Genomic DNA, 65,172 nt, shown 5'->3' on the forward strand with positions numbered 1-65,172 from the left:
AGCCTGGGCCATGGTTTGGCAATTGCAAGCTTACTAAGCCAGGTCTCCTCCCCAGGCCCGGTATGTAGGATGCACGTTAAATGCATTTATATAACCTGCCCTCTGTGCAGAATCTAGGAGCTTTACATAACATAGCCCTGTGAGTCATGCTGCAGACATGGGGCACTGACCCGACACACCCAACAAGAGGGGACCCCCTCACCCAAGACCATTATCTGGAAGTGACTCTGTGAGATGTGAGCGATCATGCGTTTCACTGAGGAGGAAGCAGAGGGCCAGAGGAGGGCAAGGCACTTGCTCCTGGGTCACACAGACAGGATCCAGCAGGACAGGAATTCCAACCATATCTGCCTGATTCCATAGTCTTTGCACCCCAAGGCACTGAGAAAGACAATGACTGTTAATGCCCCCCGATGTTCTTTCCAGAGAAGGAGAAATACAAACACTAGTAATAAGACAACGCCTCCCACCCCCCATGTATTGAATGCACTGTGATGCAGTTAGTACTTTACAAACGCCATCTCATTTATTCCAGAACCCAGTTATTAAATAACATAATTGTACCCGTTATGTACGGAGCCCTTACTACGTACTAAGTGCTTAACAGGACTTCAGAGTCTCAGTTCTGGAGGTGAGTGATGTTATCACCTCCATTTCAGGAAGGAAAGAGCCTCAGAGAAAGAAAGTCACAGGCCAAGGTCACAGAGCAGGTATTTGAACCCAGGTCTGTCTGACCGGTTATCACGGCCACCCGTTCCCCAGGGACGTGCCCACAGTGCGCCTATGCACACGTGCAGTCCAACATCTAACACTAACATCTCAAATACTTTAGTTCAGAGCTCCGGCCTCGTATTCTTTCTCTGCTCGGGAGGACCTAACCCGGCCTCCAATCCCCTCCACCTCCCCACCTCCCCGACGCCCGGGGAGGGACCCTCTCCTCTCCTTTCACCGCCTCAGCCTCGCTGCCGACTCCGCGCCTGTAAAATGTTCCTGCCCCTTTAAGAGAGAGAACAGTCGGCCGGCGTTGCCCAGCAGCACCAACGTGGTTGCCAGGCAACGTCAACAAACGACGCGGCCGCCGTCTCCGCGCGCCCCTCCCCCCCGCCCGCGCAGACGCGGTGACGCGACGGGCTGTGGAACGCCGTCGCTTAGCAACGTGAAGGCTGTTTGTCCCGGCCGGGCTGCGCGGCGGTACAGGGCGCAACCAGGACCGGCCCGGGCGGACAGACGGGCCGACCGGGAGCCCTTGGAGTGGGGGGGCGGCTGCGGTGATGGAAGCGGGGGAGAACCGGGTCCCCAAATTGCCGGTTTCCCTTTAGACAGCCGCCGTCTGCTTGTCGCCCGCTCCTCCTGTCTGACCCGGGACCGCCTCCGCTCGGGTATCTGTTCGTCTGGGACCCTCCTCCCCGGCATGTCTGTTTGTCCAGCGTCTCCCGCGCCGTGGCTGTCTCATATTCCCCCAAACAATAACAACCAAAATAGACACAGACTTTTGCCTCAGGCTCCCGGGTTTCTGGGTGCAGTGTTGTTATGGAGGTCCCAACCGGTAGAGACAAACCTGTACTCGCACACACAGTTGGAGCCACAGCCCGAGAGCTCCCTCCCGTTCCTTTCCCCGCTCCCCTCGGGTTCTGTTCTCTTGCCTGTCCTTCTTGACCCTCTTTCTTCAGGCAGCCCCGCGGTCCTTCCATCCTGTGTCCACGATGCTGTCCACAACTGGGAGGGTTTAATAACTCATTCCCAACTCACCCCCCCCAACACCCCCCATCCAGTAGCTTCATGTGACCAGGGCTGGGGCGAATCTCCAAGCAGAGAGAAGAAATTGGGTGTGTGACAATGTGAATGGATGTGACTGGAGGTGCATGACTCGGCCAGTGACAATGTGTACGTCGGGTATTTCCTGTGTGAAAGTACGATCATGAGGGCTTCCTCTGTGTGTTCAGCAGCTAACTACCGGACTGAGAGTTTCCCCAGCTTGCATTTGTGTATCTGGATGTGTGTGTGTAGTTGTGTCTCTGCATGTGGTCATATGTGAAACAGTAAGTGTGTAAGTACCTGTGCATATTTATGGTTTTGCCTCTGGTTTGCATTTCCGGTTCCTTGTGTGTGTGTGGTTCTGGGTCTCGTATATGTCATCTGCATATAACTATATGCAGGTCCCTGTTTTTGTGAGATTATCTCTAGAGTTCTCTCTACAGCATTTATAATTTCTAGTGATACATTTGTTTATCTACAGTCTGTCTCCCCCACTGGACTGCGTGCCCCATGAAGGCAGGGCCCAGAGCTGTTGTGGTCACTGCTGGGTCCCCAGCACTGCCTTGCACACAGTAGGTACTCAGTAATTATTCATTGAGTAAATGAATCAATGATTCATGTGTGTTCATGTCAAGTGCACACATTGGTGTAACTGTGTGGGTGGTTCTGTGCTTCTGGGTGGTGGTCTCCTGTGTGTGGTTCGGATCACAGGAGGGGGCACTGCATCTGGCCAAGCAGCTCTAATTTTCAGCACCCACCACACTGCGTGACATAGGAGGCATAGGAGGGCCTCCATTAATATTTGTGGACTTTAACTGCGTGGTTCTCTCTGTTTTAGCATTAGGACCTCTACGTACCTCAGTTTTCTCATCCATCAAATGGGGATAATAATCGGCCCACTCATGGGACTGTTATAGAGAGTGAATGAGTTCATCTAGAGAACATTTAGAAAGTGCCGGGCACAAAATAAACATTTACCAAAATATCACTTTTTTTTAAAGATTCTATTTATCTATTTGAGAGAGAGAGAATGAGAGATAGAGAGCACGAGAGGGAAGAGGGTCAGAGGGAGAAGCAGACTCCCTGCTCAGCAGGGAGCCTGATGCGGGACTCGATCCCAGGACTCCAGGATCATGACCTGAGCCGAAGGCAGTCGCTCAACCCGCTGAGCCACCCAGGCACCCCAAAATATCACTTTTTTTAAAGATTATATTTATTTATTAGAGAGAGAGAATGAGAGATAGAGAGCACGAGAGGGAAGAGGGTCAGAGGGAGAAGCAGACTCCCTGCTGAGCAGGAAGCCCGATGCGGGACTCGATCCTAGGACTCCAGGATCATGACCTGAGCTGAAGGCAGTCGCTTAACCAACTGAGCCACCCAGGCGCCCGCCAAAATATCACTTTTTGATTGTCAGCAGTATTACTACTTCTTTGCGTGGCCCTGGATGCACGCGTCCAGAATTCAAGTTACAGACTCAGGTGTTGGCTGTGTGGTCCTGAGATAGTGGGTACCAAAATACTTCTCAGTCTCAGTTTCCTTCCTATAAAATGGGCATGATGACAGACCTCTTCCAGAAGTCACTGTGGCCAAATGAAACTGTCCGTAAGTCTGTGCTCTGGTGTAGGTATGCAGTGAGCAGTGGGGGTCTACAAGGCCCGATCACATCATCGCTGCCAAGCTCAGGTTCTGGGGAAGGCTGAGGAGGGGTGGAGTTTGGGGGTGGGAGGGGTACAGGCACAGATCCTTCAAGGGGACCGGGCATGCAGACAGTTGAAGAGAAGAAAGAGCATCTGCTGAGGCAGCCTGGTGGACCGTCAGATTCCAGAAAGGACTTCTTCCAAGGACTGTTAGGGGCTAAGGATTAAAAGAAGCTGGAACTGTCTAGAGAGCTGCCTGGAGGAGGAGAAACCAGCCTGAGTCTTGCAGGCTCGTGGAATGGAATTTTGGGGGGGGGGCGGGTAACACTAGCAATGATCCTAAGGTACAGGGTGTAGACCCCGCTAAGGGGCTTCATGATGGATTTCTTTCTGTCTTGTTCCCAGCTCTGTCCCCCGTGTCTACAGTGCCTGACACAGGGGACTCACTGAGTAGATATTTGAACGGCTGATTGAATGAATACATGAGTGAGTGAATTTCATCCCACAACAACCTGTGAGTCTGGGTCTTGCGGGGAGGTGGGGAAGGCCTGGTGGGCTGGCAGGGCTGGTGCTGGGCCCTGAGCCTCCAGGCCCTGCCAAATGCCTACCCCCCCCCCACCCCGCTGTTCCCACAGCTCAGGGCTGCGGAGGGAGGGCGTGGAAGGGGCCGGGTAGGGAGTGTCAAAGCGGCCGGCCCGCTGCCCGCCCTGGACAGCTGCCCAGAGTGTCTACTGCAGGAGGGAAAGGATAGCTCCGGCGCCTGAGTCACCTCAGAGAAACCCCGGGGCCGCATACCTGGCCGCTGACATCACCCAGCCAGGGCACCCCCGGCAGCCCAGACAAGCGGACTGAATCACAGGCGGAATTCAGCCTCCGCGGGCGCGGGCACGTGGCCCGCTGTGACCCCCCCCCCACGAGACACCCCCGCGTGGCCGTCTGGCGGCGGGGGCCGGCAGGCCGCCTGGGGTTCAGTGAGGGGGCACGGGGCCTGAGTCAGGGACAGGGCGGCTACCGGCAGAGACCACTGGGGCCGCAGGCGTCCTCGAGGTGCAGGAGGGAGAGCGTGGGGCGGAGAGCAGCGGGGAGGCCCCGGAGCTGGAGGAGGAAGCCCGTGTGGGTGTGACCTGGAGGCTGTGGCTTGTGGGCAGCGCCTCGGTGACCTGCTGGGGTGGGGTGGGCCAGGCTGATTGCGCAAAGAACCACGGGGTCGGGGAACAATGGACTCGCCATACAATGCGCTCACGCAAGCACGCTCACACGCGCGCACACACACACCCACACCTGCAGGCACGCACACTCGAACCCCAGGTGGGGAGGCCCTGCCGCCATCCACCCCCAGACTGCGGAGCCTCCCTGCCTGGGCTGGCACCTGCGCCTCACTCCACACAAGCCTGCAAGTTGGGCAAGTTCCCCAAGAGCTCCGGGCCTTAGTTTCCTTATCTGGGGAATGGGGATAATAATACTTCTCACCGTGGGCAGCTACACTTGCGGGGAACATACTTTCTGCCAGGCACTGCTCTAAGCATTTTGCATATAAACTCACTTACTCCTAAAAACAACGCTAGGAGGGAGGAGCCCTTGTTCTCCCCACTTTACAGATGAGGACATTGAGGCTCAGAGAAGTTAAGTTACTTGCCCAGGGTCACACAGTTAGTACCCTCCTTATAGTGTTACTGGAAGAGTTAAATAAGAAAATATAGCGGTTCTAGGGGGGCCTGGCTGGGTTGTTCAGTGGAGCATGTGACTCTGGATCTTGGGGTCATGAGGTGGAGCCCCACATTGGGCGTGGAGTTTACTTAAAAAACAAGAAGTGGGGCACCTGGGTGGCTCAGTTGTTAAGCGTCTGCCTTTGGCTCAGGTCATGATCCCAGGGTCCTGGGATCGAACCCCGCATCGGGCTCCCTGCTCCGCGAGAAGCCTGCTTCTCCCTCCCCCACTCCCCCTGCTTGTGTTCCCTCTCTTGCTATGTCTCTCTCTGTCAAATAAATAAACAAATTCTTAAAAAAAAAAAAGATGGAGTGGTTCTGTATAACATAGTACCTGTCACATGGTCAGTTTTCTTTTTTTCTTTAAGATTTTTATGTATTGAGAGAGAGAGAGAATGGTAGAGAGAGAGCATGAGAGGGAGGAAGGTCAGAGGGAGAAGCAGACTCCCTGCTGAGCAGGGAGCCTGATGCGGGACTCGATCCTGGTACTCGATCCTGGGACTCCAGGATCATGACCTGAGCTGAAGGCAGTCGCTTAACCAACTGAGCCACCCAGGCGCCCTGTCACATGGTCAGTTTTCTTAAATGACGGCTGCCCTATTATTAATACCACTCACATTATTTTCATCCTAAGTCCAGCTGGAAAGTTCTCCAAAACAGTCATCCTCACCACCTTGGTCTGGTCCTTCCTCTTAGCTTCCCACAGTCTCTCCTGCTTCCCCTTCTTTTTTTTTTTTTAAAGATTTTATTTATTTGACACAGAGAGATAGCGAGAGCAGGAACACAAGCAGGGGGAGTGGGAGAGGGAGAAGCAGGCTTCCCGCGGAGCAGGGAGCCCGATGTGGGGCTCGATGTGGGGCTCGATCCCAGGACCCTGGGATCATGACCTGAGCCGAAGGCAGACGCTTAATGACTGAGCCACCCAGGCGCCCTCCTGCTTCCCCTTCTTGAGTCTTGCATGTCCACGGTTGGGAGAGAGTACTTTCAGGGACTCACTCCTTATCTAAATCTTTTCAGGACTTGGTGGTGGCTGTCCAGACTCACCTCTACCAGGAAGTTCTCCTGGCTTGCTCCAACCTTGAGGAACACTCCTGCCACCCCATGCCTGGAGTGATTACAACCAGTGACACACCATCACACTGGGGCGGTCTGGGTTGCGGGTGAATGAGAAGTGAGCCCCCACAGTGATGGGGGTCCACAGCACCCCTGGCCCTGGGGCCTGAGACAAGCCAGCAGCTGAGAGTAGCCTCTGCTTAGCTCCGTCTGCAGGCCCACATATGTGGAACTGTGTGTGTGAGTGGTATGAGTGCGCGTGGGAGAGAGCGGACACAGTCACAGAGGCTGGGTGTGTGATTCCGTGTATCTGTGTGCCTTGTTCTGTAGGGTTTTTTTTGTTGTTTTTTTTTTTTTTTAAGGTGAGCGGGGGAGCTGTTGGTTAGGGGGAAAAGGCGTTTTTATTTTTATTTTTAAGATTTTATTTATTTATTTGACAGAGACAGAGATAGCAAGAGCAGGAACACAAGCAGGGGGAGTGGGAGAGGGAGAAGCAGGCCTCCCGCTGAGCAGGGAGCCTGATGCGGGGCTCGATCCCAGGACCCTGGGATCATGACCTGAGCTGAAGGCAGACGCTTAATGACTGAGCCACCCAGGCGCCCTTCTTCTGTAGGTTTTTATGCAACTCTGAGCAAGTCCACAGAGGCTCTTTGGGCCCGTGCATCTGTGGGTGCATCTGAGCACAAATGTGGATATCTAAGAAATTCTGTGAGTCTGCAGCTCTGGGGGTCTTGTCTGGCTCTGCCGGTTTGTGCATGTGGAGTTGTGTGTCCTATCTGTGTGGTTGGGTATATGCGCACCTCTGTGATGTGTCCACACAGCAGTGTGTGTTTAGCTCTGGGTGTGTGTGATTGTGCATTGACTTCTGTGTATCCATGCAGACAAAAGTGAAAGGTGTGTGTCTTTCTGTCTCCACAGTCTGGATTCTGTAAACCAAGCCTCCTTCTTCACATCCCTGAAAAATGTGTCTACCCTACCCCACCTCAACCCACCCCTGGAAAGACCCAAGGTCACCAGCTCAGCTCAGTTCCCCTTTGGACACAGGCAGGAAGGACAAGGAGGCCGACTGTTCATCGACACCGGGAACCAGGCCCCAACACCCACATGCAGCCTCCCCACCTGTCAACGGGTCTAGAACATCGTCCCCTTTCCAACAGCATGATGGCAAAGGAACAGAGAGGCCCAGATATGTTTCTGTCTGAGACAATCTGTCAAGAGTTTGAATGCACCAATGAGTGAATGGTGAAGATTCATTTAGTCCACAAATATTTACTGAGGGCCTACGGAGGGCCCGGCACTGTGCTGGGAACATGGCAGTGACCAGGACAGCCCCAGCCCAGGCCTCAATAACAGTACAGCCCAGTGGGGGAAAGAGCCCCAGTCCCCAGAGGGTGATAAACCCAGAGAGGCAGAGCTGGGAGAGGGGCTTCCCCAGGGAGGGCTTCCTGGAAGAGGAGATTATAGGCTAAGATAGCAACAGGGAGAGTGCTCCAGGCAGAGGACAGAGTATAGGCAAAGACCTGAAGACGGGGAGGGAGACTGTGGCTTCCAGAACATGGAGAGTTGGCACAGGCCAGATTATGCCAGACCTTGTGGGCCACAGTGAATGGGGAGTTTGAAATCCAAAAGCAAGTGTATTGGGAAAGTCAAGCTAGGAGTCCCCAGTCCAGACCACCTGGCTTCCCCGAAACGTCACAGACACCACCTCCAGGAGGCCTCCAGGACTGCTCAGTGGGGAGCCGGCCCAGCTAGGCAGTAACACTATTCCATGCTGGGTACCAAGGAGCCTGCAAGTCACTAATCGGCCTGGGCCTACAGTCACGGAGGTGACAGTTGCAACAGCAGGGCACACACCTGCACGTGCACCCACCCCCCCCCTCACCCCACTCCACGCCGCAGAAACACCCACAGACCTTTCTCTTGCGGCTGAAGCCCCAGCATCACCCAGGGGTGTGCTGGAAATACCAAAGGCTCCACCAGATCTGTGCTGTAACCAGATTCCCCAGCTGATCCAAGATCACACAAACAACTAAGAAGAAGGCTTAACCTCCTTTAGTTTCTTATCTGTACAATGTGGATAATAACACAACCTCCTTATGGGGCTGGCGCACTGTGAGGATTAACTGGGGTAACGTTCGTGAAAGCACCAAGCACAGCCTACTAAGCATTTGCTCTCCTCCTCCTCCTCCTTTTCATTATTAAATTTCAGAGCCTTAAAGGACTCTCGGCGCCCACCGTCATCCAGCCTTCTTGCTCTGTGGATGGGGAAACTGAGGTACAGGATCACATGACTTTTGCCCAAGGAAAGATGGAAGGATATGCTGGGGCCCGCCTTTGGCAGAGTTGGCCCCAGGGCTATTTACAGGCTGCTCTGAGCAAGGGGGAGCTGGTACTGTCACCCCAGCCCCCACATGTGGAGGCAGAAGGCTGAGGGCTCCCCCTGCCCCCTCCCCATGCAGAGCCAAGGCCTGCGAAGCCAGAGTGGGGGAGGTCTTGCTCTCTCCCCCACATTCCAGTCCTCCTCCTCCCGGAAGCTCCCTGGGGTTGAGCCCCATGAAGAAAGACTTGACTTGCCTTGCCCACCCCATGCTCTGTGGGCAAGGTGTGCATATCTGTGTGTGTGTTTGAGTGAGACTGTGTGTGTGTGTGTGTGTGTGTGTGTGTGTGTGTGTGTGTGTGTGTGGTCACCAGGTCCAACTTTTCCCTTAGGCACAGAGGGTGCAGTACTAGGGCCTATGATAATCTTAGGGGCCCTAAGATCAGAAGAAAAAAAAACCCTGAACTTCTAGGTAAAAGAAAATGTTCTAATATATAGTATTATCTGCCTTTATACCAATGTAGTCATAATAATCCTATTTTATTATTTTTCTAAAAGATTTATTTATTTATTTGATAGAGAGAGAGGGAAGGAGGGGCAGAGGGAGAGGGAGAGAGAATCTCAAGCAGACTCCCTGCCGAGTGCAGGGCCCCGATGCAGGACTTGATCTCACGACCCTGAGATCACGAGCTGAGGTGAAATCAACAGCCAAACCCCCCAATCGACTGAGCCACCCAGGCGCCCCATAAAATATAATTTCAAAGATGTCTTTATGGAGGAAGAAGGCAATGAAAACAAAAGTATCCGTGGCTCAAGAGAGTTATAATGTGACCCTGTGTATCTCTGCTTCTGGCTGACATCTCTGGGAGGGTCTATATCTGCAAAGGTCAGGGTGGCTCTGTTTTAATAACAAAACAAATCCCTACAATGTGCCAGGCATGTTCCAGAAGCGTTCCTCATATTCACCTCACGTAATCCCCCACCAGCCCCATGAGCTGGGCAAGACTCCTATCCCCCTTTCCCAGGTGAGGAAACGGAAGCTCCAGACACCACTACCTCAAGGTCACCCAACGACTAAGTGGTGGGACCTGAATGTAAGCCCAGGCGACCTAGATTGTGGGTCCGCATCAAGGGCATAAATGCCCGGTGTCTGCATGAGTGTGACCATCTGCATGTGAACATATTGACGTACATAACTCATTTAATAATTAAAAGCACAGACTCCCCGTGCCTGACCAGCTCAGAAGGTGGAGCATGTGACTCTTGATCTCGGGGTTGTAAGTTTGAGCCCCACTCTAGGTGTAGAGAGTACTTAAAAATAAAATAATTCTGGGGCACCTGGGTGGCTCAGATGGTTAAGCGTCTGCCTTCGGCTCAGGTCATGATCCCAGGGTCCTGGGATCGAGTCCCGCATCGGGCTCCCTGCTCCTTGGGAGCCTGCTTCTCCCTCTGCTTCTCTCTCTCTCTCTCTCTCTCCCTCTCTTTCTCTCCTCCTCTGTCTCTCATGAATAAATAAATAAAATCTTTAAAAAAATAAAATAATTCTGAAAAAAATAAAATATTCTGAAAAATAAATAAATAAAATAAAATAAAATAGAAGCACGGGCTCTGAAGCCAACGTGCTGCATTCTTATCCCAGCTTTGCTGCTCATGGGCTGTGTAACTCTAGGAAAGAGACTTCACCTCTCTGGGCCTTGATTTCCTTGCAGGTTGAATGAGGGTTCCTACCTCATAGGAGTGTTGTGAGAAGGAAGGAAATGAATATGGGGGCTCAGGAAGAATTAGCCCTTGTTATGATTGTGTGAAGAGCATCCATGTGCATCCACAGCAAAGGGATGCAAAACACACAGTATGTGTTTCGACGTGTAGGGCCATGTGTGTTGCCGGTCGGGGGTGAGTATCTGAATGCCCGCGTGACCCTGTGAGTACGTGCCAGCGGCTGTGTGGACACATGGGCCACGTGTGTTGGGGTGTGAAGACTTTTGGGCAGCCAGGGTGTCTCCCCTGTGTCTCCTTTATTCTGCGGGAGAGATGAGGGGCTTGGATAGGACAGGGAACGTGGGGTCACTCCCTGTCTGCTGCCGGGGCCGAGTCACTGCCTGCTGGTGGTTGCTGTGTCATCTCCTAGTCCTTGTCCCTACTTCCAGACTGGTAGCAGACAGAGGGGGCGTGGGGGAAAGAGGTGAAGGGCAGGCTGGAGGCTGGGCTTTTGTCTGGACACCTCGACCTCCCCCCACTCCCCATCTGCCCCCTGTGTCCCTTCCACGTCTCCCTCCTCCCTCCCCACGATCAAAGCAGGGAAGCAAGATTCTGCTGGGAATCAGGGTCCGCTCACCCCCTTCTGCTCTGCCTCAGACCTGCTGTGTGACCCTGAGCCAGGGACTCCCCCTCTCTGGGCTTCAACAATCTCAAAGCGCTTCTCCCTCCATGCCCAGTGCTGGGTTAGGCTCTGCACTGGGAGGGAAGTATCAGATCTCTTGAGATTTGTGAAGCAGCAAGTGGGACCCTTCCCAGTGGGTGCTTAAGAGTTGGGGGCTGTGGCATCCCAAATACCCCAAATTAAACTCTTGAACCCCGTTTCCTGACTGGGAGGCCTCAGGTAAGCAGCTCTACCTCTCTGAGCCTGGGTCACAACAATATATACACTGTGAGCAGGCAGGTGGGTTCGCAAGGCTTAGAAGCTTCCCCAGAATATCACCGTTACCATTTAAATAATTCCCAAACCCAAGTTTTTCAGGGAGTTTCGCTGAACTAGGCAGTTCTCAGAAATCAGAAAGAGAGTAGGAGCTCTGGAGTTTAACATTCTGGGTTTGAATCTCTTGCCATGGGATCCTGGGCAAGTCACTTAACCTCTTCGAGTATTTTTTCCCTCTTTTATAAAGTGAAGATTTTCCTCCCTTAACCTTCAAACGCTGGTTTAGGGATTAAAGATCTCGTGGTGAAAGGCTTACTACAGGAGCTGGTATTTGGTCATAGTTAAATACACGGCATCTATTATTATTATCAATTCTTCTTCACACACACATTCTTTCTGTCTAAAGGTAGGATTACGAAGCGGGAAGGAGAGGTTGCCAACACCAGCAGCAGGGACGCTTCATCCTAAATTTCGTTCTCTACCCGCTCCAAACCCGCATACCTCCGCAACACCGGACGGCGGGGCCAGCGGGGTCCAAGACACACATCTTTTGTCCAGACGGAAAAACTGAACCTGAAGCTCAGAGAGGGACAATCAGGGCCATCAGGGCCGAAGCTGCCAGGAGCGTCGGGACTCCACCCCCACCTCCACTTTCACCTGGAGCATCAAAGCCCCTCCCACTCCGCTCGGGACTCAGTTTCCCCGCCTACGTGACTACACCACACTAGCCAGGGTCTCTTTCTGGGGATCTGACCTTCCTCTTGAGTGAGGGCGCTGCTCCACCGGGAGAACTGGGAGGGGCTGCCAGAGGTGCGAAGTACCCCCTTACCCGGGTCTTCCCCAGGCTAGTTTCAGAGCCTATTAATACCAGCTCCCGGGGCGGCGCGGCACTGCGCAGGCGCGGGCGGGTTCCGCAGGCGCGCGGGGTGAGCGCGCGAGCGAGCGAGGGATTCCCTCTGACGTAATTGCTAGGATACCAAACAAACACTCTGCCGCGCCGGCCGAGCTCCTTATATGGCTAATTGCGTCACAGGAACTCTTGGGAGGCGGGGCCGGGATCCCCTCCCGCCGAGGGCTCTGGAACGCAGCCCCCACGACCCCCAGGGCCGCAAGGGTGATGCAGGTGGACAGAACGAGGCTAGGGCAGACCTCTTGCCGGACGGCGAGGGGCTAAGTTCAGCAGGGCCGGAGATTTTAGGAAGTTTGTGGAGCTTGGGTAGGGTGACGTAAGCAGGGAGGCGGGTCCCGGGCATATAAATACAGGCTGGCGGCTTTGGGGTTCATTCATAAGACTGAGAGCTACGGCCTCGGCAGGGACAGGCGGAGCTCGAACTTGGGGACTTGACTGTTGTGGTTCTTCTTGGGGGCTGCGAAGTGCAGTTTATTTTTTTTTTTTCCGGCGAGAAAGTTTTGGGGAGGATTCTTCTAGATAATTCTACATTTTCTTTTGGAGGAACGACTTACTCTTTTTGTCTTCTTTATTACTCCCCTCCCCCTGTGGGACCCGCTGGACGCGTGGAGGAGACCGCACCCGAAGCCGATTCTGTACAGCAAGACAGCGCTTTCCGCCTCTGGGGGAGCGATCCCCCCCACGCCCCTGGGTCCTACGGAGCCTGGACTTTCAGGAGGCACAGCGGCATCTTGTGGGGGCCTGGGCACCGCGGAGGAATTGCACAGAAACTTTGCCATTGTTGGAGCGGGACGCTGCCCCCATCCCGAGTTTCCTCGGACAGCGCGCTTTGGGGACGCGCTCGGCTCACCCCGGACTCGCACCTTTCTTTTCCACCCGGCCATAGCCTTGGCTTCCCGGCGACCTCAGCGTGGTCACAGGGCTCCCCCTGTGCCCAGGGAAATGTTTCAAGCTTTCCCCGGAGACTACGACTCCGGCTCCCGGTGCAGCTCCTCACCCTCCGCCGAGTCTCAGTATCTGTCTTCGGTGGACTCCTTCGGCAGTCCACCCACCGCCGCCGCCTCCCAGGTGAGTTCTAGAGGGTTGGGGTGCTGCTTTATGGGTGTTATCTTTTTTTAAGTCAGGGATGGAGCGAGCAATCCCTCCACCCCAAATAAAGACGCACCAAAACTCAGGATCTGAGAGGGAATAGGCTCACCGCGCACTTGGCAAACTGCGGAGTCGGGACGTGTTTGCAATTGGTGGTGTGATGGATCGCAGGGAGGGAACGCAGAGGGGTAAGCTTTGGGGGTGGGGAGAATGCTCCGTTCCGTGCAACGTGTATGCGGTAGCAGCGCTGAGAACTTTTAGCTTGCTCCGGGACTGCTCCCGACTCAGGTCCCCAACCTGAAGCTAGCGCAGTTAGGCAGGTGGGGGAAATCCCGGGGAAGCTTCCAGTAGCCTCCTCCCTTTTCCTTCTCCATCGGAGCGCCTACTCCGGCATCGGGTTGCCCTCGATCCAGCGGGCAAGCTGGCCTCGAACCCTTGCTTGGAAGCTCTGCCTCCGCCTCCTGCGCGGAGACGTAACGGGGGACCCGTGCGTAACGGCTGACGCGCTGGAATCCTCCGTCTGACGCGGGGCACGCACGGCGCGCGGCGCCCCCTTCGTCCGCCCCGCCCCTGACGTCCCGGAGCGTTCTATTTTGGAACGCCGGGGCCACGTTGCTAAGGGAGGGGGCAGCCCGGCGTTCCGATTGGCCGCCGCGGCGCGCGCTATGGCCAATCAACTTTCCCTTCCTATTTGTAGGGTGCAGTTCCCTTCCCCCCTCTCCGTCCCCGGAACTCGTGGTTTCTCGGCGCTGGGGTCTCTTTTACGGGCCTCTAAAGGCAGAGCGAGGGGATTCCTGTGGCGACAGGAGCGACCCTCTGCGATCCCATGGGTTCGCGAGGACCTTGCGGGGATCAGGACCCTCCTATCTCAGGGGCCGAGGGTGTCTGTGTGCCGGGGTTTCTTTGGGAGACATGGGTGGCCGTCACCCTCTTCTTCGGGCACACGCAGACACAGTCCTGGTCCCTCTGCTCCGGACGCCGGATCCCTCTGCTGTGTCCGAAGACAGGACTAGAACCGCTAAGCCTAGGGGAACTAGCCAGGTGGTCTCCAGGAGCCCCGCCCCCTCTGGGTTTCCAGGACTCTGATTGGTCAGCGAGCCAGCCCATCCCTCACCACGCCCCCTGGGAGAGTAGTTAAGCCTTCCGAGCAGTCCTAGGATTCCATTTGGGGGTGGGGGTAGATGAGCGCCGCTTGGGCGCGGGGGCTCGGGACCTACACCATTCTCCCTCCGTGGCAGTCTGAGGGAGCCCGGATCGTCACTTTTCTCTACCTGTTCGTCCACCGTAACCTGTCTCTTGTCAGCCTCACTCTGTAGAGAGACAATTACTTGAAACGTTGTTCAAAACTCCTAGGGCTGTCCCCCAACACCCTTTTAACTAAGACCCCCCGCCCCTGCACGGAGGTCTCATGGACCTTCCAGTCGCTGATACTCCCGGCTCAGAGGGTTGTGTGTATGTGTGTGAGTGTAGAGGAAGGCTTGGCCTAAGGCCTCTCCCTCTCCCTCCCCTTGCCTCTGGGGTGGGGGTGGGGTGTTGTGGCTGTGTGTGTGGCTGTGACTCCTTCCCGGGGGTTCTGTCACCCGGCTGTGTCCAGCCTCCTCCCCACTCCCCCACCTAAGAGTCACCAACCCGGGGTGTGATTCACCACCCGCTGGAACCGTGCAACCTTTCCCCGAAGAAGAAGGAGGAGGTAGAAGCCAGTTGAGCAGAAATCCTCTCATTAACCACTGCGTCACGGTGTAGTGGAAGGGTGGGTGTTGTGGCTTTTTGCCTGTGACACACACATCCACACCCGCTCGCCCTGTGCTCACTCACGGGGTCGGTGTGTGTGTATGTGTGTTGGGTGTGTGTGTGTCGGTGTCTCTGTTTGTGTGTCTACGCCTGTGTGTGTATGTGTCACCCTGTAGGAGTGCGCCGGTCTCGGGGAAATGCCCGGTTCCTTCGTGCCCACGGTCACCGCGATCACAACCAGCCAGGACCTCCAGTGGCTCGTGCAACCCACCCTCATCTCTTCCATGGCCCAGTCCCAGGGGCAACCACTGGCCTCCCAGCCCCCAGCCGTTGACCCCTACGACATGCCAGGAACCAGTTACTCCACGCCGGGCCTGAGCGGCTACAGCAGTGGTGGAGCTGGTGGCAGTGGTGGGCCTTCTACCAGCGGAACCACCAGTGGACCTGGGCCTGCCCGCCCGGCCCGAGCCCGGCCTCGGAGACCCCGAGAGGAGACGGTGAGTAAGGGGCATCACAACTTGGCCTGGGGGTAGGAAGCAAGAGGGCCAGGAACTTTCTCACCAGTGGGGGTGAGGGACCACCGAGGCCTTAGTGCTACAGAAATCCTAGTATCCTTGCCACAGTCAGGGAGGACTAGAGGGTCCTCTTGTGGCCCCCGGGGGGTTCTGGAGGAAGAAGAGGCTTGGGATGGGTGGAGGTGGTGCACCGTGTCCCCAAACCTCATGGTCTCTGTCTCCCCTACTCAGCTTACTCCGGAGGAGGAGGAGAAGAGAAGGGTTCGCCGGGAACGCAACAAATTGGCAGCAGCTAAGTGTAGGAACCGTCGGCGGGAGCTGACTGACCGACTCCAGGCGGTGAGCATGGGCCCCGGGGAGGGAGCGGTGAGGGTACACTGAAGGGGGGCTCTCCCCCATCCTCTGCCCCTCGCCACCTGTGCCCTGGTCCTGGGCCCAGAGCCAGAGGTTCTGCACGCGGAATGAGGTACAGGTGTGGCCCGATGGGGTAACCCCAGGCGCACCCACACTCCCGGCCACACCGGCCCCGGTTTATGACCTTTCACAGAGGTCCTGTCTCTTCTCCCTTTTGGGCTTGGGGAGGCCATAGCCCATTTTTGCCTCAGTGTCTCCATCTCTTCAACCCCTTTTGGAATCTTCCAGGCTCCTTCTAGCTTTGACATTCTGGAGAGTCTGGGAAGCAAAATGCTTTGATCCTGCCTCAGTTTCTTAGCACGTGCACCCAGACCTCTCAGACCGCGGGCAGGTGGCCTCCACCAACTCTCCCTTCCCGTTTCTACAACTTACCTTGGTCTGGGAGCGGTGCCTGCAGGGTGACCTGCTGCCCCTAGAGGAAATCGGGGAAATCTCCTCCCTTCCCGCGCCACCGGGTCTCTTCCCTGGGAAACAGAGGGAGAAGGGGAAGGGGCAGGGCAGGGAAGAGGTGGCATTAAAAACACAGAACGATTGTTCGTTCATTCGACAAACCTCCGAGTGCCTCCGGCAACCAGAGCCCTCCGTGTACCCCTGGTCCCTTCTCAGTTCCCACCAAACACATGGGGGCGCGGGTGGGGGTGGGGGGACAGGCTCCCGGAAGGCAAGACCCTTGCCCCAAGTCCCACAGCACATCAGGACCCCGCATCAGGGGGTCTCGCCGCTCAGTCCGGAGCTGCCTTCCAGCCCCGGGGGCCGCAGCAGCAAGTGTAAGGGAGATGGTTTCAGCCACGACCCGCCTTCTCTGGTCGCTCACGGCCTTTTGCTCTTTCTTCCCTCTCCTCCGCGACGGGACCTCAGGAGACAGATCAGTTGGAGGAAGAAAAGGCAGAGCTGGAGTCGGAGATCGCTGAGCTCCAAAAGGAGAAGGAGCGTCTGGAGTTTGTGCTGGTGGCCCACAAACCGGGCTGCAAGATCCCCTACGAAGAGGGGCCGGGCCCCGGCCCGCTGGCGGAGGTGAGACATTTGCCGGGGTCAGCACCCACTAAGGAAGATGGTTTCAGCTGGCTGCTACCGCCCCCGCCACCACCGCCCCTGCCCTTCCAGACCAGCCAAGACGCAGCCCCCAACCTGACAGCTTCTCTCTTTACACACAGTGAAGTTCAAGTCCTCGGCGACCCCTTCCCCGTTGTTAACCCTTCGTACACTTCCTCGTTTGTCCTCACCTGCCCGGAGGTCTCCGCGTTCACCGGCGCCCAACGCCCCAGCGGCAGTGACCAGCCCACCGACCCCCTGAACTCGCCCTCCCTTCTTGCTCTGTGAACTCTTTAGACACAAAACAAACAAACACACAAGGGAGAGAGATTTGGAAGAGGAGGAGGAAGAGAGAGAGAGAGGGGAAGAGACAAAGCGGGTGTGTGGCCTTCCTGCCTCTCCTGTCTGACTCTACGACCGTTGTCATCGGACAGGAGGACCTCCTTGTGTTTTGTGCCACCTCTTGTTTCTGTGGCCCTGTGGCCCGGCGAGGCCAGGAAGCTGGTGACTTTGGGGGCGGGGGGTGGGGAGGGAGTGGACCCCCGCCCCCAGCTGCCTGTTGGCCCTTTCACCTCAACCCAACCTCTGGGGATGGGTGCGGGGGGGCGGTAGGGCGCCTCGCTTTGGGCCGAGGGAAAGGGGTGCTGGTGGTGGGCTGCGGGGTGGGCTGGAGTCTGCTCCAGAGAGGCCCGACAAAGAAATGCCACAGACCACGCCCCCCACCCCAGGAATCTCCCACACCCACCCTTCAGGGGCTGACCAGGCTGGTTCTCCCTGCTCCCCCCCCCCGACCCTAGCTTATTTATCCAACGTTTCCACGTGGTTAGATCCTCCTCGGAATTGAGCCTCCCTTTAAGGGAAGTTGATGCCCCTTATGATAATCTCCTTCCCTCCCACCCAGACTTAGTCTGAAATGTGAACCTCCCTCCCTGACTGTCCAGCCTCCCCCTCCCAGCAAAAGTGGTTCTGATCTGAATTCCTAGCCTCCTAAGGACACCCCCCCCCCCAATTCGGCCCCCAACCCTCCTTTTCTGATTACAGTGTTAGCCCAAGCCTCCCGGCCTGGCTCAGCCTTTCCCTCCCGGCCTTCCTTGCTGGGCCTCTCTGATTCAGGCAGCAGGGGGCGCTGTGATGCCCGTCCCGCTGGAGTGCTTTATACTGTGAACCAAGTTGGCCGGATGGGGGGGGTAGGAGGGGGAGCCCGGTGGGACTGAACCCTTCCGGGAGGGGGGGAGCGGATCGTGCCCCCCACGCCTCAAAGCCTTTCCTTGGTCTCCCCTCGCCCCAGCTGCCTCCTTCCTCTCCTCAACAGTGAGTTAGATTCAAGGGGTGACAGGACCGAGAGTGGGGGTGACAGTTATCCATCCGCGTGGCCTCTGTCCTCAGGACCCCCAGCCCCAAGCCCTGGCCTTTTTCTTTAAGGCCTGTCCCCCTACCCCGGCCTAGGACGCCAACTTCTCCCTCCCCGTGGCACCCCCACATCCTTTCTAGAAAGGGAGCAATGGGAGGTTGCCAGGGGACCCCCAGTATGTTTTCCGGAGAAGATTTAAAGGCCGAGGCTTTGGCCCCCAACCCCCAATATTTTCGTTCTGGCAAACCCGAAGGGGCTGGGCTCCCGCGGTCCCGGCTTCCGTGCCTCAGCCCCCCAAGCCCCGATTCTTGGTTCGGGCTCCCCGCCCCACCTCTCCCTGTGCTTTCACCTCCTGAGAATTCTCTCGTGAGGCACACTGATATTTTTTAACTTCGGGTGGGCCACGCCGCCTTCTGTGCTGCATGGGGAACATTCCACGTGCCCGTCCCGCGCCTCCCGCCCCGTGGCTATTTTTCCCTTTCCTGGTTTCCGAAAGGCACTTATATCTATTATGTATAAATAAATATATTATATATGGGTGTGCGTGCGTGTGTGCGCGTGAGTGTGTGAGCGCTTCTGCAACGTCGGCCTAGGTCACGTTGGCCCCCACAGCAGTGCCGGTTGAATCGGAAACACTGCTTCTGGAAACTTCGAGTCAGCCTGTTTCAGGCTCTCTTTCCTCTGGCTGTCTCTCGCTGTGTCTCCCGATTGTCTCGGCCCCTCTGGTGGTTGGGGGCAGTCTCTGGCCGTCTCTTTCTCGAGCGTCTCTCCCACGCCGTCTTTTCTCTGCCTGTTTTCACCTGGTCGTTTTCGGTCTGTCTCTTTGCTGACTCTCCCCGATCCTCCAGCGGTCTCCTGACTCTGGGTTTGTTGGGGACGTGAGATTTTATTTTTGTGAGCGAAGCCTGCGGGATCATAGACCTTCACAATCTGTATCGTTTAAGGATTCTGGGTGTGAGTGTGAGACTGTGAGCAGGGCCTGCCCTTGCCGGCCCACAACTTATTGAATCCCCCAAACCGCTCCCCCCCAATGCTGTATTTGTGATTCTCTTTTTTTTGTATTTTGCACCTGACCCTGGGGGGCTGGGGCTGGCTGGCACTGGGCCACGACCCTCCCGCCATGGTTCTGCACTGTCGCCAATAAAAAGCTCTTAAATATGAGTCGGCCAAGCTGTAGGGTCTGTTTGTTCCTGATGCCCAGCCCCTGCCTTCCTTTGGCAGGAGGGAACGAGGTTAGATCGGGGGCGGGGCTATACATAGGCACCACACATTCTGGGACTCCCACCTGTGAATCAGTCTACAGCAGGACAACAGGACAGAGGAGGTGAGGCAGTCAGAGGACTTCCCACAGGGTCTGCCTCTTCTTAGAGGGGATGAGGCAGAATAGTGGGTGTGAGGTACTGAAATGCCAAAGGGTGTTTTGGAGGTTTCTTGACAACAGAGGAACTTATTCAGACCCTGCGTGCTCAGGATGACCCGAGTGAAGGTGGAACAGGTAGAGAAATTTGAACCACACATCCCATACTACCAAAGATCAGAAAGTGCTTATCAATCCTCAGGGTTATATGAACCACAAAAGCATGGATCACTTTACATCGAAGATGAATTTCCTTTTGCTTTTCACACGACCATGTTTTCTGAGTTATGAACATATAGGGGCCCACCTAAAATGGACTGAACCAAAAATATTGCCTCACTTAATTTATTAATCAATAGGAAACATTTCCTAAGTCCCTACTGTGCGCCCAGCCCCGTGCTGGGCAGTGTTGGGGACACGGCGGGGACTGAGACAGCTCCAGGCTCCCCCCTCCTAGGGCTCACAGTCCCGAGAGGACACAGACCTGCCGGGGATGATCTCAAGTGCACAGGATTGGGGGAATCCATGAGCCCGGTGGGGGCACATAACCTGGTCTGGGAGTCAGGAAAGACTTCCTTGAGGAGGGACGGCTGAGCTGAGTCCTGGAGGCTAAACAGAAGACATAGAAGGGGATAGAAAAAGATGCAGTGAGCACAAAGAGCTGTTGGTGTGGGAAGAGGGCTGGATACATCGAGGGAGCTAGAGGTTCACAGAGCGAAAGGTGTGGAGAAATTGTTTAGCAAGGACCAGATTCTGCAGGCTTAAATTCCAGACTGAGAATTTAGATCATTTCTTGCAGGCACTGGGGAGCCATAGCAGGTTTTGAGTGCAAGAAAGGCAGGGGCAGTCTTGTGCTTTAGGAAGACAGCTTTAACCACCAAGCTGAGGGTAGCTGGCAGAGAAAGGGGCAAGACTCGGGCAGGAGGCCAAGGAGGGGTCTGGGGTGGGGACACTGGTGTGTGTTGGGGAAGCCTGGAACAAGGGCAGGGCTATGAGATAGAAAGGAGGACTGGAATTGAAAAGACAGTAGGAGGCAGAACAGACAGGACTCGGGGAAAAGCTAGCTTGAGAAAGACAGCACAGGGCAGTAGTAAATAGCATGGGCCAGGGGTCTGAGAGCCTACCAAAGCTGGGTGACCTTGGACAAGAGGCTTCATCTGTGTGAACCTCAGTTTTCTCGGCTGCAGAATGGGGCTATGAGGAGTCAGGGGGCTCATGCATGCCAACGCTGAGTGCGGAGCGAAGGTGCAGTTATCACCATCCTCACTGCTGTTGTTGGGGCCACCTTGATCCCTGGCCTGGAATATTCCCCCCTCTGTTGGCTCATCCCCTCATCCTTCAGGTGTCTGCCCACGTGTAACCCTGACACCTCACCTGAACTCAGGTCTCCCTATTAGCTGGCCTCTAAGTTCAGTACTTGCCTTCCCGGTAGTTATCACCTTTGTAGTTGTTCATTACACGTGTAATGAATGATTGTTTAATGTTTGTCTCCTTCACTGGACTGGGAGCACCATGAGGCCAGGGCCGGGGCTGTTGATCAACACTGTGTTTCCAGCACCTGGCACCAAGCAAACACTTGTTGAATGAGTGAGTGAGTGAATGAATGAATGAATGAATACCTGACCCATGAATAAGTGCATGCGTGATTAAATACATGAGTGAGCAAATGACTGAATGGGAGAATAAGCAAGTGAAGGGGAGAGATCCAGGACGATTTTCATCATCTTTTGGAATCATCTTTGATACTCCCAGTGAAAGTGTCACCGTGGGAAAAGAGACCCGCGTGGCGGAGATTGAACTGCGAAGCAGAGGATTGCATTGATGTTATTAGGCGCCGGCCGAGGGACGTTCTCCCCGACAACCCGCTCTAATGTCCAGTCTGATGAAAATATAAAAGAAAAAAAAGGAGCGTGCCGCCCGAAAGGTGGAATTGAACCACTCTGTCGCTAGACAGCTACAGGTTTGAAGCCTGCACCCCAGACCACTGAGGATCATCCGGGCAGGAGAGCTCTTTTCCCATACAGCTATATAAAACTCAGAAATCGCTATCTTTTTACAGTTACGGTCATATAGTTTGGGAGGGTGTGAGATTGTTGACTCCGATATCTATAAATTCTCGCCAACCACGACATATATCCTTCCAAAACGTTACCTTTTTCTTGCATGGGCATGAATCATCCTCGCTTTGGAAACCGTCTTCATTTGCATAGCGCCGCGCATTCTGGGAAGCGGCGTTCGAGGACGGGGCCCACTCGCCTTTAGAGGTTAAAGGGCCCGAAGCCCCTTTTTCCAAGTGAGAAGTTTGTTTTTTAAGAGGAGAAAGTCATAAGTCGGCTTTCAGAAGACCCTTCTCTGAAAAAATCCGAGTTCGAGTGAGCGAGTTCCTGCTAGAGTTTGATTTAGCCCAGCCCCGGAGGCTCTGGGTAGGCGGTTATGGGGCTGGTGCGACACCTGCTGTTCCTCTGTGGAACTTCAACGACCTACAGAGTCCCATGTTCAGGCAAACATTTATTATTGAGCGCCTGCTAAGTCCCAGGCACTGTCCCAGGCAGCGGGATGACAGAAATTCTGTCTATATTGAGTTTAAGACACTAGAGGTCATCAATTCCTGCACCTGTATTTTATGGCCAAGGAAACGGAGGCTTAGAAACAGAGAGTACCGTACCCCAGTTCACACAGTCCATCCACCTGGGGGAATCAAGCCTGTGCCATCTTAATTATCATTACAAAAAAGGTGGACCCTTTTATAATCTAAGTCAGTGATCCTTTGACAACACTATCTTTCCGGACCACATGAAACCTACCCAGGGCTCCCATCTCAGAGTAAAAATCAATGTTCTCACCACGGCCCTACAAAATCCCTATATTCAAGGGCACCTGGGTGGCTCAGTTGGTTAAGTGCCTGCCTTTTTATGACCCCAGCTTCCTATGATCAAGCTCCCCATGGGGCTCCCTGCTCAGCGGGGAGCCTGCTTCTCTCTCTCCTTCTGCCTGCAGCTCCCTCTGCTTGTGCTCGCTCTCTCTCTCTCTGTGTCAAAGAAATAAATAAAATCTTAAAAAAAAAAATCCCTATATGCTAGTTCCTTTCACTCCTCTGACCCCGTCTCCTATTCTGCTTTCCTCATTTACTTGGCTTCTGGTATACAGATCTCCTGCTGCACACACTAGGCATCAGGCATGCTTCTTTCTCAGAGCCATTGTGTTTGCTGATCCCCCTGCTTGAATCTCCTTTCCTCCACATGTCCACTGACTCCCTTCACTCTGTCCTCTGCTCAAATACCACCACCTGGTAAGGTCTTGCCTGACCACTCAGTTTAAAATAGCAAGTCCTGTCACTCCATCCCCTTACCCTGATGGACTTTTCTCCATTGCTCTGAGCACCACCTACCATATACTGTGTTTGCTTATTCTCTGTCTGCTCCCACTAGAATATCACTTCCATGAAACCATGGACTTTGTTTTGTTTTTTTTCTGGGTCCCTACTGTCTAAAGAGTGCTTGAGAATTTAGCACATGTTTGGTAAATGTTTGTAGGATAAATATAAGATTATTACATTATCCTTCTCTGAGCCTCGGTTTCCCCATGTGGAAAACAAGATTAATACAACTCATTTCACTGAAGGAATCACAATGAGCAGATGGATATAAAAGTCTGGGAAGCATTTAATAAAGGCTGTTTCAAACTCCAACCTATTTCCAGCTTCTAGTGAGGGTGGGCTCACTAGAAGCCAAGGATGGACTTGGGGGCTTTAGCCACTCTTGGACCCATAATTTCAACCAGTCCCTCTTCCTCCATCCTTTTTTTTTTTTTAATAGTTTTTTGTTTGTTTAATTTTACTTTTAAATAATCTCTGCACCCAATGCGGGGCTTGAACTCATAACTCTGAGATCAAGAGTGGAATACTCCACTGATTGGGCCGGGCGCCCCCCTCCATTCTTCGTTACAAAGTGACACTATCTTCTGGAAAGTGTGAATAAAAGCGTCTTTTGGAATTCTCGCTATTTTTTAATTTGGAACTTGAAAACATGGTCCCTGCTTGGCAGATCTAGATCCAAGAGAAGCCCCCTTAAGCCCTCTTTTTTTTTCTCCTTTTTTTCCTTTTTGTTACATAGCTGCTGCTAGGCAACCCCTACACATACAAAGACAGGCTGTAACTACTAGTCCTGCAACATCATTATCTATCTCCTAAAATGTGACATGCGTCGCTAGAGACAAATGAGATGATTTTAGGCGATGCACGAACATACAGTTTAAATGTTAATAGTTTTGTGTTTATTTTTACTGTTACCTTCTATTGCTGGCAAGTGATACTGACTTTCTTGGTGGTGAAGTAACATTTCTTTTTAAAAGATATTTGTTTTATTTTACTTTTTTAAAAGATTTTATTTATTTTTTTGACAGAGAGAGACACAGCGAGAGAGGGAACACAAGCAGGGGGAGTGGGAGAGGGAGAAGCAGGCTTCCCGCTGAGCAGGGAGCCCCATACGAGGCTCGATCCCAGGAAACTGGGATCATGACCTGAGCCGAAGGCAGACGCTTAACGACTGAACCACCCAGGTGCCCTGATATTTGTTTTATTTTTAATTAACCAATTTAAGGAAAAATATTAGATGAAAAGCAGAACAGGGGATAGAAAGATCATGAGGGGATGACCGAGATTTGGGAAACAATGTCATAGCTCACAAGCAGCTTCTGGTCACTGGGCATTTAGTGTATGTCCATGTGGTTATGGTGACAGTTTTCCATTTGAGGAAACTGAGGCTTCAAGAGGTGATGTCACTTGCTCAAGGTCACACAGGCAAGAGGTAGTGAAGCCGGAATTCAAATCCAGGTCTGTGGGTCATTAGAACACAGTCCTGCCTCCTTCTCCCTAGGGTTTGGAACCTGAGGCCGGGGAAGGCCATGAGGCCCTTTAATGGGTCCCAAGGCAAGTGGACAGGGAGAGGTGGTTGGATGAGAGACATTTGAGAGAGAGGATAGACATGGCTTCCTGACTTACTAGATGTTGGGGCTGAGGAAGTAGGAATCCAGGGCCATACCGAGATCTCTAGCCTAATGAAAAAGTGGCAGAGCAGACATCCCTGAGCTGGAAATCAATAAAAGGTTTGGATATGTTTGTGGAGGGAGCCGTCCAGAAGGCACTTGGGCACGGATCTGGGGCTCAGGCGAGAAGGCTGCCTGGCGGGCAGAGTGTGGGGATCGACTAGTGATGTCTGCCTTGAGCACAGGCATGGTAAGCAGCTGTCAAAGGCTTAGCTAGCCCTGGGACGGAGGGTCTCTCAGCATCTTCCCCTCAATCATTTCATAATATAAACAGATTATGAGGGAGCTTCTTCTGGATAGATGGGGAAGGTTCCTCCTTGAATACCACTTGGGTGCTTTTCGGTGCAGGAAGGTGAAAGCTGGAGGAGGCTGGAAGCACAGAAGGCCTTGGGTTTTCCACAGGAGTCTTTATTACAGTGTAAATCCAAGCTCAGGCCTCCCCTGGGCCCCATGCAAAGCCCTGGCTTTGGGGCTAGTGGCGTCCAGGAGACACCAATCTCTCACGGCGCCTCCAGCCGTGGGGTCACGGAAGTGCAGGGCGGGTGCCCTATCTAGGCAACTACAAGTCCCAGCAGGCGCCGCAGCCAAGGTGCCTCGTCTTTCCGGGGCTCCTAGAGCAGAGCCTCTTGGGAGATGTAGTCCTGGCCGCCCAGGCAATTTGCACAAACGCCCTGGTGATCCAGAAACCCGCCGGGAAATGGCTCGGGCGGGGGCGGAGGCGGAGGCGGAGGCGGAGGGAGGGTGGGGATGGAAGGGAGATGGAGTTGGGCAGAGGGCTGCGGGGGATGGGGGCAGGCGTCCCGAGGGCGGAGACACCCCTTTCATTCGGCTTTGGCTTTGGATCCAGAGACTGCGGCTGCTGCCGAGGCCAGGGCTCCGGACCCTGGGATCTTAGCTCGGATCCTGAGGGAGAAACAAGTGGAGTCACAAGGTGGGGCAAGTGACCCATAGGAATCTGAAAACTAAGGGGAAATCTGGACCTTGGGGGGCGGAGGGGGCGGGGGAGTAGCTTGAGCGTCCAAAGCCAGCCCCCTCCCTCCACCTAATGGCCTCGTTGGAATTGTCTTTGGGGAGGGGGCGTTAACCCCAAGACATTTAGGGACAGGGACAGGTAATATCTGGGAAAAAGTTCCTAAGCTTTTCCCCTCCCCATCCCATCCATCTCCATCCCCTGTCCTTACTTAGCTTTGATGTGGCTCAACTGATTGGTCACCAATCCCACATACTGGTCCATCTGGGCCTGGGGAGACCAAGAAGGAGAGATTGGAGGGGTTCTTCTCCCCGATTCATTCAGGAGGCTGCTTCCTCCCCCACCTCCAAATGAGAAATTGGGGAGAGCGGTCCACTACTCCACCTTCAACTCCAAGCCTACTAAAATAGCCTTGGAAGTCAGAAGCTCAAGCTGAAGTGTCAGTCGCTTGAGCCAAGTTCTGTGTGGGGAATGATGTCAGGTAGACACATAGGAATTTGCCAGTAAGTCTGTTTCCTGGGCATGACTATGAATCTTTGAGTGAGTTGTACGTGCGTGTGTCCGTATGTGTGAGTCAGGTGAGAGTGTGGGGTATTGGTGTTGGTTGTCAAGTCCGTGCGTGGACTGACTTAAATACTAGTTGAATTCACAGTGTGACCGGCTTTGAGAGTCTTGGTGATTCCAGCATGTGAGGGAGTTCGTACTATCTCTGGCAGGCATGAGGATCATTTGGCTCTCAGCCGTGCCGGAGAAGAGAATGTCAGTCCATCTGCCTGTCTCTGGATAGGATATATGTCAGTTGGCCTTGGTTCTCTCAGTGTTCTGGACAACAGCCGTCCCACCCGATGTTGACTGTCCTCCTTGGCAGTTTCGGGGTGAAAGCATCGGTTAGTCCACCTGACTTAGGTTGGGCCATGTCAGTCGGATCCTGGCTCTGCACAGAGGACACCAATCAAAATGCTTATCTCTGGCTGTTGAAACATATTCAACATCTTGAAACTCCTGTCTCTGGCCAGGATATCTGTTAGTAGGACACTGGCTGTGGCTGGGGTGGGGGGGGTTGGGGGAAGGAGTCAGACCACCCATGTTTGGCTGGGACACTGCCAAATGAGGGCCTGTCACACCCACCTGGTGTTGCCGGTACAGCAAGGGGACAGTGAATAAACAGATCACTCCTGTAGGCACAGAAATGGCGGGGGGGGGGGGGTGTCAGGGTTCTCCCAAGAGTTTAACAGTTCCATCTAGAACCCCATCCCCCACCAAACCCCAATGACCCCCCCCACAGCCTTCCCAGCTCACCCAGAATGAGAAGAGTCAAACCATTGAAGATGGCACCCACAAAGGTCAAGATGTAGAAGAGAAGGGCCAGCTGGGGGAGAGGGTCAGGGTCAGCAGAGCCTACAGGGCCCTCCGCAGGCCGTGAACTTCCCCAGCAATGGCCCTCCTACCCCCCAGGGACAGCCAGGTGAATGCTGGGAACCCAGGAGGGAGGGTTTCAAGGCACCTTGAGGGAGTCCACGAGGTCTTCTACCAGGAAGAAATGCCGCAGCTGGATGGCCAGAGAGACCACTCGGGAGGCAATCTGCTGGGACAGACGTTCCATCTGCTCCCGAGTCAGGGTCAGGTCCACATCCAGATAGGCCCTGGAGGACAAAGGGGTGTCAGGCACCTCAGTGTGTGGACCAGCCCAGGCTGAGGGGTGTAGCTAGGACAAGGGCAAGAAATAGGGGTTTGAGGAGACAGCCGGATGTAGTGGGCTATGGTCAAAGTCAGGGGCAGGAGATGGGAATCAAGGATTAAGGGTAAGAGGTTAGGATCAGAGGTTAGGGCTGGAATTCAGGGTCAGAGTCAGGCTGGAGTCAGAAACAAGTACAGGATGGGTCAGGGTCAGCATGAGCAGTGCCTGACTGGAGGTCAAGGGTCAGACCACCCCTTTGGTCAACACAGAGGTCTAGACAGAGGTCAAGGTTAGGGGCCAGGCGTTCTCACTGGAAGGGGTTGGCGCCATCCCCCCGGTGCACGGCCTGCAGCACTTTTCGGTAAACCCTGAGAGAGATGGTGCCACAGAGCAGCAACAGGGCCACATGGGCGGTCACGGACACGATGCTAAAGTGCAGGAGGCACAGCAGGGAGACCATGAGGCCTGTGAAGACCACTCCTGACGTCCTTGTGTCCTTCCAGTAGAGCAGGTCCGCCACTGTGGAGGGAGAGGGGGCCAGGCAGTCAGGCTGGGCTTTGCACCTGGCCTGGCTGATCTCGTCACCTCCTGCTTCCTGTCTCAGGGCTGAACCTTGACCTCTTGACACACCTGGCCTGCACCAGTTATCTTCTTCAATTCCCAGCTGCTTCCCCTCTTCTTCTGGAAAACCCAAATTAACCATCTAGCGAGTCCCCTTAATCTCAGTCCTGCCCCAGAGATTATGTGTGGATACGATTTTTGGTCATTATTTATGAAAAATGGAATCATCTGTACACTTTTCTGCCTCACGCACATCCCACTCTCCTCTCCTAGAATTCCGTCCTCATCAGTTGGAAGAGCTCTTGGTTCATTCTTTATAAGGGCTCCACAAGATTCCAGCATGTGGCTGCACCATCGTTCATTTCTTTTTTTTTAAAAAGATTTTATTTATGTATTTGAGCGAGAGAGAATGAGAGAGAGAGAGAGCGCGAGAGGGAGGAGGGTCAGAGGGAGAAGCAGACTCCCCGCTGAGCAGGGAGCCCGATGCGGGACTCGATCCCGGGACTCCAAGATCATGACCTGAGCCGAAGGCAGTCGCTTAACCAACTGAGCCACCCGGGCGCCCACCATTGTTCATTTCATTCAACATTTATCTATTGCTGGGTCATTCACTTGGTTTCCTAACCTCCATTCCTCAACAGTGCTGCAAGCACCAGCCTTCTACAGATATTCTTACCTCCCTGCAGAGAGGTTCTATTTCTGAGATACAATCCCAGAGGTGAAATGGCTGGGTGGATTAGTTCTGTGTTTCTGAGCGTCATAAATATTATCAGATTGCTTATTAGCAAAACTTAACAATTTTCATTTCCATGAGCAACTTGAACATGATCTTTTTCCAGCACCCCGCCCAACAAGGGGTGTTATTGTTCTTTTTCTTTTTTGCCAACCTGACAAGTGTAAAGTGGTATCTTCTTGATACTCCCACCCACATGCACTTTTCTAAGTTCTAAACACATTAATAATATCATCCTCCTTTCTACGCACTGATTCAAATTTCTGACCCCTTTCTGAGATGCTAAATTCACCTCACAAGCCCAACCTGAGCCCCGATCTCCAGACTCCGTTTCATTTTTTTTTTTTAAATGGGTTCTGTGCTCAAGGTGGAGCTTGAACTCACCACCCAAGATCAAGAGTCAAGATCAAGAGTCGCATACTCTACCCACTGTGCCCCTCCAATGTTTCATTTTGCCCATCTAAACGTTAACAGCCTTCCCAATAATGTGACCCCATCTCAGCCCGGGATCGGTAGCCCAATACCCTCCACCCTCCCACCCTCACTCTGATCAAATTCTGACCCGTCCCCCTCAGAGTCTGACTCCCCTCACTTCTGTATCGTCCTTACACAAACACTCCCAACTACCTCTAACTAGGGCAGGCCTCCCCCTACCCGCAATGCAGGGCCCTCCCTTGCAGCCTCCCCAAGACCTGTGCCAGTGGGTGGGGGAAGGGCCGGGTCGCCTGAGGCGGGGGCTAAGTTTAGGCACGCTGGGGGGAGGGGGGGCCTGGCCCGCAGCTGTGCTGGCCTGTCCAGGTCCTGAGTGACAGCGCCGCCTGGGCCTGAGACTGGGGGAGGGGGCCTTCCTGCTCTTGGGCCCCAAAGCTTCGGCTCGGGGGGAGAGGGGGGCCCCACTCTCCCTCCACTCCCTCTCTAGACACCCCCTCAACCCCCCAGCTTCAGCCTGCAGCTGTGGGGAATCTGGGACCAGTGGGAAACATACCCGCAGATTTGAGGGAGATAAGAGAGAATCTGGACCCATTTACGCCATCCCCCAACCCTGGTCCCAGCAGCCCGCTCCGCAAGCCCACCTTTACTCCCCATCTCCGCTCCGAGTGAGAGGCTGTGGACACCGCTACTTCTCGGGGATTTTGCCCACTTCAGTGGAACCCGGAGGGAGGGAGTAAGGGGCGGGGCCCCTTTGTACCCAGCCAATGGCTCTCCATAGAGGTGGGGACAGTTCCAAAAAGGGGTGGCTCTCTTTGTAAACACCCCAAAGCAGTGATGTCTATAATCACCACGGCCGTTCGTGGAGGCTTAGCGTTATTTTAGAGGAAGGCGGGCTCTATTCGCAACTGGCCAATGGATGAGGTCAGGGAAGAGGAGCGTTTTAAAAAGGCGTAGAGTTTACTTGTAAATGTCCCATGGCCACAACCAGAACACAGCCTTATTTTTTCAGGGATTGGTCCCATCCAAAATCAGCCTCTAGGAGGAGCACTCCAAAAGAGGGATTTTTTTTTTTTTTTTAGTCATCAGCCAATCCTAATGCTCAAAGGAGGGCTCACGCCTCAAGTGGGGGGGAGAACTATAAAAAGAACCAATGGCAATCGTAGGTAACGGGGAATTTTTTTTAAAGGGCGGAGTTTATATCTAGCCAATAGTAATACCTCCTCTTCTCCACTCTCCTCACTTCCTTCGCGAGGTTGGTCCCTTTAAATTCCAACCCTCCCACCTTCACTGTAGTCCAAAGGAGCACTTTACCTAGAAGGAGTGGTTCCAATGTGAATTCTGATTGGTCCGTGCTATCGAGGCACTGCCCCGTGATTGGCTCCCGCTCCAGACGCCCCCACGGCTCTTCCTCCTTCAGGTCCCGCGAGGGCTCATCAGGCCAAGAGTTCGAATCCCGGGATCGGGGTGGGGATGGGGTACCCGCCTGGGGGGTTCCAGAGCCGGGGCTGGGCTGCAGAGTCAAGACTTCCGGCGGCGGTGGCAGCGGTGGCGGCGGTGACGGCGGTGAGGACTGAGGGAGTCCGAGTTGTAGGTCCAGTTCTGGCGCGTTAGAAAGAAGAAGGCCGTGAGCTTTCACCTTGGAGGTTCCCTGAGGGGAGACCACCCACCCCTCGTGGCTTTGGTCCCAGCACCTTTGACATCTCACCTTTCCCAGCCTCTCCAACCTCCGACCCGTCGGGCTCCTCGTCCTCCAGCGGGGTGGAGCTACTGGTGGCAGAGTCTTCTCCGGACCCTGCTCCCCGGGCTGCCCAGCCCAGCTGGTCCAGCTGGAGCCCTAGGTCCTCCAGGGGGCGTTCGGCCGGAGGGGCAGTGTCGGGGTCACCGCGGCGCCCAGGTTCCGGGGATTGGCTCAGGCTGGGGATGCTCTCCAAACTGTCGCCCAAGCCGGGCTGAGGGGGTGGGTCTCGCGGTTCTGAGACTGAGCGGCCTTGGGGCCGGGGGCGGCGGGCAGCTGAATCCCGGCGCGCTCCAGAACCCACCACACCGTCGAAGGCAATGTAGGAGAAGGTCAGCTCCCGGGGGGTGCCCCAGTCCTGCGACGTGGTCTCTTCCTCATCGTCCTCTGAGAATTCTCGGGCAGTGTGAAGCTCCCGAAAATCCGAGTCGTCATTCCCTCCTGCAGTAAGCAAAGGGAAGGTATGAGCTACACTAAGCGGGACCCTGACCCACTCTCTTCAACCCCCCTATCCAGCTGTGAGCCCCTTTGAGTCCCGCTCTCACATTCTCCCCCGCCACTTACCTTCTGTGGAGTCAGGGGTAGAGGACGCTGTAGACGGAGCTTCTTCTGCGAGAGGGAAAGAATTGAAGATTCTTAGAAGCTTAGACTGTCGGAATCACAGAAGTGTGCCAGTCCTGGAAACTTGGACGGTCCAAATTAAGGAATCTTAGAATACTTGAACCACAGGACCTTTAGAACATTCTACATACAGACTGTAAAGCCTTACTATAGTGCTATCAGAAGCTCAGCTGTATAAGTTCAAATCCAGGAATCTTAATCTTAAGAGTCTTCAAATTAGGAATTTTAGCAGGTTTCAATTAGTTCATTCTTTCAAAAACCATTTATTGAACACCTACTAGGTACCAGGCACCGTTTGAGACTTGAGAATACAAATGTGAACAAAACAGACAAAAATCCCTACCCTTGCAGGGCTTACACTCTACAGGCGAGAAAGACAATACACAAATATATGATGTTGGGTGCTAAGTGTGTGGAGAAAAATAAAGCAGGGTAAGGGAAGAGAAAGTGAGAGGATGCTATTTCAGACAGGGTGATCAGGAAGACTTCTTTGATAAGATTACATTTGAGCAGAGCCTTGAATGAAGTGAGGAAGCCATGCAGATGTCTAGGGAAGAGTCTTCCAGGCAGAGGAAAAAGCCCAGTGCAAAGGCCCTGAGGCAGGCAATACACTTGGCAAATCTGAGGAACAGAGAGGTGTGAAGGCATGACTGGAACAGAGTGACTGGGAGGGAGAGGGGTAGGTGATGAGGGCAGAGAGGTTGTGGTGGTGGGGATCATGTAGGGCTTTCCTTTGTAAGCCCAGGTAAGGACAAGATTTTAGGATGTTGGGATGATACTCTTTAATGTTGAAATAACAAATGCTTAGAATTTTGGCATCTGGACTCCTAGGACATGCAAGTGGCCAGATATGAGAGTGTTGAAATTCTCAGCTGCGGGAACCACGGGGGTGTGAGACAGAAAATGTTAGACGACGGCTGTTCAAGCCCTGGTCTCAGAGATCATGAGGATAAGATAAGGCATTTTCAATTGTGGAACCTAGCCCCTCAGAGCTAGCTTGGGGCTTTGCCTACAGGAGATGCTCAATACCGTTTGGGAACTGAAATCAGATGCCCCCCCCGCCCCCACCTCGTTTTGGCAGCTGGGGAATCGGAGGCCCAGAGTAGAATGGGTGTCTTCCAGGGTTACTACTAATCAGTGGTAAAGCTCAGTAAGGACCCAGGAGTCCTGGCCCCAACCCAGGGATGGCTGTTTCCAAGGGACAGGATGTTGGATAATTTGGGCGAGGTCGGGGCAGCCTCTGAGTCTGGGCAGAAAACGGAGGTGGGATGCAAAGATGGATGATGGGGGGGTGGTGGTTAGATCCCTCTTCTCTATCCTGGCTCTACCCCTCCATTCAACTCCCCTCCCCGCCGGCTGCGGCCAGCACCAGGGCTAGGGGACAGCTCCCGGAGAGCGTCCTCATCCCTGGGTGGGGTCCGGCGCCATATCCCAGAGTCCAGCGCGACCCCCGCCAGCTATCTCAGTACCCCCAATCTCTGCCTTGACTCACTCAGGTCCTCCGGGTCAAGTCGCCCCCGTCGCCGCTGGAATGCGGGGGGAGGGGAGAGCTTCCTTTGTCTCCTTCGCCTCCTCCCCCATCCCAATTCTCCCGCGACTCGGCACGGAGGGGTTACTGGGGAGGAGCCCACCCGGGCCTCTGGGCCCCACACCAGGCCTGAACCTCCCCCTACTCACTGCAGTGGGCGAAGACCGGCAGGACCTGCCCCATGGCCCTCCTCGGGCCTGCATCGGGACCCCCGCCCACTCCGGCCACGCCGCCCTGGGCCTGGGGCCGCGGGTGCTCATCTCCGCCGCGCCCACGACGCCGCCGCCATCCTCGCCGCCTCCTCCTCCCGGGCCGCTCCAGCAGCAGCAGCAGCAGCAGCAGCAGCAGCAGCCGCCGCCGCCGCCGCCGCCGCCCTCTGCTCCGCTCGGCGGGGGCGGGCGGGGCCGCGGCGGGGAAAGCACTGCAGCGCGGGGCCGGGGGCGGGGCCAGTGGACCAGCCGAGCGGAACCTAAGGAAGGGCGGGGGCGCCGGTAAACACCGAGGGGCAAGGGAGAGGGCGTGGCTTTCTACGAAAGGGGCGGAGCTATGTTATGCTACTGGGCCAAAAAGGCGCGGAAGGCGGTCTGAAGGGCGGAGCCTGATGGGAGGGGGCGCGGCCTCTAGCGGAAGAGAGGAGGAGCCTAGGGTAGGGCAGGGCAGGGGGCTCCCGGGGAGAATGGTGAAGGCGCCTAGAATGAGGGCGTGGATCTCAGAGTGGGTTGAGGCGGAGCTAGGGGAGGCATTCAGGAGAGGGTATAAAGACTCTACCGAGCCGAGGTAGGGTCCGAGCTGAGAACTTCAGAGGGAATGGGATAGGGGGCAGGAGAAACTATTCAGAAAGTTTGAGACAAGGGGAGGGGCTCAGATATGGGTGGAGCTTAAGTTAATTTAGAATTATGTCGGTAGTTGGGCGGAGTCAAAGACCAAGAAGGTAGAGGCGGGGCCTAGGAAAATACAGGCAGGAGAGAGGGCGCGGCCCAGAAGGTAGACGTAACCTACCGAGAGGAGGCCAGACTCGCCAGAATGTGAGTACTGGGACTGTAGTTAAGAGGCGGAGCTAAAACTGCGAAAATTAGGAGCCTCTGAGGCTGTGTGTTTGAATGGATGGGTGGGACCTGGAAAAGAAGCAACTGAAGCCCTGGGGCAAGACCCAGAAGTGGAAGGGTCGAACTGAAAAAATACAGGATTTAAAGATTTTGAAACTGAGGGCGGGACCACTGACGTGCGAGGATTTTAGAGAGAGCAAAGCTGGGGACCCGAAGCTAAGAGTGTAGAGAATATGAATTCTAGAGTTTGTTTCCCTGCAGCACTTCTTTTATGACTCAGTTTCCTTTTCGGTACATCGGAGATGATGTAAATAGTGGTAGCACATGGTAAGTGCTGTTTACTACTACTATTTTTCTGTGACCCAGATCCCAAACATCACGTTATAGGTGCAAGAAAGAGGACACCCAAGAATCCAATCTCTCCTAGTAACTCGACTTGAGTGCAGGTCAAGGGCACAGGAAGGATATTTAGGTGGTTTAAAATCTCACAGTGGAGGGGATTAATGGAGTGTGGGGGCGGGGGCAGGTGCTGAGGGTGGAGGCTTCCTGATCCCAGGGCTGAAGGATGGCTGCCTTTGCCCGCCTGCTGGAGCGTCTCCTCTGGCCAGCTCGCGAAAAACAGGAGTCCGAAGAGGAGGAGGAGGGGCACAGGACTCAGCACGGGCCTCAGTTGCTCCTGGACGCGCCGCGATGCGTCCAGCGGCCGCACGGGGGTGCGGCCGCGTCTTGTGGCCTGCGCTTCGGGGCGAGCGCTGTGCAAGGCTGGCGCGCGCACATGGAGGACGCGCATTGCGCTTGGCTCGAGCTGCCCGGGCTACCGCCAGGCTGGGCATTCTTTGCGGTCCTCGACGGCCACGGCGGGGCGCGAGCTGCCCTCTTCGGCGCGCGCCACCTGCCGGGCCACGTGCTCGAGGCACTGGGCCCAGCGCCTGGCGAACCCGAGGGAGTGCGCGGGGCGCTACGCCGAGCCTTTCTGGGCGCAGACGCACGGCTGCGTGCGCTCTGGCCTCGGGGCGAGCCGGGGGGCTCCACCGCCGTGGCGTTGCTCGTCTCCCCGCGATTTCTATACCTGGCGCACTGCGGTGACTCCCGAGCGATGCTGAGTCGCGCCGGCGCCGTGGCCTTCAGCACCGAGGACCATCGGCCCCTCCGGCCCCGAGAACGCGAGCGCATCCACAACGCGGGAGGCATCATCCGCCGCCGGCGCCTTGAAGGCTCTCTGGCAGTATCCCGAGCGCTGGGCGACTTTGCTTACAAAGAAGCTCCGGGAAGGCCCCCTGAGCTGCAGCTCGTTTCCGCGGAACCTGAGGTGACCGCCCTGGCTCGCCAGGGTGAGGATGAGTTCTTGCTATTGGCCTCCGACGGTGTGTGGGACGCGATGTCTGGCGCTGCCCTGGCGGGACTGGTAGCATCGCGCCTCTGCTTGGGCCTGGCCCCGGAGCTTCTCTGTGCGCAGCTACTGGACACGTGTCTGTGCAAGGTCCTGAGGGCGGGGCTTGGAGTCACTGAGGGGAAGAATTTAAAGGATCTAGGGAGGAGGGATCTTGAGGGAGAGGCTCGCTCAAACTAGAGGGGTAAGGTTCCACTAAAGGGCGTGGCCTGCCGAAGTGGGCAGGGCCATAATATGGAGGGGGCGGAGACTGAGGGCTGTCTAGAAGCAGGATGGGAGAACCCTGTAGAGCTGGATAGGCAAGTGGGAGGGACTTAAGAGAAAAGGCGTGATCTTTTGGAACGGACTGCCCCGGGTTTTAGGGTAAGATTAGTGCCAAAAGGGAGAGCAACAGGGCAGCGGAGTGGGAGGAGCTTCGGCGAAGGGGCGCGGTTCTCTGATAGAGTGAGGCTAGAACAGGGAGAGGAAGTGGTCTAGATGACCGGTCCTGGTGGGAGGACTTGGTTTAGACAGGCAGATGGGCAAGACTTGAGAGGAAGGGGCTGAACCAGACTGGGGAGGTGGGCACTAGAACGCTGAGATTGTTGGGAAGCTGTGCTTCCAAGGGCATGGAGCCCCGTGCGGGGGCATTCAGCCGTGTCCCACCAGGCTCCCTTTTCCCCACTTTCTCCAGGGCAGCCTGGACAACATGACCTGCATCCTGGTTTGCTTCCCCGGGGCCCCCAGGCCTTGTGAGGAGGCGATCAGGAAGGAGCTAGCGCTGGACGCAGCCCTGGGCCGCAGGGTCGCCGGTGAGCAGGTTCCAGAAGCATAGCTGGAGGGGTGGTCAGCGGGCAAGGACATCCCCGTAATCCTTGCCTCCTTCTCAGAGCTGTGTTCCTCTGCTCAGGAGCCCCCCAGCCTGAACACGGTTTTCTGGACTCTGGCCTCAGAGGACATCCCAGATTTACCTCCTGGGGGAGGGCTGTACTGCAAGTGAGTGTGTTGGGGGGAGGTGAGGTGGGATGGGGGGGTGGTAGAAGGAAGATCCCCTCCTGAGGGTCTCTCTCGGCTCTCCAGGGCTGCTGTCCTTGCTGAAGCTTATTCTCAGCTCTGCCAGGCCCCAGGACGCCACTGGCAGGTAATGACCCTATGTTCTTGAATGTTTCTCTTGGAAGCCTGTAACCCAGCCCTCCTACCTCCTTTAGTGTTGGGGAAATTGAGGCCAGAGGAGACAAGGGACTTACCTGGTATATTAATAAATTCTCACTCCTGGCCCTGAAGCGTTGTGCTAGACATGATGGGGGCAGGGGAGGGGGTAAGCAGAAGTGGAGAAGAGACTGCTCCTCTTCCGGAGACATGTGTCCCCTGCATTACTCTGTAAGGCCCCATCATCCCAAGCACCACCTCCTCCATCCATAAATAAGGCAGAAAAATTCCAGGAATGTTTATGACCAATCCCAAGCCCTGAATGTGCTGCAGAGACCACCAGGGACATCTCTGAGGATGGTCTGGGTCTTGGACAAGAGAAGTGGTGAATTGGGTGCAGACAGAATTTGGAGCTGTCCAAAGAGGTGGTGGAGTCAGGGAGGAAATGGGAGGGAGGGAGCTGGGCCTCAAGCCCCCAGTCCTTTGCATGAGAGAAGGGAATTCAGGTAAATAACCTGGAGGAGAAGGGGGGGGGATTTTTGATAATTCCCCAGCAGCAGTAGGAGGTATTTGTCAGGATTGTTTGATTTACAATTGACAGAAACCCAATTCCACATGGGAAAGCAAAACAGGGAACTTACTGGGTCATGTCATTGAAGACTTCAAGGACAGAAGGCATGACTACTCCAGTTGTCAGATGATGTCATCAGGAAGCACCTCTCAGTTTTACTTTCTCATCACTGACTTCATTTGCAGGCAGGATCTCTGCACAAGGTAGCAGAGAGTTGCAGTTCTAGCCTCCCATCCCAGGAGCCCAACATCCCCAGTGGAGAGAGTTCACCAGGTTCCTAGTAGCAGAAGCCCTGGTTCCACGGCTGGTTCTCACTGGCCACACTGGACCACATGTCTGACCAGTCACCATGTCTCTGACTGGCCAGGCTGGGGTCATGTGCCCACCCCTAGCGCTTGGGGCTGAGGTCCACTCCACCCAAACCAAATGGATTGGGAGATGGGGAATGGTGGCCCCTCAAAGGCAAATAGGAGTGGTGCTTCCAGAATAGAGGGGAGCAGATACTGAGAACCAAGAAGAGGTTCTTATTAGCCATTTCCCACCTTCTTTGTTGCAGAAGGGCCCAAATGGGGCTGGAAAGCCCACTGGCACCCATTCAGACTCTTCCTTAGACTGGAAGCCCTGACAGCCGTTGCCCTTTGGGGATCCTCTGCCCAGCCGCGGCCTCAAAGGAACTAAGGAAGAGAACCTCTTCCCCAGCTACACAGACCAGTGGAAGGAAGACAAACAGATGGAGGAACCCCGGAATGCTTATTTCCCCTTCTCCTCCTTCCCTCTCACAGAAAGTCTTATGAGGGGAAATTCCACCCACCCTCTGAACTTAAAAAAAAAAAAAAAAGGAAAGAAACAAAAAACCATCCCAAACCAAATCAAGTGTTTTTGAAATATTTTGAGCAGAATGGACCCTTGCGTGATCACCCAGTTCAATAACCTCTTCCATTCCCATTTTTCATCTGTTTTGGGGGGAGTTAGGGGAGACTATTTATTATTAAATTTTAACGATATATAACTCAAGATAAATTTCTCTTGTAGAAACAACAACAACAACAACCCAGACACTATTTGTCTTGTCCTTTGGCCGATATGTAGTGGGCACCTGCTGTGTGCCAGGCCCTGCTCACAGCCATCAACCAGGCAGAACCACTGAGATCCCGCCCCTCCCTCTCCCTGGGGGCCCACCTCCTCCTGTGTGTGGGGGAGACAGCGAACAAGGGAAATGATATCATTTCAGATACTGATGAGTGTCTCAAGGAAAGTAAAACAGGACAGGGTGATAAGATGTCTAGGGGAGCTACTTTGCTTTTGTTTAATTGTATTTTTTTTTTGAATGGGGGAAAAGTTCACTTGGTTCAAAATTCAAAGGGCACAAAATGTTGTACAAAAATGAAAGGTCCTGGGATCAAGCCCCCAAGCCGTTCAGCCGGGCTCCCTGCTGAGCAGGGAGCCTGCTTCTCCCTCTCCCTCTTCTCTCCCCCTGCTTGTGCTCTCTCTCTGTCAAATAAATAAATAAAATCCTTTAAAAAAAAATGAAAAGTCTTGATCACTGAACCAGACAAAGCATTGCTGACCCATGAGACTAACACGTGAAAATTATTTAAAAATATTTCAATAAAACTGCCTGGCTGGCTCCGGGCTGCCCCTTAAAAAAAAAAAAAAGAAAGAAAGAAAGAAAAAAGAGAAGTCTTCCTCCGCCCTACTCCTTAGCCACTCAGTTTTCCACCTGGGGTTTTAAATAGGGGGATCAGGGAAGAACTCTTGAGAAGGGGCCAACCATGCAAGTATGCCAGGGAAGAGTGTCCCCACGCAAAAGGAATAGCCAGTGCAAAAGCCTAGAGGCTGGATGGAACGTGGCATTTTCAAGATGAGGCTTGGGATATCTTGAGATGTCTCTGCCCGTCAAATGCCCATTCTCTATCCTATCAGTAACCAGTGTAATGAGTTTGGCATGGATCTTTCCAGACCTTTTACTCTGCGTGTACACACACGTATGTGGTACCTTTGGTGTTTCCTTGCTTTTTTTCATACTCTGTATCACTTGGCAATTGTTCTTTTTTTTCCCCTCAGTGATATGTTTGAGACTACTTTCATGCCACTTACGCACCTCATTTTTTTTTTCCGCTGCCGCCCAGCACTGCAGACAAGGGGATCTACAATGGTTTCGCTATCCATCCTTCTTTTGACGGACATTTTTTAAAAATATTTTATTTTTTTTATTTGAAAGAGACAGAGAGAGCATGAGCAGGAGGGAGGCGCAGAAGGAGAGGGAGAAGCAAACCCTGCCGAGCAGAGAGCCCCACATGGGACTCGATCCCAGGACCCCAAGATCATGACCTGAGCCAAAGGCAGACACTTAATGGACTGAGCCATCCAGGCGCCCCTTGATGGTCATTTAAACTATTCCCAATTTCTTGCTCGCATCGCTGCTGCCACAAAGATCCTTGATCAGGTTTCCTGTGTACATATGCCAGTCTCTCTAGTGTAACGGGTCCTGCCACCTGTTTTGTACAGCACCTGAGTTAAGAATGGTTTTTACATTTTTAAAAGGATGGGAGGAAAAAGGGGAATATGTGAAAGAGACCCTATGTCTGATATACCCCAAATATTTATTATTTGGACCTTTATAGAAAACTTTGCTGGGACGCCTGGGTGGCTCAGTCAGTTTAACATCTGCCTTCAGCTCAGGTCATGATCTCAGGGTCCTGGGATCAGGCCCGCATTGGGCTCCTTCCTCCGCGGGGAGCCTCCTTCTCCCTCTGCCTTCTGCTCCCCCTGCTCATCGTGTGCTCTCTCTCTCTCTGATAAATAAATAAATAAACAAAATCTTAAAAGAGAAAAGAAAGGAAACTTTGCTGAACAAAATGCAGGCGGCACACAGAAGTACTAGCCCTCCCATTTCACAGATGGGAAAGCTGAGCCACAGAGAGGCGAAAAAAGTTGCCTGAGGTCACAATGAACTGGGGTTCTCGTTCTGTCGGATAAATGTGTGTTGAGCTGCTGTTCTGGGCCTGGCTAGATTGAGTGAGGCACAGAAACTGATCAAGTCTATCCCTGTCCCCAAAGAACTTACAGCTGAGGAGACAGAGTGGGAAATAATTACAACCTAGGTGGCTTAGCCTTCAAGAACTCCCAGAGCAGGGTAGATAGGGGAGATTACTCAGTTCTTTAGAGAAGAATTAATGTCAGAGCATGGCCTCAAAGGATGAAGTGAAGAAGGTCAGAACAGCATCCAGGTAGAGGGCCAGGCTTGAATAAAGCCTGGGAAAGGTGATTCCTTTACCTGGTCAGCTGTGCCCTGCGAACTGTTGGTTTCACACTGCTACCTCGCACCCAGGCACCACTGTGATTCTGAGGGCTCAGGCAAGAGGGCTGCGGCCCAGATTTACTCCTTACCTCCAGGCCTCAGTTTACCCATTTGTGAACGTTGCCCTGATGACTTCCCAGGCACCCTGCACACGCCTAGGGCACCTGACTCGGGCCAGGTGGCGCTCTACGGGAGGGGAGGGGCCACTAGTGGCGTCACATGGGGCGGGGCCTGCGGGACTCGCTGCGGAAGCCTGGGAGGGTGTTGGGGCTGAGCCCTAAGCCGCCGCGTGGGGGAGGGGGTTCCCAGGAGCCAGCACTAGGGTGGGTGCCCCTGCCTCCGCGCCCTCCTATTGCTGGATGATCCCGCCATCCTCTGCGGGAGAAACTGAGTCACGGCGGGGCGTGCGTGGGGAGAGGTCCAGGGGTTTTATCCACACGGGAACCTGGAGTCCCATCCCCACCCAGGTCCAGCGCCGCACCCCCACCCCCACCCCTCGGCTGTGAGTCAGCGGCCGGCCGCGCCCCTCGGCCCACTTCCTCCTCACCTTCCTGGGGCGGGCGGGCGGGGGGGGGCGGTGAGAGGGATGGGACCCTCCACTCCCATCCCCCTCCTGTGCTGGGAAAGGGGGTTCACCCCTTAGTAGCCCTTCATAAATTGGCAGAGAAGAGAGACATTGCGGGTCTGAAGGTAGCATTTAAGGGAGAAAATCTGAGAGAATCTATGTTTAAGCAGAGGATCGTCTTCGCCTCCCCCCCCCCCAAACTGAGCAGAATGTGAAGAAATGGAGAAGTCGTTGGGTAGGGTGAGAAGAAATTGTGTCCTCATTAAGGTCCTAAGAATTTCCATCGTGCGAGAGAACGAGGGATCAGGAAGGATCCCTTACCTCCACCAAACTTGCCCTCTAATTTGGGGGTGACCCTCGGCGTGCATCTCTATGCAATACCGTTGGGGAAGAGGTAAATAGCGGAAGTCCAGGGTTCCGCGTTGCCCTTTTAAGCGCCCTTCACACCCCCACGCCACTGTCTTGAGGTGTCTGCGGCCCCTTTAAGGCGCAGGGCATTGTGGGTGCGGGGAGTGGAATTTTGGAACGAAATGTAGCGAAGAGAAGTACAGTAGTAAGAGTAACATTGTATCCGCCGCCGGCCGAGGGGGCGCGCCGGGGACGGGACGCCGCACCCCCTTTCTGCCGCAGGGACCCCCGATCAAACCTCCGGAGGGAGGAGGCGCCTGAGGACCCGCCCCGGCCCCGTCCACGTTCCCCCCCAGGAAGCCGGACTCTATGGGGCGGGACCCTGGGGGAGACTGAGCAGAATCTGGAGCCAGCCCCGAACCCCTGAACCTTGAGCCAGGGGCGCCCCGGGAGCACCCACCCGTGGGTGCGCCGCCCTCCCGCTGAGCAGCCATGAGGTGAGCCTCGAACTGCCTCCAAACCCTCCGCGCTCAGCGCGGGCTCCCCGCCCCGCCTTTGTCCCCCTCCCCCAGCTTTGCTCCGGGCTGGAATTTGGGGACAGGGCACTGGGGGCCTCGGATTTGAGGCCGAGCCCCCTTGGACGAGTTCCAAATACTGACCACTTCGCCATGACTCCTAAGGCTTGGGGTGGTTGGTGCCTGTGAGGCTCTCCTGGGAGCCCTTAGATTTGGGGGCGCTCCGAGGACTCCCGAATTTCTTAAAGACTTTTCAGAGAACCTCCAAGTTGGCAGATACTCCCTGCATGGAGGCCAGGATTTAGGCTGGGCTCAGACTCTCCCCAAATCTCAACTTGGGCTCTGGGAGGGATGGGGGGCCGGTTTGGGGGTCCCTGGGACCTGGAAGAGAGATTTGAGACGTAGACCTTGGCTTGCGGGGTCTCCCTTTACGTGGCGCTGGAAAAAGCCTTCCCATGTGGGACCTCGCTTAACTTCGGGGTTACTTAACCCCCTAAATTTGGGGGGCTCTCGTCCTCCTGTGGAGGTTGGTGCGGACGGACCCACGGACCCAGACGCAGCCTCGAGGGTCTGGTTGGGACTCCCCTCCCCCGCCGCTCCCCACCCACATTCTGCTTGAAACCAGCGGTGCCTAGGACGGAGCTCCAGCGCTCAGAGTGGAGGGCGACTCCCTGGCCCCGGGCCAGAAGGGCGGCCCCTCGCCCCCACCTGCGCGGTCCTGGGGAGGGAGGGGGCGCGGCAGCTGGGGGAAGAGGGGCCTTTGTCTTCCTGACTCACCTGTCGAGACAGCTGGTGTGGGGGGGGGGCGGGCAAGGAGCGCTGTGGGCCGGCTGCTTTCCCCACCACGCGCCTCCCCCTGCTCTCACCACCGCCCCCCTTCCTGGCCATCCGGAGCTGTGGGGTTGGAGGTGGGGGGCGCTGTGAAGCTTCAAGGTCATAGCCCTCACCCTCTGGGACCCAGGCTTCCAAGACCGTCCCGGCTGTCTTCCCAAGAATTTAATCTTGGGGGTGCGGGGGCCCTAAGGACCCAGGGATTTTGTCTTACCCGGTCCTCCCTCAGAACTCCGGGGCTCACCTGAGGGCGGGGCCCGTGTGGGCTGGGGGGCCAGAGTAGACCCTCCCCCACTCTCCCCTCCCCTTGGCCCCCCATAATCTCTCCCTTGGGGCCTGAGCCTGACAATACTATCTCCCTTCCTCCACTCTCTCAGGGACTTCCTGCCCCCAAAGCCCCCAGCTTGAGGGGGAGGCCCCCGAGGAGGACTGGGGATTAACCCCCTGGTGCCCACATCCTCCCACTTCCCCCTACGTTCTTAGGCCTCTGCCCTCTGACATCAAGAGTGGCATTGCTTTTTAGGACCATTAGACAGTCCCCTCCGCGTGTGTCCCTTCTGATGTGAAAGTGTTGGAAAATTTGGAGCCGGGGGCACCCACAGACACCCTCAAGGTCTCCTGCCTACCCCCATTATAGCAACATCTCTTCAAGGCCTGCCCTGGAGAGGGGGCATTTTTCGGGAGCCGGGCTCACTTCCCTCACCCTCTTCCCAGGGGACTCTCCTCTCCCACTGCTCCCCAGCCCCGCCCCTCGGCTCCCCCCCCCCCCGCGTTTCCGGTCCCAGGCACCGTGGAAGGCGGATGGCGGATGTCCGAGTTACTGCTGCCTCACTCACTGTGAGACCGTAAAAGGGCAGGAGCAGTGTCTGGGCCGGCCTCCCGCCTCCCCTCCCCCAGCCCCGGAGGCCTTGGCCCTCCCACAGGGCCCCCCTACTGTTGGATGCGGCCAAACCTCCCACCTCCTGGGGTGGGGAGTGGGCAGGAGTTGAGTTGCGGTGTGTCCCACCAGAGGGTTACTCCCACCTCCCCGAGGGGTCTTCCCTGCTGATGGCTGCACCCAACGTGCTGGGCTGTGCCCCCTCTTCCAGGACAGCTAGGATTCAAAAAGACCCATGCCCCTGTATGAGGGCAGCTGGGGAAACTGAGTCTCAAAGAGAGAAAGGTCCGACCCGAGATCCCTGAGCAGTTCACAGGCAGTGTTGAGGGGGAGGGGAGGGGACTGGGATCCTCTGATTTCTGTCTAGTTTGGCCAGGGACAGCCTTGGGGGCAGCTGGAAGAGAGGATGTTAAAATGGAAAATTACAAGATATAGTTCTTTTTCTCCCAGTTTGACAAATATTTGTTGAGTGTCTGCTGTGTGCGAGACTCAGCTGGAATTCTGGGAAGGCTGAGAAAGGGGGCAGAGGTCTGAGAATCTCAGGGCAGAAAGGCACTCGAGAAGTATTTGGGTCCGTTTCTTTTCCTCTTCCAGTAATGGTGATTATTGTTACCTTAAACACATTTTCTTTTTTAAGTAATAGTAAGAGACCATTTGATCAAGCATCTACTCTGTGCCAGGCACTGTATTACTATGACTGACCCCCTCCATGGGACAACTGAGGCGCAAAGAAATTAAGTAAATCACCTATTAAAGTCAGTTTGGAAGTAGGCAACTCTGGATTTGAATTTAGGGCGGTCTCCAGACTATTACGCTATGACAAAAAGGAAAATAAAACCTGTAATGGTCTTTAAAAAAACCCACAGGTAACATGTTTTCGCTATATGAACACTTAAGATAACGCAGATAAGCCAAAAGAACCCTTTACCTTCCTGTTCATTTATGGGAAACTGAGGCTTATGGGAAACTGAGGGGAGGAGGGATGAAAATGAACCCATACAAACCCAAAGACCCTAGATCTGGTTCCTTACCCAGGCTTGCTGCAAAGACTTGCAGTTTGGAAGGCCTGTAGTTGTGTGCTCATGGGCTGCTGGGGAGTGGATTACAAGTTTTATGGTTTAAAGAGGCTGCAGGGTAAAACCTGAGGGGGGGAATGAAGGGGTGAGGGAAGGGCAAGCCTCTAATCTGGAAAGCTTGAGTAAACCGGAGTGACTATGCTTGATTGCCTCCAGTGATGAGAAACCCTCTTTCTCCTGTTTTGACGCTCAGCTGCTTGAGCAGAGTGCGCCAAGTTCCGGGTCCTCAGTTTAGGGCTTTTCTTATCTCTCTGAATCCTTACGGCAAACCCTGTGAGTTCTGGTCTCCAGGGCTAGAAACTGCCGCTCAGAGATTTGAAGCCACATAGCAAGGGAGTGACTTGCACCCTTTGTCATCCGCCACATGTTGGAGAGTCTTCCAGAATGGAGGGACTTCTGGGGGAGGTGTGGGGTCCTGGGCTGGCTGGGAATGTCAAATCAAGGGGAGAACTTGGGAATCAGGCGCACCCCCGTTTCAGACCCACTCCCTGCCTCCTGGGCTGCGGGATTTTTCCGTTCAAAGCTTTTGCCTGGTTTAAGAGTTTTGCTTTTTTGAACTTAAGTAATGAATAAGTGTTTTCTAGATAATACCGGCCCCCAGGGTTGAAAAAGAGAAAAGAAATAAGCAATTCAAAAGGGTAAACAGCACAGAACATCCATTTCCTCCCTCCTTCCTCAGCGCCCCCCCCTCCCCCGCGGCCCTCCCAGTTAGCCTCGGGAGAAGCTGCGTCTGCCTCTATCACCTCACCCCCGTGTGCGGATGTATTTGTATCCCCTCACTTTTTTTTTTTTTTTAAAAACCTCTGATACACACCAGTTTATACCTCGCCTCTTAGGAAATTCAACTTAGCTCTTTCCTCCTCTTTAAATGAGGTTAAGAACTTGGTAGACCAGGGTTCGAATATGAGCCCCTCCGCGCTCTTGCTAAATGACCTGGGACAAGTGTCTTCACCTCTCTGTGCCCACGGTTGCTCATCTGTTAAAAGGGTAAGCACCAGAGCCCAGGCCATGAGGTCATGTGCAAATGGGGGCCCAGTACCTAAAACAGTGTCTGGGACACTAGGCTAACCCATAAACGGCAGCGCCTCTGTTGAGAGAGTTTTTCCTTTTAACGATGAACAACTAAGTGGCTAATTTGGCAACTGCTGAGTACCTACTATGTGCCAGGCACCGTTCTGGGTTGTGAACACAGCAGAGAACAAAAAAAAGGAATCTCTGCCCTGACAGTTTGGTAGGGGAGATAGGGATCCGTCAGGTAGGATCCCTGCTGTGAAATATGGAACTTGGGACCAGAAGGAGGAGTTTTTCTAGATAGGGTAGTCAGGGAGCGCTTCTCAGAAGTGGCGACATGTCAAGCAGAGGCCCGAAGGAGGTGAGAATACAGGTTGGGGAAGAACAAACTCACAGGCCCAAGGGGGTACTCTGTCTGGCATGCTGAAGGAGCAGCATGGAGGGCAGTGGGGCTGGAACGGCAAGCTCGAGGGAAGGAAGGGATGAGATCAGAGATCACACAGCTCACGCAGACCACAGAGAGAACTTGGCTTTCTTTCTGTGGGGAGCCACGGGAGCTTTCCGAGAAGAGGAGGGACACGATCTGACTTGTGTTCTAACAGGATCCTTGTGCTGTAATGGGGACACTGTGGCCCGGAGAGGGGCAAGACCAGCCTGGGGTCACTCAGCAGACGCCCAGTTCTCCAGCCGGGCCACATACTCAGCAGGGCAAGGCTGCTTGGGAGAGCAAAGTGCAGCCAGGGTGGGGTAGCAACTGTAGCCCCGGGCGCCTGGCCAGAGTCTGCCCTGGGTGTGGGTGGCAGGTGTGGGCGAGGTCTTCACCCTGCCCTGCCAGAAGCCGCGGGAGCCAGAAACAGTCCCTGAGGCTGTACTTGTCTGGAAACGGCACCTGATATTTGGGTAGGGCCCACGCAGTCTCCGGGGGTTAAGACCGGGACCTGAGAGCCAGGTGGCCTGGGTTCAAATCCTTGCTCTGCTGCTTACCAGCTGTGTGATCCTGGGCAAGTCGCTTAACCTCTCTGGGCCTCACTTGCAAAAGGAAGACGAAAGAGTGCCCAGCTTGGAGGGCTGCAGTGAGAATAAAATGAGTGCCTCTGGAAAGGGCTTAGGGTGTCTAACTAGCCGAAGGGCCCGGTAAGAGGGAGGTACCACAATTGTATAAATTGTCGGGGAGGAACGGGGAGCTCAGCTTCCTGGCCTAGGAACTGGGAACTGGGGAGCTGGGTCTGCCGAGGGGCTTTCCCTGCCCTGTGCTTTACAACATTAGCGTCCCGCCCCAGCCCCCAGTCCTGGCCGAGACGGAGACATTGCCGGGTATAATTTATCTCCCCGGAAACCCCTGACCACCAACTTCCTCTTTTCAGGAAAAAGTCTGCTGGGGGGTGGGGTGGGGACTAGTGCTTCCCCCTCGTCTATGTGTGACCTTGGGCAAGTCACTTCCCATCTGGAAGCCTGAGTTTCCTCACTGGGGGAGGGGGCTTGGAACCAACCCAGAAGGACTGGTGGGGGCTCCGGAGGGATGCGGCTGTCTGGCTCCCCAGCGGTGTCTTCTGTTCAGGGTGCTGTGAAAGGGATGCTGACAGTTACTAAGCACTCAGTATGTGCCAGGCACCGTGCCAAGAGCTTTCTGTGCCCAGACTCCATTTACTCCTCCCACTGCCCTGGGAGTCGGCTGGAAGGTCCCCACTTTGCAGGCAAGGAAGAAGAGTTACCTGGGTGGGAAGGTGGCTTCCCTGAGTCACATGGAGTTAGGTGTCTCAGTGAGGATTTGAACCTAGGTCTGTGGATGTTAGATCCTGAACTCTGAACCAGTTTCCTGACCCCTCCCTGCCAAGGCTGAGTCAGATGTCGCTTTCTCCAGGAAGGCCTCCGTGACCCCCAGGCCAGGGCAGGTGCTCCTTCTGGGCACCCCAGCCCTGGCCTTGGGCTGGCACTGTCTGGGGACCGGGCCATCTCCTGCCCTGGAGGGCGGGGCCCGGGCTGTCTGGATCACTGCCCAAGACCTCGGCTTGTCGAGCAGGGAGTGTCTGCCAATGGCCGCTGGTGCCCGGGGAGCCGGATGGATGGGGCGGAGGAGCCTGGGATCCGGCATCCAGGCCCAGCGTACTGCAGACCTCACCCTTCCCCTCCCTGAGCCTCAACTTCCTCTTCTGAGCTGAGCAGGGAGTGGGGGCTGGGGGACTGGTCAAGCACCCTGGCAGAGACAGGGAAACTGAGTCTGAGAGCACCAGGCAGGGGCTAGTCCCCAGTGCTGCCCAGAGCTCCTGCTGGGTCCCCACCGTCCTGGCTCTCTCACCTGTGGTCCCCTGCCTCTGTCTGTCTCCCGACTCTGTCTTCCTCCATCTGCCTGTCTGTCTGTCTTACTCCCTTCCATGCTTGTCTGTCTGCCTCCAGCCCCTGCCTTTCCGCTTGTTCCCTCCCCCATGCCTGGTCTATCTCTGTCTCTCCCCTCTCGGGGTGTCTCCCTCCCCCTCGCATGCCGGGAAGCTCTGAATGTCCCTGAGAGACCCAGATGCAGGTGATCGGCCCCTTGGAGGGTGGGGGGGCCATGCTCCCCTCCACTGACCCGCCCTTCGTCTTCCCCCCCTTCCCACAGTGAGACGGTTATCTGCTCCAGCTGGGCCACCGTGATGCTTTATGATGACAGCAACAAGCGATGGCAGCCAGCAGGCACGGGCCCCCAGGCTTTCAGCCGCGTCCAGATCTACCACAACCCCACAGCCAATTCCTTCCGGGTTGTCGGCTGGAAGATGCAGCCAGAACAGCAGGTGAGGCCTCTGCCTGCCCCTCCCTCTCCCTCTGCAGGCTGCGGCCCACACCCCTGCACCCCCCCATCCTCATGCACCTTTCCCCTCCTGCCCAGGTGGTCATCAACTGTGCCATTGTCCGGGGTATCAAGTATAACCAGGCCACCCCCAGCTTCCATCAGTGGCGCGATGCCCGCCAGGTCTGGGGCCTCAACTTCGGGAGCAAGGAGGATGCAGCACAGTTTGCGGCAGCCATGGCCAGCGCCCTAGAGGCATTGGAAGGTGAGAGAGTGGGGTGGGGGTTGCCGGAGCCCTGCCTGGGGCCGCCGCGTTGCCACCCCCAAATTACCCCTCATTCTCATTAATTGCTACTGCACTGCTACCATGGAGAATTATGGTGAGGACTTTGCAGAGGCTCCTGTGTGCCCCACGCGCTCCCACGTGTAAAACGCACGATTCCTAAGGGGTTGCTTTTACACGTGCACACTCCCAGGTGACCGCCTCCCCAATCCGGATCCAGATCCAGATCCTTCCAGCCCCCAGCAGGCTCCCTGTGCCCTTTCACTAGGTAGCCGTTGTAGTGATGGGTCATCAGTTCGTTTTCTGGCCTCGCTATTAAGAGAAAGATCTCCAGTTGGGATTTCTTTTTTTTTTTTAAAGATTTTATTTATTTATTTGACAGAGAGAGAGAGCGAGAGCAGGAACACAAGCAGGGGGAGTGGGAGAGGGAGAAGCAGGCTTCCTGCCGAGCAGGAAGCCTGATGTGGGACTCGATCCCAGGACCCTGGGATCATGACCTGAGCCAAAGGCAGATGCTTAACGACTGAGCCACCCAGGCGCCCCTCCAGTTGGGGTTTCTTAAAACGTGAGCACGCACACGCATCCCCGGGGCAGGTGGGTGAGTGCAGATTCTGGTTCAGATGGGCCGGGGCGCGGCCTGAACCTCCGCATTTGTAACCAGTGCCCTGGGGATGAGGCTGCCAGTCCACAGACACGGTACTCTGAGGGGCAAGGCTTTAGGAGACCACGGTGCATCCAGGGTCTGGGGGGAATGCTGTCGGATTTCACATCCCCCCCGTGGCAGAGGCATTTCCTTACTGGGGCAACCTCAGTGCCAGTGGGGAAGGGCTTGCTTGGCTGGGGGCACAGAAAAGCACGGTGGGTGGTTTAGGTTGTGGGAGCCAGAGGCCTGGAGGTGGGTGAGAAAGAGGCTCCCAACCTTTCCAGTGAGTTCTTGGGCTGGGGTCTGAGTGGCAATGACAGTGGTTAAGAGCCTGGATGCTAGAAATCAGCCTGAATCGTTCTTGTTCGCGCAAATTCTGGTATGCAAGACATGGGGCAGGTGACTGCCCGCTGTGGGCCTTCGATGGGCATCCTCACAGCACCCAACTTATATCTGCTCAGTCAAGGGAGGCTGGTGCCGACCCGCATCCCACACCCCAGCCTGACCCGCAATGCACACCCCAGCCCGAGGGTCAGGGTCCTGGAGGAAGAAGGAAGCGAGCGCCTCTGGGAGAGATTCCTGGGAGAGCTGAGGGAGAGTGTCACCGGGTGGGGCAGGGTTCTGGGGTTGACTCACCACGCTTTTCTACTCTCGCCTTCCAGGAGGGGGGCCTCCGCCACCCCCACCACCTGCGGCACCTTCCACCTGGTCTGTCCAGAACGGTCCCGCCCCAGAGGAGATGGAGCAGCAGAGGAGGTGGGGCCGGCCCCTGGGTGGAGAACCTTACCAGCGCCAGAGTTCTAGGATGTTCCAGAACCCCTGCCTCACCCCAGAATCCAGAACGCTCCAACGTTCGGTTTCCAGAATATTCCTACTACTCCCAGGGGCCTAGAAATGAAGGGCTTTCAGAAAACCCCACCTCCTGGAGTCTGAGAAACGCCCACACCCGGAGTTGCAGAACATTCTGACCCCTCAAATCCTGGTCCCCCACATTCCCGGAGTCCAAAAGTTGGTTGTTTAAGAGAGCTTGGGCATTTTGTAATTCCCATGTCCTTGACCGTCTGACGACCCCAGTGCTAACCTCTCCATCCTACCCTGTCCCTACCCTTCCCCCATCTATTTCCTGGGCCTCTGGGGGAGGAAGGCGAGGGCAGGGATTGGCAGTCAGCCTCCCTGGAGATTTGGGAGAGGAGCCGGGAGGTTGCTGGTCATCCCTGGGCCCCTTAGTGACGGTAGCTCCGCCACCCCTTCTCAGGCAACAGCCAGGCCCACCGGAGCACATGGAGCGCCGAGTCTCCAATGCAGGTGACTATTCAGTGGCCTCGGGGGGATGGGGGGGGCTCCCCGAGGAGGGGGTGGGCCAGCTGGACAGCAAGCAGTGGGGCTCCTCTCTTAGCACCCTCCTTTTCTGTGTTTCTTCCAGGAGGCCCACCTGCTCCCCCAGCTGGGGGACCACCTCCACCTCCAGGACCTCCTCCTCCTCCTGGTCCCCCCCCACCCCCTGGTGCCCCCTCAGGGGTCTCGGCCGCAGGGCACGGAGCAGGGGGAGGCCCACCCCCTGCGCCCCCTCTCCCCACAGCACAAGGCCCCAGTGGTGGGGGAACAGGGGCCCCCGGGCTTGCGGCAGCCATTGCTGGAGCCAAACTCAGGAAAGTCAGCAAGGTGAGGGGGCCATGTGGGGCGGGCTGTGGGGTTATGGCCCTGACGGAGTGATGGGATGAGGCCAGCGTTGCTGGGGATGGGGGTGTCACAGGAGGGCTGGGGGGGGGGGCCAAGAGGCCCGCCCATAAAGCCCCCTCCTCTTTGTAATTTCTCCAGCAGGAGGAGGCCTCAGGGGGGCCCTCAGCCCCCAAAGCAGAGAGCAGTCGGAGCACAGGTGGGGGGCTGATGGAAGAGATGAACGCCATGCTGGCCCGGAGGTGAGCCTGAGCCTGGAGCCATCAGTGCCTTGGGAAGCTCTCGGAAGAAACCCCTCAGACCAGCAGTTACCACCTGGAGATTTCGGTTCAGTAGGGCGAGGTTGGGGGAGGGCTCAGATTCCCGCCTGGTTTGTTTCTTTGGGTGAAAGTTCCCTCGTTGACAGGCAGGTTTGGGATATAATGCTGGAGATTCCATTCTCCTGAGATGGCTGAGGTTTGGAACCACCTAGGTAGCCTCCAGAATGTTCTGAAACCCAGAATTCTAGGACCTCAGGGGGGTCTCCCCTGAGGAGATCCTGCCTCAGAATCTTGGAAACTCAGATTCCTAGAATCCCAGCCGTCTAAGACAGAGACTTCCTCCCACCGTTAGGATTTTGTGATTCCCAAATGCGAGACTCGTAAACCCCCACCCCAGTTGGAGAACAGCACTCTGGTTAACTTCCAAAAACTCCAGTTTCCTTAGCCTTGGAGAATTCCAGAACTCTACACCTTAGACTCCACCTTTCTAGAACTCTGGTAAGAATTACTGAGTGGCTGAGGGAGGGCTGAAGTCATCTGTTTTTGCCTGTCCCTCCTGCAGAAGGAAAGCCACACAAGTTGGGGAGAAACCCCCCAAGGATGAATCTGCCAATGTGAGTTAGGGGCTCTTCCTGCCATACGCACCTTAGGCTGTACCATTTGGGCAGGGCTACTGGGGCGGGCCGGGTGTGTGATAGGAATGGGCGGGGCTTGAAGCCGGAGGAGGAGAATGAGCCATCAGTCTCATGACAGTTTTATTTCCCACCAGCAGGAGGAGCCAGAGGCCAGAGTCCCAGCCCCGAGTGGTGAGTGAGCCAGTCTAGCTGCTGGAACTCTTAAGTCAGGGTGCCCTGTTCTCACGTGGAACGCCCCCTCAGGGCGGGAGTCTGTTTAAACAATGCTGGAGATTGTAGTCTCCTAAGAAGGTTCTTTGAACAGGGGCTGATGGGGCTGGGGGGAAAGATGGAGGCGGGGCATTTCTCGTCCCTGATCTTCCTGATTTGTCGCCTTTCCCCCAGAACCTGTGCGGAGACCTTGGGAGAAGAACAGCACAACCTTACCAAGGTGGGCCATCCGTGCTGCCCCCTTCCCACGAAATAGATGAGATTTGCCAAATTTGTAGGAAGGAACACAATGCGACCCCCGAATGGGAAGCAGGGGAGGCAGACCCTCTCTCTAACCTCGTTTCTCTTCCAAACCACACCGACTCTCCTAGGATGAAGTCCTCTTCTTCTGGGACCACTTCCGAGGCCCACCCCTCTACGCCCAGCTCCAGTGATGAGTCCGACCTGGAGAGAGTGAAACAGGTAGCTTGGGGAGGGGCCCGGAGGGGGAAGTTTGGGGGCTAGAAAGGGGCCACAGGAAGAAAGGAGGTCTGGGTCCAAACTCTTAACACCGACCTGTCCTGTGATTCTATGAAAAGGCCTCCGAAACCTCAGTTTTCCAGCTTAAGAAACGGAGAGATTGAATCAGATCAGGGATGACACACATACCACAGCCTACTTTTTCCAGTGCCGGGGACAGACCTTACTAATCTATCACTGCACTCATTCCTGATGAGTGCCCAGAGTCTTTTCCAGCACACTAGCCCCAGGTAGCCAGCACCAATTGGAACTGGCAGGAGAGTGGAATGTATTTGCCAGCCCTAGTACTGGATGCTCTCCAGTCCTTTTCATCTGGCTCCAAGGATCCAGAATTTTCCCCTAGAATCCTCCAGTCACTCTGTGGCCTTATCAGTGATGTCACTGTGTGTGTGTGTGTGTGTGTGTGTGTGTGTGTGTGTGTGTGTGTTGGGGGATGGGGGGAGTCTTGAACCTTCTTCCTCTGGCCCTTCGGTCATGAAGAAAGGGCGGCTTCATTTCTGCAAGTCCAGGCGCCCTTCCTCATTGGTTGTACCCATTATTTCCAGGAGCTTCTGGAAGAGGTGAGGAAGGAACTACAGAAAGTAAAAGAGGAAATCATTGAAGGTGAGGTTTTTTATTTTAAACATTTACTTTGGAGGCATCGTGTCTCCCGGAAAGGGTTCTGTATGGGAAGGGAAGGCAGAAGCAGCTCCTCCGCCCCTGACCTCTGCCCCTCTTTTCTTCCAGCGTTTGTCCAGGAGCTGAGGAAGCGGGGTTCCCCCTGACCACAGGGCCCTGGAAAATCTCATATCTCCTTTCTGCACACCCCGCCTGTCACCCCGCTTTCCCTGCCTCAACTTGACTTGGAATTGGCTGAAGACTACACAGGAATGCATCTTCCCCACTCCCTGTCCTACTTGGAAAATTCCAAAGGGGTGTGGCTTCCTTGGCTCCACGCCCACACCCATACTGGCTGCTGATTGGCTGGGGAGGCCCCCACCCTTTGCTCCCTTTGGTCCTTCCCCTCCGCCATCCCCTTGGGGCTGGTTCCTCTGCTGGGGATGTACCAATTAACCCCACAGTAAGGGGGAAGGAAGGAGGGAATTTCACATTCCCTTGTTCTAGATTCACTTTAACGCTTAATGCCTTCGAATTTTTTTTTAAGAAAAAAAAATATATATATATTTAGGTTGGGGGAAAGGGAAATTTTGTTTCTCTTTGGTTTTGATAAAATAGGGGTGTGGGGAGTTTTTAAATGCTGTACCCCAGGCTTGTCCCATTTGGGGCAGCTATTTAAGGGCCAGATGACCCACCAGGCTGGGGGCACCTCCCTCACCCCCACCCCAGGGAGCTCCCTTCCCTTTGGCTCCTTCCCCTTTTCTATGAGGAATTAAGATGCTATAACTTTTTGGAACCTCAGTTTTTTGGTTTTTTATTTGGGTAGGTTTTGGGGTCCAGGCCATTTTTACCCCCTGGGGAAAATAAGATGAGGGAGAAAGGAAAAGGGGAGGAAACCTCTCCTCTCCCACCTTCATCTTTAGCTTCTTGAAAATGGGCCCTGACGGAATAAATCTGCCAGTTTTTTATAAATGTGAAGATTTCTGGATTGATTTCAAAGGGCTGCTCTGATGAGGATGGGGGGTGTGCCCCTCCCATAGTAATCCACCTTACCCTCCTCTTCCTTCCCACCCTGCACCTGTTCCAGTTCCCACGCTCCCGGCAACCAGTCTACCACCCTGAGAAACCTAAGGACGGTCCCTCACTGTGTAGCATTAGGCAAGTCCCTTTGCTACCCCGGGGGCCTCAGTTTCCCCATCGGGGAAACACCTTATAGGATGGACTCTGTCTGGTTCCTATGGGAATCCTCCCAGCTTCTCTGCTAAAACCATTGAGCCTTATACCCATTTTGCAGATGTACGCCATGGTTCTCAGACACATTCTTAAAGATAACTTCTTTACCTCAGAGCTCCTTTAATTATAAATACAGTCTTAAAAAAAATAGAATTCAGAAATCACAGAGCTCATACACACCCCCTTCAGTGGTTCAGTGGGTGGGCAGAGGGTAGGTGGGGTAGATAACCCTGCCTGGTTGGAATATTCCATTTGGATGGGGCTGGGGAACTTCAGGGCTGAGGGGCAGGTGGTCCCACTGGAGGAAGCCTTTGTAGGAAGGAGGGTGAGGGTGGGCTGGGTGACCAGTACAAAGGCAAGAAGGAAGAAGGAATCCCTGAGTACTCAAGAGCAGGTTTGGATGAGGGATGTGACAAGTGCCCTCATGTAGTAGGGGAACAGGTGGGGGTTCCTATGAGGGGCTAGTAGAGGACAGTGGACAACAGTAGGTCCAGAACTTCAGACAGGTAAACAAAGCTGAGACCAAAACAGAATGGTTCATCCCTAGGCAGGACCGATTTTTCTACCCAGAGGACCAAGTCCTGCTGGAACAGACCACAGAAGGCGAGGAGACCCTGCCCAACCTTTCCATGGGTTATGGCACACACTAAAGTGGGGGTGTCTGTTGGGATGATCCATGGGAGGGGATGACCAGTTGAAGCACCAATGGATGGTGGACTGAAGGTGGACTGAAGGCAGGAGCCATGGGGGATCTCGCTGGAGCTAAGTCACTCCAAGATCCATTCTCTGCCCCCTCCAAAGTGAGGTAGATGGAAAATGATGGGGCCCACAGTCCCCTGGGAGTTTGCACTTTCCTTACAATGGTCTTTGCCGATGAAGAAGGGGGAAAGGATGTTCTGGTGTAATGGATAATGGATGGGCGGGGAGCCACTCAGATAAGTGGAGGTGTGAGTGACAGAATGAGTTAGCCAGGTTCGTGTGTCCTGCTGGCCCGCCTAGTAGTGGGTGGGTGGGATCCGATGGAAGACAATGTCTTCCCATTACAAAGTGGTAAATCAGTGGACTAGGGGTGGGGGTGAGGTGGGGGGGGCAATGGGACTCCTGTTGGAACATTCCACTAGTGGGTGGAGGAGCCCCTGCGGAAGGTACCATTGGGCAGGTTAGTAGGGAGATGACCAAAAGCCCGGCTGCCTCAGCCCCAGTCCAGCCTCCCTTCTGCCCCTAAAAGGGCAGGGTGGTATTAGCTGGGCCAGTTCAGGAAGGGACAGTGTGGACAGAAGGTCATGTTGGGGACGTCACAGCCCAGACCACGGCCACATCGAAGACCAAGGTCCCCCGGCCCCCTATTCCTCCTTGGGCGTTGCTTGGGGTTCGGACGGCGGGTCCCGGGCGCAGAGCTGGGCGCGCACCTCCCGCATCTGCGCCTGCAGCTCCACCACCGCGCTCTGCAGCGGCGCCGCCTGCACCCGATCCTGCAGGGCCTCCAGCGCCAGCGCCAGGTGGTCCACCTCGTCCCGCATCGCGTCCCAGGCGGCGTGCCGCTCTCTCTCCTCGCGCCGGCGCTGCGCCTGGTGGCGCCAGTACTCCAGCACCAGGCAGCCGCAGGCCACGACGAAGATGGTGGCCTCGCCCAGCAGCTCGGCGCCCAGCTCGGCGGCCGCGTCCTCGTTCAGCGGCTTGACGGCGTGCGCACCGAAGCCCATGAGGCGCATCTTGGCCCGCATCTCCGCCCAGTGGTACACTGCGGGGGAAGAGGGGGAAGGGATCTTTCGCGCGGGAGCCGCTGCAATCCCTGCCCCTCGACGCCTCGGTGCCCCGGCCGGAGCAATGGGGACACGCACAGCCAGAATCGCCGGCGTTAGGGAGCGGGCGCCTTAAAGAGGACCGAAGCAGGGGCCGAGTGGGTTATCTGGCCTGGGGTGGCCCGGAGGGCATCTTTTGAAAGCGTCCAGAAGATTCTGGCGAGCAGCCAGGGATGAGAAATGCTGCTCTGGAGGGGAGGTCCTGAGTGGGGGCCGCACCTCGGCGCGGGGGGGGGGGTGTCACAAAAAAGCAGGTGTAAAGCTTGCTTCAAGCTGCTCGAGGGCCAGCCAGGATCCTCCCCGCCTCCCCTGAAGGTGGCGCTGACACTTCCCATCTCCCGAGGCGTGTGGGCTATGGGGTTTGGGGCTTCGGCAGGAGCTCGGGGCTTGAGCCAGGCTGTGCTAACAACTTCTTTACCTAATCACTTATTTAGGTGAATAAGGACTAGGGGCGTGTCATCGTCCATAAACACAACACGAGCAGAGCTTGGGTGTTGAAACCCCTGAGTCACTCCGGGAATAATTAATACCCATCCATAGATACAGAGATACTGACCCCGAAAATACGGGTCCTCGAGCTCATTAAGAAATGAAGTTCTGAAAACGTCTTATCCTTTACCCCTGCCACAGCTGACCTGATTACCTTTCCTTCCTTTTTGGTAGAAGAGTAACTCATGCACATGGGGGGAATGATTCAGACTACATAGAAGGGGGCCGACTGCCCAGTCGGCCTTCCCACCTCCAGCTTCAGTCCTGCTCCCACCGCAACCACTTTTGGTTTTTCCTGCATTGATTTCTTCTAGTTTAACCCCACGATGCCAAATAACAAGCCTATGCCTCCATTTCTTGATTCACTAAGTTGAATTTTTTAAAAAATAATCTGTTTTGAATGTTCTACTGCCATCTGCCCCTTAATGTGACTTTATCACATATTCTATATCCTGTCCTTCCCCACTTTCAATTTTTACAAGTGATTTGAATTTAATTTTTTACTGTTTATTGGTAATCTTTGTCATTGTAGGTAATATGCCTATTGCCTGAACTTCCTGACAAGTATACCCATAAGCATATTAATTGCCCTACCCTGCCCTCCACTCCCCCACCTCCTGTGGGCAGTCCCCCATACTATTACTGTTACATTGCCACAGTGTCTTGGTTTGTTTTCTTTCTTTCTTTCTTTCTTTCTTTCTTTCTTTCTTTCTTTCTTTCTTTCTTTCTTTCTTTCTTTCTTTTCTTTCTCTCTTTCTCTCTCTCTCTCTCTCTCTTTCTTTCTTTCCTTTCTTTCTTCTTTCAGATTTTATTTATTTGAGAGAGAGAGAGAGAGCACAGAGGGAGAAGAGAAGCAGACTGCCCACGGAGCAAGGAGCCCAACATGGGGCTCGATCCCAGGACCCCAAGATCACAACCTGAGCCAAAAGCAACCGCTTAACCGACTGAGCCACCCAGGCGCCCGGCCATGGTGTCTTTCTAACGTTAAAATAAGTCTTCAGTGCTTTGTCCATAGACTGAGTCTGAAAATGAAAATATAGAGCGTGTATATAATTAAGGTTATGTAAATACTAATCGCTGTGAACCCATAACGAAGATGTAATTTTGTTTCTGCATTCTAAAGCAGTAACAATTGGTGGCTCTAAACATTTCTACATGTCATGCCACGTTTTAGTCTTTTCATACTTATTTTTATTTATTTGTTTATTTATGTATATTCCATGTCCAATATGGGGCTTGAACTAATGACCCTGAGATTAAGAGTTGCATGCTCTTCCCACTGAGGCAGCCAGGCGCCCAGTCTTCTCATATTTATTTATTTTTTATTTTTATTTTTATTTTTTTAAGATATTTATTTATTTATTTATTGAGAGAGAGAGACAGAATGGTAGAGAGAGAGCATGAGAGGGAGGAAGGTCAGAGGAAGAAGCAGACTCCCCGCTGAGCAGGGAGCCCGACGCGGGACTCGATCCCGGGACTCCAGGATCATGACCTGAGCCGAAGGCAGTTGCTTAACCAACTGAGCCACCCAGGCGCCCCAGTCTTCTCATATTTAGAGTTTTATTTTACTGTATGCACTTTTTAGTTTTCCTCAGAGTGGGGTTTCTCACCGCAAACGCCGGATACGATCCACCAATGCCTAGCTCACCATGTGACCAAGACCATCCAGCTCTTTGCTCCTATTTTCTCTCCCCCCCCATTCTCTTTATTAAATAGTCAGCTGTGGACCCGTAAGCTATTTTCTGGGCTGCTGAGGGGCTGTCCTCTCACCCAGTCTTCACATCGTTCTCCTTCACACTGTTCCTCCTCTTGAGGAACCAACTCTGTGAATTCCATTCTAGGTTGGCTGAAATATTTCCCTAAGTACCTTTTTCAGAAAGGGTGCTTGGTACCTAAGTATTATGAATCTTTGCATATTTGAAATATCTTTTTCCACTTTCACACTGGACTAGATGATAGTTTCTGGGCCAGAATTACTGGTTCAAAATCATACTCCTTGGGCACCTGGGTGGCTCAGTGGGTTACGCATGTGCCTTCGGCTCAGGTCATGATCCTGGAGTCCCAGGATCAAGTCCTTGGGATCAAGCCCTTCCTCGGGCTCCCTGCTCAGCGGAGAGCCTGTTTCTCCCTCTCCCTCTGCTGCTCCCCCTGCTTGTGCTCTCTCTCTCTCTCTGTGTGTGTGTCAGATAAATAAGATCTTAAAAAAAAAAAAAAAACCCACACAAAAACCCAAAAAACAAAATCACATTCCTCAGCGACTTGGAGACCTTCATTACCTGTAATGGGCAGAGGGGCTTTGTTGACATCCCTGTGGCACTGACATTGCACCAGAATGGGCCTATGAGTGAGTTTCCCTTATTTTATACCCTTCTATCTGAACCCTGTTTCTCTCTTTAGTCCTGGGAATTTTCCTTGTCTGTGCATCTAAGGATTAACCTTACCCAAACAGATATCTCGTCTTTGCCCTTGGAATGTCCTGCCAGACAAGAGCACCTTTGTCTACCTGGAGCCTTGGGCCCGGCCAGATAATCTATCTGTACTAGCAATGTAATTTATGGTGGGGGCTTTGGGCCATGTGGTATCAGTTCAGCCTTTAGAAGGATTAGAAACTAAGGTCAGACACAGTTGGTAAATCTGGCCTCTGTGTCCCATCCCCACTAAAACCCCTGGTTGCCACGGCTCAGGTGAACTTCCTGGTTGGCAATACTCCATACGTTTGTCATTCATCGTTGCTGGGAGAAGTTAGTTCTGCCCATGACTCCATAGAAAGAGGATGGCTGGAAGCTCACACTTGGGATTCTCCTGGGCTGTGCTCTCCGTGCCTCCTCCCTTGGCTGAGTATAATCTGTATCCTTTTACTGTAATAAACTGTAACTAGGAGTATAACAATTTTCAGTGAGTTCTGTGAGTCCTTCTAGCAAGTTATCAAAACTGGGGGTTGTTGTGGGCCCCCCTCGAACTTGCAGTTGGTGTCAGAAGTAAGGGTGGTCTCGATGAGCCCCTCACTTTAGACATCTTATGCATTTCCTGCTCTCCATTTCCCCTTTGTATCTTCTGGAACAGTCTGAGGCGCCGCCCGCACTGACCCTCCACACCTCTAGATGTCACTCTCCTTGTTTTCTTCGCCCTTCTTCCTTCCACATCCTGGTAGCTTTCATTAACTTTTCCTTTCAGAACATCTGTTGGTTTCAGGGGGGTTGGCAAACCATATTTGTGATTTTCATAGTCTTTCTTTATTAAAACATTGTATTATAGAAGATCCAAACATGCAGACAAGTTTAGAGTCACCACTCAGGTTTATCACATCTACATCTTGATAAGGGAGCTAAGTGAGAACTCTGAGAATGTGGACCTGTGGACCCATTGTGTTAACTGGAAAGCTACAACTGAGGTTATGGTGCAGGGAACAGGGGGGCAGGCCCTGTCCGGCCAATGCCAGAATCAAGGCAGGATTGACACTGGGTGCTGACCCAAAGGGAGTGTCTCTCCTGGGGCCTTCTACGTCCTCCTTTCCCTCCCTGCAGCCCCTGCCCTGATCCAGGCTTCTTCCTCTCCCACCCTTTCCCCCTCCACCACAGCCCCCACAAGGTAGCCAGAAGAATCTTTCTAAAGCACAGATCTGACCATGACCTTCCCCTGCTCAGAATGTGCTGTGGCTCACAGTGTCCTCAGGAAAAAAGCGAAAGTCCCTAGCATGATTTTTAACGTCTCTGAACATCTCTCCAGGGTGATCTTTGGAATGAACTCACCTGCGCCCAACCCGCTACCAACCTCTACTGTTTTCATACAGACTGTCTCCTTGTCTGAAATTAATTTTTACATGAACAGCAGGTATTTTGTGATAGAAGCGTGTGTTGGTTCTTTCACCCTGAACGTTGGGGCAGGTAACTACGCAGCAGCGGGACGCTAATCTAGGACACTTGCAGAAGATGTCAGTTCACTGGAAGTCCCCATTCCAGAGCAGGCCAGGATGAGTTTCTGTTGAGTACAAAGCATCAATGAGTTATGTGAATTCATTTTAGTTTCTGGTGGGCATGGTCAAAGTGAAAACTTTGGGGCTGGTTTCACAACAAGCTTCAACAAATGCCACCATTACACAGCAGGGTGTTTTCTCAGACTGTGGCCTGGGGACAAATCAGGCTCCATCCTTGTGAATTTCAGAATCAATTTATTAATTCAAATATATGCATACAGACATACACACAGCTTTTAGGTTCTTTAAACTGTATGTATCTAGTCATCTGCAAATAAAAACTATTTTTTCCTTCCCGATTCTTTTGCCATTTATTCCTTGGCTCCTTTGAGACATCGAGGAAGAAAGTATGATATTTGCTGTAGGATTCTATCAACTTGAGGAAGTCCGCTCTTTTCCTAGTTTTCTGAGAGTTTTTTTTTTTTTAAATCATGAATGGATGTCTACTTTAATTAAATATCTTTCCTGTACCTACCCAAATGATAATAAGTCATTTCTTCTTTTTATTCCTGTAAATATAATGAATTACATGGACTAATTTTTTCAAAATGTTAATAAGATTTCTAAAATGACATATTTTCTTTTTTATATATTGTTGGATTTGCTCTCCTAAGTTTTTTGAGGATACTTGTATCTTCTGTGCATGAGAGAGCTAGATGTTTGTTTCTGCAACGCTCTTGTCAGGCTTGGGTGTCACGGTGATACTGACTTCATAATGCAGGTTGGGGTGTGTTGCTAATTTTTATAATCTCTTCAGAGAGGGTTTGTGGTGACTTGGAATCAATGGTAGTGTGAAAATATCAATTTTTCCTGAATTCATCCACAGACTTGGTATAATACCAAAGTCTAAGCAAGTTCCTTTGTGGAAGTCGGGCTCCGTGCTCAGTGTGGAGTCTGCTTGAGATTCTCTCTCTCCCTCTCCCTCTGCCCCTTTCCCCACTCACGCTCTAAACAAACAAACAGATAAAATCTTTTTTAAAAAAGGAACTTTAGGGGCACCTGGCTGGCTCAGTGGGTAGAGCACATGACTCTTGATCTTGGGGTTGGGAGTTCAAGCCCCACGTTGGGCAGAGAGCGTACTTAAAAAAAAAAGGAATTTTAGGGGCACCTGGGTGGCTCAGTCGTTAAGTGTCTGCCTTCGGCTCAGGTCATGATCCCCGGGGTCCTGGGATCAAGCCCCACATCGGGCTCCCTGCTCAGCGGGAAGCCTGCTTCTCCCTCTCCCACTCCCCCTGCTTGTGTTCCCTCTCTCACTGTGTCTCTCTCTGTCAAATAAATAAATAAAATCTTAAAAAAAAAAAGAATTTTATACCATTAAGAAAGTCAGAAGGCAAGCCACAGACTGGGAGCAAATATTTACAAATAATATCCAATAATATTATTATATGTTGATATATAATAATATATTTATTATCTAATAATATGATCTAATAATAGTTTGATTATTATCTAATAAAGGACTTGTATCCAGAACATATAAAGAACTCTTAAAACTTGGGGCGCCTGGGTGGCTCAGTCGTTAAGCGTCTGCCTTTGGCTCAGGTCATGATCCCCGGGGTCCTGGGATCGAGCCCCGCATCGGGCTCCCTGCTCCGCGGAAAGCCTGCTTCTCCCTCTCCCACTCCCCCTGCTTGTGTTCCCTCTCCCGCTGTGTCTCTCTCTGTCAAATAAAGAAAGAAAATCTTTTAAAAAAAAGAGAGAGAAATCTTAAAACTCAACATTAGGAAGATAAATAATCCAATTTAAATGGTCAAAAGGTTTGAACAGACATCTCACTGAAGAAGACATACAAATGGACAATAAACACCTTAAAAGATGCTCAACACATTAGTCACTAGAGGCACACAAATCAAAACCACAACGAGGTACCATTTCACACCTACTAGAATAACTGTAATCAAGACAACTAAAAACCCCAACTGCTTTCAAGGTTTCAGAGCAAAAGCAACACTCTTCTACCTCTAGTGGGAATGTCCAGTGGTTCAGCTACTTTGGAAAACAGTTTGGCAGTTGCTTAAAAAGTTAAACATCAATTTACCGTAAGACCCAACAAATCCACCCCTAGGTATCTATGCAAAAGAAACAGCACACGTCCACATGCTTGTACACAAATGTTCCCAGTAGCATTATTCACAAGAGCCAAAAAGTGGAAACAACCCAGTGGCCACTGACTGATGAGTGGATAAATAAAATGTGGTGTATTTATACAGTGGAGTATTATTAATACACAAAAAGGAGGGAAGCAGTGATCCATGCTACAACATGGATGAATCTTGAAAGCATCATGCTGAGTGAAAGAAACCTGACACAAAAGACCATATAGTGTTAATGGTTCCTTTTATACAAAATGTCCAGAACAAGGAAATCTCTAGAGACAGGAAGTAGATTAGTGGTGGCTGGGGGTCGGCATGGGAGGGTCAGTGGGGGTAGAGGGTAGGGGTGAGGGGGTGGGGGGGTTGGGAGTGACTGCTAATGGACACACGGGATCTCTTTAGAGTGACAGAGATATTTCTAAGATTGAATTTTGGTCATGGTTGCACAGCTAGATAAATTTATTAAAAATAACAAAAGCGTCCACTGGAAACAGGAATTTTGTGGCATGTAGATTACACCTCAATAAAGCTGTTTATTTATTTATTTTTTTAAAAAGATTTTATTTATTTTTATTTGAGAGAGAGAGAATGAGAGATAGCACGAGACGGAAGAGGGTCGGAGGGAGAAACAGACTCCCTGCTGAGCAGGGAGCCCGATGCGGGACTCGATCCCGGGACTCCAGGATCATGACCTGAGCCGAAGGCAGTCGTTTAACCAACTGAGCCACCCAGGCTCCCAAAGCTGTTTTTAAACAAACAGAACGGAACGCCAGGGTCTCGAGGCTCTGCCCCTGAAATGGGCTGATTCTGTCATGAGGAGGGCTCTCGGACTGAAGACGACAGCTCCCTGCTGAGCCCAAGGGGCACCCCGCCAAAACAGCAGTGGCCTCAGGAATGAGTGCTTGTATCTGTGGGGTGTTCAGTTTTCCAAAGTTGAAACCACTCTCCTGGTTTGGGGATGCGTCATTGTTGTCAGCCAGGAACGGCATGGAACTGAAACTGGAGAATCCCATGGCTTTCCCAAATGGGGATTACTCTTGGGCGCCTGGGTGGCTCAGTTGGTTAAGCGACTGCCTTCGGCTCAGGTCATGATCCTGGAGTCCTGGGATCGAGTCCCGCATCGGGCTCCCTGCTCGGCGGGGAGTCTGCCTCTCCCTCTGACCCTCTTCTCTCTCTCTCTCATTCTCTCTCTCAGATAAATAAATAAAATCTTTAAAAAAAAAAACAAAACAAATGGGGATTACTCTTCTCCCACAACCAGCAGCCAGGGCTGCCATGGTGGCCCCGGGATGTCACCAGGGACCCAGGCTCCTGCTCTCTCAGCCTTACTTCCCTCATGATGGGGATTTTAGTCACATGCCCCAAAGATGCCTGCTTTCCCTCTGGGGGCCACATCCTCCTTCTAGGTGATAGGCAGGGCAGGGCTGGTCAGAAAGCATGTGCATCTGATCTCTCCCTTTTTATGAGAAAGCCACTGGGTTTCCTGAAAACCCCATGGAGCAGATTGGCCTCCGTATCATGGAGCCACTCTTCTCTGTGGGGCGGCGGCGGGGGGGGGGTCCAAGATTCTTGGCTGCCCACATGCTTACACCTAATCAAACGGGGGTTCTCATGATGGAGAGGTGGGGGAGAAGGGTGACTTGGCAAGAACTGGAGTGTGTGCCAAAGTGAGTGCTGCTGGTGGGCCCTCACCTTTCACTACAGCCCCCTGCCGCCCCGCCGAACACTGCTGCTCTCCAGCCCTGGCAACCAGCTCTCAGGCTTGTGGGCCAGGCCGGGCCATCTTGCCCCCTCTCTGGACCTGAAATCTTGAGCAAGGCTTCAGGGATGCTCCTCCCACTCCCTGAGCTACGCTCACTGCGAGAAGCCACAGAGAAAACACACGTGCCCTCCACAGGCGCTGCAACCTGGCATTTGTGGTGGGTAATGAGATCTCAAAAGCCGAGCAGTGTTTGCTTGGGGGAGGGGAGGGGCTTGAGCAAACCTGGGGAATGATGAGATGCGTTCACTATCTCACAAGGACATACGTAGGTCAAAAGTCAAGTTACACACTTTATATATGTGCGTTATATTGTGTGTCACGTACACCTCCCTAAAGCTGCTTTAGGAAAAAAACCAAGGTAAGGCAGGATAAGCAGCTTAGAAACAGATAGAAGGACTGAGAGTTTGTTGCTCAGAGAAAAAGTCCTGACTCTAAAATGATCACAAGGCCGCATGTGATCTATCCCATTGCTGATTTTCTGGCCGTTCCCATTCAGTGCTCTCAGCCCCCTTTGCTCTCTCTCATCTCTGGGCTTTTGCATATGCCATTCCTTCTGCCTGCAACACGCACTCCTTCCCACACTCACCCTGAATTTTCAGGTCCTGGCTCAGACGCTTCCTCCTGTGGGAAGCCCTTCCTGACCACCCAGGCTGGGTCTGTCACCCTCTGTATGGGCTTTGCCATCCCAGCTCCAACCACTCTGGGTTGTCACCATCTGGGGAGTGGTCTGTCTCCCCCATGGACTGGGAGTCCCAAGAATGCAGGGTCAA

The 65,172-nt window shown here is 54.0% G+C and overlaps 4 protein-coding genes, 1 non-coding gene and 1 pseudogene across 10 annotated transcripts; 3 read left to right on the forward strand and 3 right to left on the reverse strand.

The window, feature by feature from the left end:
* The first annotated feature begins 12,408 nt into the window (after positions 1 to 12,408).
* Positions 12,409 to 18,678, forward strand: FOSB (FosB proto-oncogene, AP-1 transcription factor subunit). The gene is made up of 4 exons (XM_028088173.2): positions 12,409 to 13,081; positions 15,010 to 15,330; positions 15,580 to 15,687; positions 16,621 to 18,678. The coding sequence occupies exons 1-4, from the start codon at positions 12,956 to 12,958 to the stop codon at positions 17,080 to 17,082; spliced, it is 1,017 nt and encodes a 338-aa protein (XP_027943974.1). The 5' UTR covers positions 12,409 to 12,955; the 3' UTR covers positions 17,083 to 18,678.
* A 2,738-nt stretch (positions 18,679 to 21,416) lies between these two features.
* TRNASTOP-UCA (transfer RNA opal suppressor (anticodon UCA)) lies at positions 21,417 to 21,503 on the reverse strand. Its single transcript has one exon. It is a non-coding gene; the product is annotated as a tRNA-Sec (tRNA).
* Positions 21,504 to 24,932: 3,429 nt separating this feature from the next.
* On the reverse strand, positions 24,933 to 33,191 carry RTN2 (reticulon 2). 2 transcript variants are annotated; one of them, XM_028088132.2, is made up of 10 exons: positions 32,953 to 33,191; positions 31,219 to 31,263; positions 30,625 to 31,095; positions 30,231 to 30,518; positions 27,505 to 27,712; positions 27,020 to 27,158; positions 26,815 to 26,884; positions 26,644 to 26,690; positions 25,727 to 25,785; positions 24,933 to 25,448 (listed from the first exon to the last, which is right to left on the reverse strand). In XM_028088132.2, exons 1-10 carry the CDS (start codon positions 32,984 to 32,986, stop codon positions 25,367 to 25,369), a joined length of 1,443 nt encoding a protein of 480 aa, XP_027943933.2. In that variant the 5' UTR covers positions 32,987 to 33,191; the 3' UTR covers positions 24,933 to 25,366. The 2 variants fall into 2 exon arrangements, with proteins under 2 accessions (XP_027943933.2, XP_027943934.2); XM_028088133.2 differs by lacking the exons at positions 24,933 to 25,448; positions 26,815 to 26,884 and having other exon boundaries at positions 25,746 to 25,785.
* Positions 33,192 to 33,447: 256 nt separating this feature from the next.
* PPM1N (protein phosphatase, Mg2+/Mn2+ dependent 1N (putative)) lies at positions 33,448 to 38,485 on the forward strand. Of its 3 annotated transcripts, none has more exons than XM_088027660.1 (6): positions 33,448 to 33,828; positions 34,376 to 35,329; positions 35,913 to 36,030; positions 36,129 to 36,214; positions 36,299 to 36,359; positions 37,495 to 38,485. In XM_088027660.1, the coding sequence occupies exons 2-5, from the start codon at positions 34,415 to 34,417 to the stop codon at positions 36,314 to 36,316; spliced, it is 1,137 nt and encodes a 378-aa protein (XP_087883786.1). In that variant the 5' UTR covers positions 33,448 to 33,828; positions 34,376 to 34,414; the 3' UTR covers positions 36,317 to 36,359; positions 37,495 to 38,485. The 3 variants fall into 3 exon arrangements, with proteins under 3 accessions (XP_087883786.1, XP_027943937.1, XP_087883788.1); XM_028088136.2 differs by having other exon boundaries at positions 33,451 to 33,828; positions 36,109 to 36,214; positions 37,495 to 38,484; XM_088027662.1 differs by having other exon boundaries at positions 33,451 to 33,828; positions 34,376 to 35,158; positions 36,109 to 36,214; positions 37,495 to 38,484.
* A 2,810-nt stretch (positions 38,486 to 41,295) lies between these two features.
* VASP (vasodilator stimulated phosphoprotein) lies at positions 41,296 to 54,022 on the forward strand. 3 transcript variants are annotated; one of them, XM_028088140.2, is made up of 13 exons: positions 41,296 to 41,649; positions 48,059 to 48,230; positions 48,326 to 48,491; positions 49,815 to 49,908; positions 50,408 to 50,457; positions 50,576 to 50,814; positions 50,974 to 51,071; positions 51,652 to 51,703; positions 51,859 to 51,895; positions 52,109 to 52,154; positions 52,306 to 52,396; positions 52,999 to 53,056; positions 53,180 to 54,022. In XM_028088140.2, the coding sequence occupies exons 1-13, from the start codon at positions 41,645 to 41,647 to the stop codon at positions 53,215 to 53,217; spliced, it is 1,146 nt and encodes a 381-aa protein (XP_027943941.1). In that variant the 5' UTR covers positions 41,296 to 41,644; the 3' UTR covers positions 53,218 to 54,022. The 3 variants fall into 3 exon arrangements, with proteins under 3 accessions (XP_027943941.1, XP_027943940.1, XP_027943942.1); XM_028088139.2 differs by having other exon boundaries at positions 41,297 to 41,649; positions 50,971 to 51,071; XM_028088141.2 differs by having other exon boundaries at positions 41,297 to 41,649; positions 50,971 to 51,071; positions 51,862 to 51,895.
* A 1,604-nt stretch (positions 54,023 to 55,626) lies between these two features.
* On the reverse strand, positions 55,627 to 56,007 carry LOC114197058 (optic atrophy 3 protein homolog pseudogene; annotated as a pseudogene).
* Positions 56,008 to 65,172: the final 9,165 nt, after the last annotated feature.

This window comes from Eumetopias jubatus, unplaced genomic scaffold (assembly GCF_037043125.1).
Source record: "Eumetopias jubatus isolate StellerSeaLion01/CBP00866 unplaced genomic scaffold, mEumJub1_p1.0 scaffold_10, whole genome shotgun sequence".
In the NCBI taxonomy this organism is placed as follows: Eukaryota; Metazoa; Chordata; class Mammalia; order Carnivora; family Otariidae; genus Eumetopias; species Eumetopias jubatus.

Coding starts and splice junctions, on each gene's coding strand:
- VASP (XM_028088139.2), top strand. Junction 48,231..48,325: donor AGATGCAGCCAGAACAGCAG/GTGAGGCCTCTG, acceptor CCTCCTGCCCAG/GTGGTCATCAACTGTGCCAT. Junction 50,815..50,970: donor AACTCAGGAAAGTCAGCAAG/GTGAGGGGGCCA, acceptor TAATTTCTCCAG/CAGGAGGAGGCCTCAGGGGG.
- RTN2 (XM_028088132.2), bottom strand. CDS start 32,986: ATGGGGCAGGTCCTGCCGGTCTTCGCCCACTGCA. Junction 30,519..30,624: donor GGTTGGAGAGGCTGGGAAAG/GTGAGATGTCAA, acceptor CTAACGCGCCAG/AACTGGACCTACAACTCGGA. Junction 27,159..27,504: donor GATGGCGCCAACCCCTTCCA/GTGAGAACGCCT, acceptor TTTGTCCTCCAG/GGCCTATCTGGATGTGGACC.
- PPM1N (XM_028088136.2), top strand. CDS start 34,415: ATGGCTGCCTTTGCCCGCCTGCTGGAGCGTCTCCTCTGGCCAGCTCGC. Junction 35,330..35,912: donor TGGACACGTGTCTGTGCAAG/GTCCTGAGGGCG, acceptor CACTTTCTCCAG/GGCAGCCTGGACAACATGAC. Junction 36,031..36,108: donor CCTGGGCCGCAGGGTCGCCG/GTGAGCAGGTTC, acceptor CCTCCTTCTCAG/AGCTGTGTTCCTCTGCTCAG.
- FOSB (XM_028088173.2), top strand. CDS start 12,956: ATGTTTCAAGCTTTCCCCGGAGACTACGACTCCGGCTCCCGGTGCAGC. Junction 13,082..15,009: donor CCACCGCCGCCGCCTCCCAG/GTGAGTTCTAGA, acceptor GTCACCCTGTAG/GAGTGCGCCGGTCTCGGGGA. Junction 15,331..15,579: donor GGAGACCCCGAGAGGAGACG/GTGAGTAAGGGG, acceptor TCCCCTACTCAG/CTTACTCCGGAGGAGGAGGA.